Raw genomic sequence first — 59,343 nt, 5'->3', positions numbered from 1 at the left:
ACAATACACGTCCTAGAAGACTAGCCCATGTTTTTCTCATTCATGACAGAGATGTGGTTAGAAAGAATGGAATGGAATGGATAGGATAGGGAAAGGGATAGAGATAGGAGACCTGGATGCAATTAACACACTACTCTGAGCATCTGAGCATAGAGGAGGCCAGGCTGGATGTGGCTTTGGGCAGCTTGGTCTGGTGTTTGGTGACCCTGCACATAGTAGGAGGAATTGAAACTATGTGATGACTGTGGTCCTTTTCAACCCAGGCCATTCTATGATTCTGTAATTCTATGAAATTTATGCAGTGGTACAATTATGTTCTTTCTGAGTCCTCCACTCCTTCACTAGTAACTTCTAACACACTGATGTCTTTTCCCAGCCTTTAAGCACTGAGATGACATATTCAGTAAACTACATCATTCCAAAGTGTTGTCTTAAAGCACTGGTTGGTTCAGAGACTTGCTGCATGATTACTCTTCCCTATGTTCATCACTTTATACTTACTGATTCTGACGTCCTCTGTCCTTTTATTACTCTGTAATTCAGCATTATGATGTCCACCTGTGACTTTGCAATAGTCAGGAATCTTTATTACCCTGGGATTTTCCCTTTTCTCACTGTTACGGTATGTGAAGACTTTGGTGTTGGTTTTCCCACAACACAACCTCCTCTTTTCCCCCAATTTTCTATTACCTTCCTCATCACTTTGCTCGACACTCCCATTTTTTTCCATCATTCTCCAGATTCTCAGTCTCCATTCTCTTTTCCCTCAGTTTCTAATGCATTTTGTTATCCCCTGTAGCCTTCTGATTCAGCAGTGTGCTCATCTCAGCTTTCTTTACTCATTCCCATTAATTTCTGCCCCTAGACTCTCTTAGTGCTAATGTGGTTTGCTTAGTCCTCCTCCTAATCTTGCACAAACTCAATATTCTCAGAATTGGTTGTTCTTTTGATTCATTTGATTCCCCCCTCCCTTCCCTTCCCTTCCCTTCCCTTCCCTTCCCTTCCCTTCCCTTCCCTTCCCTTCCCTTCCCTTCCCTTCCCTTCCCTTCCCTTCCCTTCCCTTCCCTTCCCTTCCCTTCCCTTCCCTTCCCTTCCCTTCCCTTCCCTTCCCTTCCCTTCCCTTCCCTTCCCTTCCCTTCCCTTCCCTTCCCATCTTAGTCTTTCTACATATTTTCCACTGTTTTTGTCTTTCCTCCAGTTCTAACTGCCAAAGTTCTTATCTGAACATATTAGATCCTATTCAGAATATAACCCACCATTTGTTTCCCAGATCCCAAACACACTGGCCTCAACTCTCATTCTTGTATCTCTTCTCTCCTGACATTTTGTGTTGGTTTTACATCTTCCCACCATGGACGCTGTCTTGTCCATGTATGCCTTTTTCTTCCTACATTTCAGAAAGTGAATTTGTGACTTTATATGGGTGAATTTATGACTTTTCTCCATTTTTTTTTTCTTTTTCTGCTTCAAAATGAAGTTTTCACTGAGTAAAGGACATTTCAATGTCAAGCATTTATGCTTGGCAAGAGGTGAGACAATTGCAAGCGGTTTTGGTGGTACCGGCCTAGGGATAATCTAGCTTGTGTTCTCACTCCTAGCAATCATGTGAATGAAAAGACCCAAAATGAGCGTTCAGCAAAAACTGAACACACAAAGGTGTGGCTGTCCTTTGGGTAATGTTTTAACAAAGGTGAAACAGAGCACCAGCGATGACGTGGTTTAGTTTATGGGCAATAAAAAGTCTATAAAACCAATGACATACATAGAAAAAGAGAACTCACATTAAACATTTTGTGTGCCATGAATTGTGAGGGGAAAAAAAATACCACTACAGTCTGGGGTCTAGATAGAAGTAGTCTTAGCCCTTTTCTGTAGCTTATCTAGTTTTTTTTGTTGTGATTTTTATTCATAAGAAATCTGTGAGACACATTCAGCATGCTTGTCTTCTTGCTGGGATATTTTATTTCCAGACACTGGAATCAGATTTGATGATCCAAACAACTTTTTGTTTGTTCATTTGTCTTCTATCTCTATAGAGATATATCCATCTATATTGAGGTATAATTTGATCAGCTCAGCATCTTTTCATCTTTGCTGTTCCTCTGGATGAGGAGATGGACCGATTCCTGGCACTCCTTTTGGCATTCATCTGCTTTAAATAATGTCCAGATTACAGCTTGGTGTCTCTTAGCATGTAGGCACCCATCTTTGACTGTGATTCAATCCCTTTAGCCCAGACAAATGATTTCTGTAGGTGTAATGGATGGATTTCTGTAGTAATGGATGTCCAACCCCAACCCAGGTAATGCATGGGTTGATCTCAAGGTCAGCTCGTTCATACTCCATCTAGACTTATCCACTGACATCTGGGCCAGGCCATTCAAGCAGTTTTCATCCTCTTCCAGTCCATACACCAACAGTTTCTATAGGAAGATCTTCTGGAGAACAGAATACTCCATACTGAAATTCAGGAAGACAATATGTACTGCTTCCTCTTTATCCAAGAAACTGGACTGCTTCATTACAGAAGCTTGTTGAGTTGGTCAAATGACCCTGAGGCTGATCAGTGCTGACTACTCCTTGTACCTGGAAAAGAGACCATGCTTTTTCATTTAGTTCTGAGGGGATTTATGTAGGGAGTGCTTACCTCCCGGGGAAGTTTGGAAGGAGCCAATGGAGTGCTGCAGCCTGACACTTTGGACAACCATGTACATCAATGCTCCCTCTCCCTTAACAAACACAAGTATTCAAGCACATGCCTTCAGATTAAGTAAAACATCCAGCACTGCAGAAGAAGGGAATAAATATCAAGGAAAGAGACTCAGTGGAGCTGGGTAGTTCTAATAAAATACCATCTTCTTGGCCTGCCTTCCTAAAGGCGCATTCTTGCCGTCTCTCATTGTCCATTTATAGATAACCATCAACTTGGGGTCCCATTTGTAATTCCAGAAGAAGCTGACCCAATTGAAGATATAGAGGGATGAAATTTCTGCCCATTTAGGTAGACAAGGAGCTTCGTAGAGGTGACGATGTCAGTGTTAAACAATGACAGCTAATTGATTTCCTCACTCTTTGCACCTGCATGAAATTTGGTATGTGGATCCAAACATGTCCTGTAAATGATTATCTCCAGCAGAATACATGGCTGATAGATTCACTGAGGTAGCTGCACACCTAGTTTTCCTCTGGTTTTAATTAGCCCTCCAGCCCTGAGCAGGGTCCATCCCATGTCTTTTTCTGTTATTTAGTCATGATAGAGCTGGCTTTGCTCAAGAAACAATTTATGTGTTGTCTTGCCTTGTCAAGGATTCAGCTTTGAGTTGTATCCTTCATGGACTTGTCTGTCAATCTGTTTGTAACCACAAAAACTGAGTGAGAATACTGAATGTGACTTTTCCATATAGAGGTTTATAATTATGACCTTGACTTTCAAATAACGTTTTGTTGAAACTCTGTGTCTGTCACACCTTCCAGGCTGCATTCCTTGCTTTTTTCAGGGTCTATGCATATGACAGGATGTTGGCTTTACTTCGTCCAAGAATGCTTATTTGGAAGACTGCAAATGTACCCCCAACTCACTGTAAAGTTGAAATGATTGGCAGACCAACCCAAACTCTGAAGAAAACCATTCATTAATCTTTATCACGCATTTGACTCAACGTGGCAGCATTTTGCAGCAAATATAGGGAAAATGGAACAACAGTGTAAGAAAGTTGGTCTTATAAGAATGCAAGATGAACACTTTATGACTTTAATAGATGAAGCTTCATTGTATGCATCCCGTCCACAACTGGTGACTTGGTAAAGAGGATGAACTAATGACTACTTTCAGAGAGAGAACATAACTAACTGGGTACAACATCCCCTCTGTTATGGGATGCAAAGGAAGAGAATATTGGGATCTTGTTTAACTTACTGAAGGATGTTTGGTGGTTTGGAGAGGAATAAACATGGGAGAATAAAAGATGGATAAAAGGATAAGAGGGGATGATCTTATGTAATCAGCAGCTAAATCAGTTAGGGACCAGAGTGTCATTAAGGAAGCATCTGGCATGCGATATTTGTCAGCACAGGATGTCAGAAGATAGCTGGATTTGAAGAGAAACTGGACAGATTAATGCTTAAACACAGTGAAGCCAGTCTCTGTTTGTTAAGCATTGGCATTCTTGTGATTAAATAAAATCCAAGAGATACAAGCCCTACCTCAAAGAATTTATGGCACAAATAATGTTTTCTCAGTGTAAAGTAGAGGTAATTACAGATCCTGTTTCCTGAGGCTGGCTGATCACTTGAAGTTCAAAGCTGGCAAGCAGCCACAGTGAGCTGCATAGCAGCACATTCTCATTTACTGTGAAGCTTTATGGGGTGATGTGGGCAAAGGCTGCTTGCTGCACCCAGTCAGGCAATATCACGGGATCACAGAATGGTTGGAGTTGGAAGAGACCTTTAAAGGCCATCTAAAGCTTCCTAAAGCTTAAGGAAGGGAATTTTATTGGGAGGTTAAACATCAGCATGGAACCAGATAACCAGACAAATAGATCTATTGGTATAAAATTGGAGATCTCTTTAGAAATGTGCAGTTCTATCACTATATCTTATTACTCGATCTACTGTGTTAGTAATGAAAGGGAAGAAACAGAGAAATGCAAGGGTTTCCAGGATACATGCTGCCTCCAAGAAGGATATGCCCATACGAAACCAGAGTAGTTCACCCAGCTATTGATCTGCATTGATTTGCAGTGAGCAACATATCTACATTTGTCTTCCAAAACAGAAGCAACTCCTTCAGAATCATTCATGACAAGTACATGTCTAACTTACTCTTAAATCCCTACAAGAAAGGGAAGTCCACAGCTTCAGAAAACCCGAAGTTTCATTGTGTCTGCTATTTAATAGCTTTTCTCATTGATTCACCATTAATAGAAATGATGGGTTGATGGCTGGACTAGATGATCTTGGAGATCTTTTCAATCTTAATGATTCCATGAGTCATCGTGGGGATGGTTTTGACCTTCGAGGTCTTTTCCAGCCTTAATGACTCTATGATTCTAGATTCTAAATTCTAGATTCTTACTGTGTCTGCATTTCTCCAAGGACACGTGATTCTTGCTGGAGTCATTCTAGCTGGATCACATCTCACGAATGTAAAGGTTAATCCATATGCTCTGCAGGCCATTATTCTTCATATCCCCAACTGTGACTGCCATTTGTACCATGCAGTGACCTTTTTGACTCATGTCCATCTGGTGTCCCAGTTGAACGTGTTGGCCCTTGCTGTCCATATGCTGTGAACACAAGCAATTAGAGATGATCTGAAGGCTTAAATCCGCAGGTCACAAAATATGATGGGAAGGAGTGTTAAAAGTTATGGAACTGCTAGGCAAGTGCATATGCAGAGCTAAAGAGTGAGAATATCCTTTAGATGGGGCTACTTTTACATTGCTTTTTGTCATTGTTTATTTCAGGAGGGATGAGAAGATGAAGGATAAAGGCTATAATAAGGTCAGCAGTAAACTTAACAGACTTGGATTATTGTATTTTTTTTCCAGACTACCTTTCTCTCATTTAGCCACAAGAGGGAAATCTTATCCTGTCTTTTGTGGGAAATCTGCTCAAAATTCCATGTTAAGGAGACTCTAAGTAGCTGTTTGCTAGAACTAGAGCTGAAGGGGAATCATTCCTCCTTGACTGAAGTTACATCAAAAGACAGAGACTGAAGTTGGAAAGTAAATAAAAGCTGCAAATGTGCTTGTTACACTTCTGCATGCATTAAAATTGTGCCATTAGAACAAGGGCTATCCTGTCTTTAGCAGTGAGCTCGTGTCGGGTCTTATAACCAATAAGGGAGTTTAGGTAATGTAAAAAATATAACAAGAAGAAAATACTTGAGAGAGCTGATGCATGGGAAGGCTGACAGTCACAAGCCTAGAAGTTGGACTGATTTTTCTCCCGAGACCAGATATCTTTGCGTGTAACAGATTAAAACCACTCAGTATTAGCAGTTGCCACTTCTCCATTAATGCAGTAACTCCACAGACACTGATACATGAAATCATAAAACCACAAAATTGTGTAGGCTAAAGAAGACCACAAATAGTCCCTTATCTACTCCAATCTCCTGGCCAAAGCAGATCCAGACATTCTCCAGTTGAGTATTGATTATCTCCAAGAGTGGAAATCCTTTTAGGTGCTTGTTCCAGTATTTGACTATTTTCATGGCAAAAAACATGTTTCTTTAATTGAGCTGAAATTTTGGTCTTCCAGTTTGTGCCTATTGCCTCTTAACCTACTAATGGCTGAGTAGAGTCTGGCTTTGTCTTCTCCTGGTCAGGCCAGTTGGTATTTTCAGATAGCAGTGACAGTCCCCTCTTCCCCAGGCTGAACAAATCCTGATCCCTTAACCTCTCTCCATTGTGCCCCAATTCCCATTGGTCTTGTTAGTCCTCAGCTACACTTGCTCCAGTGTATTAATACCTTCCCTATACTGAGAAGTCTTCAACAGGCCATAATATCCAGGTACCCTTTCACAAGAGTCAAATGGAGAGGACCTTCACCCTCCCAGAAACACCACTGCTCTAACTCCAGTCTATTAACTCTCTCCCTGACCTACAAATTTACTGTGTGTGCATTCTGTCCCACTATCCAGATTATTACAGCAGACATTGTATGGTGTTGCCCTCAGTATTGGACCCAGAGTTGCCGGTGACTGGCCGTCAGTTGGACTTTGTTCCACTTATCTTCTTAATTGGACAGCCAAGTGAATTTTCCACCTTCTTTATAGATCTTCCGTGCAGTCCACATATCCTCTCTTTAGGTCTAAAGACATTAAGGGCCACCATACCAAACACACTGCTAAACTTAAAGTGTGAAATGTACACAGCTCTCCCCTTGTCCATAGAACCAGTCATCGTAGAAGGCAATTGCACTGACCTGCCTTTAATAAATCACTGCTAGTTGTTCCCTTCGTTTCCTCTATGTGGTTAGAAACAGATTCCATGTGGATTTGCTCAATAAACTTTCCAGGGAGTGAGGTAAAGCTGACTGGCTTGTAGCTGTCTGAACTTTGCAAGACTCCAAAGAACATGCCTTGCTACTGCTATTGCATCCCCTTGATAAGAAGTAAAAGGAGGAGGACATCACCACAGTGGGCATAGGGTCAGCCCCTGTTGATGGCAAATGGACAGCCACTGTCCTAAATTTGCTTGATGGATGGTGGAAAAAGGGTAGTTAAAAGAGTGAGGTTCTTAGTGCTTTATGGATGAAGGTCTGATGGGAGAGAGCAAGTCAATGTTTGAGTTAAACAAAGAAGAGTCGTGGTAATGAAGGTGAAGGGGCCATGCCTGGAGATGTCACTCCAGACAAATGAGGCTGCTGGGAATCTATCAAATAATAATAATACAGAGGTGGCTGCAGATAAGAGCTGGGATTCAGCTGTTAGTGCTGGTCACTAAGGATGGTCCTTCTGCCCTCTCCTGGGGGGAAGAGCTGAGCAACAAGGCTGGGAGGTCCAAGCAACCCTGACTGTCCCTATGGGATTCAGCTGTTTTTTCATTGTTTTTACCCTAACGCTAACCATGTTAAGCAATAAAACTCTGTTTGTTGTTCAAAACAATCTCCTTATCTGTGTCCAGGTTAAAGATTTTCCTAGCACATGACAGAATAATGACAGACAACCTCTGAAATGTTATACCATCCAGTTATAAACAACATCAGCACAGTCATGCAAATAAGTTTCCATGACCTTGGTCAAAGCATCCCCTCCAGCCACAGACAGTGCCTGGAGCTTTGAATCTTTTCTTTCTCCTTCTCCCCATACTTAGACTTGATTTTCTGGTTTTCTTCAGTGTAACTACAGCATAAATGGTTTCTTACATACAACCCTACCAGTGTCAGTCCATTCCCTTCCTTCTGCTGTCTCAGATTCAGTCAGGGAGCCTCTGGCATTCAATAGTATTTAGCAATAGAGCTTATAGAAGATGTTTTGTGATTAATGGTATTTGGAGAAGTGTTTTACACCCTGTTTTATACCATCAAAATAAGATTTTCACTGAGATAACGTCACTTATTGAGACCAATGGATGAAGAGAGAAATGAAAAATAAGAGAGTGAGAGAGAAATAATTGGAGTATTCAACATCTTCAAGTCTTAGCCAGAATCTGCACATTTAAGTGCTGGCTGAGAAGAGCTGTGCTAAGTCTCATTTCACTTTTGAAACCTGTTCACAACAGAAAGATGGCTGGTGAAAATGTGAGGTGTGTTGTCTACTGTGGGGTAACAGATACTGCTAGAGCAGAGAACATATAGACATCTATGAATAAAGGCCAAGAACGTTGAAGAGAAGAACGTTGAAGCCAAGAACGTTGCCTGGAGAAGAGAAGGCTCAGGGGAGAACTTAGAGAGACCTTCCAGTATTGAAAGGGCGCCTACAGTTAAGATAGGAAGTCTTATAGAAGTCCAGGTAGATGACAACAGTTGCTCTTCCTTTGTCTACTGATGCTGTCACAAGATGTTTTATTGCACAAAGTCTGAGGATAGACAGAATTAGATAGGAGATACTTTAATGTTCTGTCACCATACATAAATGGGCAGTGGGTTATCTGTTGTATTCCATGAATCTTCAACATTTTTAGTAAGGATTGACTGGAGTGGTTACAAGTAGCTGTGAAAATATATATATATATATATATATATACAAAATGGTTCAAAGTAACCATTAAACTGTCCAGACCCTGCTTGAAAGTTGAATTCACCTGAATTCATCAAGCCTGTGAAATCTAGGGTAATGAACATAGCATGGTAATCGTGCAGATCACTGAAACAAGCTATATGCAATAATAACTCGTGATTGTGCGTGTTGATATCTAGATGACACAAGTCATGCCCGCACAGATCACAGCAATGCCAGACTGGTGCACAAATACATCTGGTTGGTGCATCAACCAATCAAATTAATAAAGCAAATACATTTTACAGCTGTTAATAATTAACAGTGATGTCCTGTGCTTGGGAACAAGCATTTCATTCCTCTCTGTATCGCTGTATCCATACTATCTCAGGAACAGTTGAGCTTCTGTTTGCTCCTGAGTCTGTCTAGGGTTTGTGGATTGGGTGATAGGAGTTTTCTTTGCCATGGTTACTACTGAACTTAGAGACTCACTGCCTGAGATATCTCTGATCATAACTTAAGCAACTTCGGCTTCAATTGGCCTTTACATTTCCTGTGTGCTTTCACTCTTACACCTTTTATTAAGACTTCTATGAGACATACCTGGCCTATACTGGGAAGAGATGTGCTTTGGATACTCTGTGAAACTAACTGAGCCATTAATAGCATGACTTTATTTTGGCCTCGAACCCAAGAACTACTATGGAAACATCATGATTTCAGGTCCTCAAACTCTTTGTATAAAGGCAATCATAGAATCATTAAGATTGGAGAAGATCTCTAAGGTCATCCAACCCAACCCCAACACATCCCACCATGTCCACTGACCACATCCATCAGTGCCACATCTCCATGGTTCTTGAACACCTCCAGGGACTTAAAAGTGACTTTAAAGTGACTTTAAACCTCCCCTGGCACAATCTGAGGCCATTATTTCCTCTCTTCCTATGTAGCAGATTGCTTACTTCTTTGCTGTTGGTTTTGTTGTTGTTTATATGTTTTCTTTACAACAGGGCAGAAATGAACATTCAAATCCCATCTGTAGCTTCTTCATTTAAAACATTCTCCTGGATGCTTTGTGCCTCTTGCCCAGGAGATGGCAGAAGAGCCCTAATGAAAGGAGCAATCCTACTGTCATTTTACTGGGTGTTAAAGCAGAGAGAAAAAATTAAGGATTTGATGATGTATGATACAACCGAGCACTAGTGGCAAGTTTAAAGAAAACATAGAGTTCATAAGGCAACAAAAACCTGCCCTCTAATGACAGCTGAATGGAGGAAGAACAACCGACCACCTGTATGTTTTATAAAAAGAATTAATCAGGAATTATAACAGTAGTTATTCTGTCTTTGTGCAAAACAGTTCAGATTTAACTCGTTTATTTCATCGTGCTGCTTGGTAAGTGCTGTTTGTTTGGCTTTTATCTCTGTGAGGTGTTTGCATGTACTACTGCACACCTTACCATCCCTGTACTCTAAACTTGATCAACTGAAGACTTTTCCAGAACATCAGAGGCAAAAGGCAAGCACAGAATGATGCAAAAAATCTTCTCCTTCCAGGCATAGAAGTTGCTTTCCTTTCATTTTAACAAAGGCCTTCTATCTCCTTTTTCATAGCTAAGCATTACCACTATTACAAATAAAGAGCATCTGTGAAAAAAAAGCCTCACGTGCTGGATGGAGAATCCGAACTATTTCAGTGTTTCCAAAATTGCTGTGAAAGCTGAAATAATACGAGCTGGGGGCATTAATCTGCCTATGACCCTGAATTCCTGGCTGAAGGACTTTTATTGTCACATATGAGTTCTGCCCAGGAATTTCTTAAAGCATTCAGGAATTCACCATTACTTGCCTCTGATCCTGCTTAAGTCATTGACTTGCCTCCCCAACCCCTCCTGTGTTTGATATTATCAAGCTGCAATTTGCATGATTCAGGTACAGCTGAAGTTGGCTTTTGCTTGGGAGTATTTCTGCTGGAAACTGGTGGGAACAAGCGCTGAAATGCATGTAGGTTGCTCTGAAAGTAATGCCTCCTATTTATCATCTCTGTGGTAATGACAACCAGTAGAAAGGGCACAATAACACTATGATTTGGTAAATTCTCAGCTAAAAAATGCTACTTTTCAACACAGGTTCCACCATGAGCTATGAAATGTATCACCCTCCCCTCACTGTGCTCACATCCACTGTTCAGTCCCCATAAATGTTAAACAAGCATCAATGACTGACAGTGGGTGCCATTTTTTCTACATGTTTAACCTTTAATGTCATAGTCCCAGCACCTGCTCCTGACATTGTGGGTCACCGTCATAAAATAGGAGGCATTATTTTCGGAGCAGCCATTAGATTTTCTGATTAGGAAGATGCTTTCTACATTTAATTTGAACTGGAGATTTTTGTCTTCTCTTAAGCTTAAAAACTTTCCCATCTCCTTTCAGAGATAAAAGATGTTCTGAGTATCCACATAATTCATCCTGCAGCAGAGGTCTCCCTTCACGGGGAGATAAAAGTTTGCACGCACATTAGCACTTGGAGGTGTCAGATGATGATGTTATGCAAGGGAAACATGAGAAGAAGGGTCAGAAGGAAAGGTTGAACAGCGTTAAACAATTAGTAGCCTGGAATGGCATTTGCCTTCCCTCTTTCTTCTGCAGAAATTGGTCTCTGCTGGAAATGAGGTTAATGGCCTTCTCCACACAGCAGGGAGCTCAGACACGACCTGCCTTCCCCAAGTTCTGGGATCACAGTAACTGCAATTGTAAACAGTCTTGTTTATCTCACTATATTGGAAGTGGACTTTTACAGCTGTGATACAGAACTCTTCATTATAAAGTCATTAGTTTTTTCAAGGAGCGATGAGTGCACGTGAAATCCTCCCTCAGATATCTGCCCTGCTGCACCTCAGATCATTATTCTGATCCACCAGTCCAACAGTGGGATATCCCCTCTGTGGGATAAAAGCTGTAAGTTATCAAATGCTTGTGAAGGGCACATGGTTCTCCTACTGCCTCCATAACTCTGAGTGTTTCACTGTCCTGTGAGAAGCCAGGAGACGGACTTGATGATCTATGCAGGTCCCTTCCGACTCAAGATATTGTGATTCCATGATCCCATGATTCCATGACTCTGATTCTTTAACTTTATGACTCTTTGATTCTATGGAAGTTGCTTTCAGGATTTTTCTACTTGATTTCCCACTTTGGGACTCAAAATACCTTCAAGATGCACAATGAGACCCATGGAGTGGTTTTGATTATCCACTGGTAATTGACTGCTCATTTATTATTGAAATAATTCATTATTCCCTTAATTTCATTAGACAACCCTCAGCTAAAATAAAGACAAAGTAAAAAGACAACCAATCATGTTTGCACGCAACCTGTAGTCATGTTTGCATGCAAATTGTAGTATGCAAAAGGGAAAATAAGAAACTCATTCACAACTTCCCATCTGTAGACATATACAGCAGTAGACAGCACAAATACAAAACACACCATTTGAGCTACCATGAAGAAAATCATCCCAGCTAAACCCAGAGCGGATCCAATCCTCTTTCCTTCTGTGGTTTTGCACTGTTGATACAGGCTCTCTTTGCTTATGGTATAGTTTTGCATGGGTAGGATACTCATCCATCATGTGAAGCTGTGCAAAAAGTGATTTATTCTGAATTCAATCAACGCTCACTTCTACATATATGTATATGGTGGCAGACCTATTATCTCTTCCAGTCTGTGAAGCTGTTGAAATCATGAAGCCATGAAACCAGCTACAAAGTAGAAAGAGGTGGAAGAATTGTGTGTTTGTTGGGGGGAAGGGATGGCTTGAGGTGGAGATTGGAAAGGAAACCAACATGAAGCCATGCTTCAAGATCACAGTGCATCTTGCAGGGCCTTGAGCCCTTCTGACAGGGGTCTCTCGAGTAGCTGAGATCTGGAATTTGCTCACTCTTCGACTTGTAAAGAACGAGTTCCTTCCTCGTAGGCATTAAGACTGGCTGGCATTTTATTTGTATACCAGAATGCAGTGTTTGTCAGTTGATATTCTGGGTGTAGACTGAATTATCCAGCAAAAGCCTTCATTAAATCCTTATTAAAGCAGAGCTTGGGCTGAAAGAGCAGGGAGCGATTGTGGAGGGTTCAAACCAACCATGAGATGTAGATACATGTGCAAAAAAAAAAAAAAAAAAAAAATATATATATATATATATATAATAAAATTTGAAGTGAATACTATATATCCCAAAAATCCACCCAACACCAGAGAAGAAAAGAGGTTAAAACACTTCAGATTGCCTCAAATTTTGCCAAAAGGGATGGGAAGAATTTTTGCGACTCTATTTCCAACTTAGGCTACCTCTAAAGACAAACTCACATGTTCTGCAGTGTTTTATGCCTGAGAAAATAGTCCAGCTCTGAATACAAACAAGAGACACTTATCTAGATGTTTAGTTTTCAGACTTCCCACTTTGAAGTGGGAAGGCAATTTGAATGTCTATGTCTGTGACTATTCGAATGACAGTGAAGGACATATTTGAATGTCTTTCAAATGTAACCTCAACTGAATGACTTGGTTTTATTGTACTTGTTCTGAGGCAATTATCCCATCATAGAATAATTACAGCATCCTTGTAAGACTGGTTTGAGAACAACACTCAAGGAAGTGTTGTGAATGATTCGCTCTCAAACAAAGGTGTTGTATCAAGTGTGATTTGGAGTCTGTGTGAGCCAAAACTATTGGGTATTTCCATTTAACACCTTGCACTGGAATGATTTTGCTTACATTTGCAGACAAAACAAAATTATGAGCATATTCCCAAGCAATGTTGGGTCTCCATGTCCTCTCCAGAAGTGTAGAGTTACATCCAGGGCTGGGGAGTCCTGCACAAGCAAGATGTGAACCTGTTAGAGCAAGTCTAGAGGAGGCAACTTGTACTGCAATGACAGCAACATTACAAAACCATGACGTATGGACACCAGAGGATGGTGAGATGTACCTTTCCTTGTCATTTCCCACTCTCTATGTTGGCAGTTCTGGACCTTATCTTGACTAACCTCTCCCATGGAGCAAGTAGGTGATGTGTTCTTGCACAGACTCATATGGCAGGATTGCCACCTGTTGTGTGGCTTTGGTCATTTACACTCTACTATAGTTCAAAAATCCCCTCCATCCTTTCTGTAGACAAAACTGGGGCTCCTCCAGGATCTCATAGACAAGGGCTAGTGGAGATGGTTGGGCCCGAGATACAGAGTCTATGAAGAAAAATGAGGTGAGATGGGCTTTGTCAGCCATGCAAAGAGGAGGGTAACAGGGGTCAAATAGTACAGCCTGTAGGCAGTTACATGTGGGAATGGATCTCACTGCTTTTCAGTGGTGCCAGGAGAATTCTTAGAAACTTTCAGGCTTGTTCTAAAGAACAAAGATGGGATGGAATCCTGTGACTGAATTCAAATTTACAGCTGCACAAAAGCAAAACAACTCAGTACACTTTATAGGTCTTACTGCTTGAACATTGGAGAATGAACCCAAGTAATGTAGAGCCTCATTCATGGCAGTGAAAAGCACCTTGGGGACCACTTTTTGACTGCACCCACAGAATAACAGTGATCACACAGTGTATTCCCATCTTTACTTTTGCTGTACACCATGGAATTACTTTAGTGCATTTCACTCCTTGTTGGAGTAGCACAGTGCTTGCTGTGTTACTGAGCCTGTGGAGTGGAATAGCGGTCTCTCAGTAGGCTGGGATTTCACACATTTATTTTATGTGTTACCCAAAAAATGAAGCTGTGAGTCACAGTAGTGATGATTCATTCCATAACCAGGTTTCGTAAAACTCTTTGCTCAGTGGAGGTTTGGCTACAGTTTTAGTTTCATCTTTGTGGGGCTACACAAGGCACACATTCGCACAATGCTGGGACATCCATTTAGGGCTATTAACCTTAATTTGGGGGTTATTAGTAATGTGAGGAACAAGTATCATGCAGGAGCTTGACTGTTCTGTATAAAAGAAGGCCAGAAAAGTTATTTTTCCTTAGGAAAATGCCCATAGAGAAATGGGGAGCTTATCACTTCAAGCATCAGTTTTAGAGTTGAGACAGGGTGGGTCACTGCACGTGTTGAAGAATGCATTAGAATCATAGAATCATTAAGGTAGGAAAAGACCCGAAGGAAAGGGTAGATGTAGCACTTAGGGATGTGGTTTAGTGGTCAATAATGGTGGTATGTGGATAGTTGAACTGGATGACCTTAGAGGTCTTTTCCAACCATATCTCTGTAATCCTTGGGGATACACACCTACACAGCAGAGGAGCCCTTCTTTGTGGCCTATAGCCAAAAGATAGTTGATAATCAAGTACTCTTTTGCGTACTTTTCCTCCTTCACTGACCTTGAGTTTTATGGCTGGAGTTTATGGAGCTGACGCACGCTAATGTTCTGACAAAGATTTCCTAGCATTATCTTTCTCTGTAAGCACATGTCAGATCTCTTTGACAGAGATAAAGTCTTCAGGACGTATATTTACATCTATTTATGTGAATTTCCAGATTTACATCCACATGCAAAGTATTTTCTTACATTATGCTTGCTGCATTATCTCACACTGGAAGAGGAAAATGGACTTCTATGGAAGTTGAGTCTTACCAGACATATAAGCAAAAGAGCCCTCATGATAAAGCCAGATCCTGTGATTTCTTTGGGGTTGCAAGGGGAAAACACATAGATCTTTCTCTCTTCTCCTCCTGTTGTGGTTTAACCCAGCAGGCTGCCAAGTATCACACAGATGTTCCCTCAATCCCCCACAGTGGGACAGGGGAGAGAACTGGGATAAAAAAAGATAAAACTCAGGGGTTTAGACAAAGGTTGTTTAATAGGACAGAAAACAAGGGGAAAATAATTATAATCATGATGATAAAAGAATATACAAAACAAGTGACACACAGTACAATTACATCTATGAGGCTGTTTCAAAAGCGAGTCTCATTGTCGGACTCTATTCCTTCTGGGGTGCCATGTCACCATAAGACTTGCTTGCCAAGGCCCAGGACAGTGCTTTGGGAAGTGCTGTGGGACGTGGGATATGTTTCCAGCAATCCAGTGGTTGCTTCCCCCACTGTAAGCACGTGGAACTTGCCTTGGTGGGTTTGTGGGAGCGTGATATAATCACTCAGAGGCATTTAATGGTAACTGATGTATAAGTTCCAAAGCAAGAGGAACAGTCTCTTTACATCAGGCACGCCAAGACATAGTTTAGGTATCTCTAAAGGAAATACAAAAGCGGTGCATCATGTCTGCATCCTTATCTCTGGGTATGATCTCACATTACTGGCCTACAGCGAGAATTTGCATTGAGTGTATTGTTTCCACAGCCCAGATTAAATCCTTAAATATATATGAGGAAACCTATACAGCAGCAACCATGACTGATTGTAAGGCCAGGTTTATGTTATTCTGTATGTTTGCCAAGGAACTGAGATTGTCTGAAAAAAGGCAAGGAACCATATTTGCCAATTAGGTTTCTAAGCCTTTAGTGATGGTATCTCTACTTGAAATTAGAGCCGAGGAACTACACACAGAATAAAATCAGGGACAGACAACAAGAGAGACCATATGCAGGGAGATTTACTTTCCAGTCCTCTCTAAGAGGCATCCACTTTCAAGACTGTTTGAGCAAACAAACAGGAGGAGGAGTTCACTCTGCAAGAGCACCCAGCCTCAACCCAGTGATGGTATATGGAGGAATACACACTTTGAGAAGTGCTCGCATGGTGTCCGACTCCATCGCCGTCACAGTGATATGATATCAGCTACCATTGATAACTGGCTATTAATATACACCATCTATCCTGATTGCCTTGACATGGAGTGGTCAGAAAAAGGGAGAAGAGAATGAATTTGTTGCTTTGCAGACTTCTTAGAGGTGCATCTATCCTAAATGGGCGCTTATCCTATTCCCCAGGGGAATGCATTTTCAGTTCCCATCCTCACTCAGGTCCGCAAACACAACAGGTATTTATCTACACAGATACTGTGCCCCAGATACTCAAATACATTTCCACATGTTCCTGAACTTAAATACCACACTCACACACTTAAATATCGCACTCAAATATCACGCTCACACTCTGTACTGAGACACACTGTGTACTGAGATAGTAACAAACTTGATTCCACCTGGAATGTTCAAGTATGTGTTTGTATGACCCTGCTCACAGAAAAACCATATTGCTTCTGGCTCTCCACAATTTACTTGATGTGAACTTGGAAAGAAATGGAATCCCACTTCCCAGGTATGACAAGCAGAGCCTGGTATCATGTTGGCGCCATTTTTTGAGCAAACCCAGTAAAAAAATCTTGGTTGTGGGAGGTGGGCTCATCAACAGCCTTGAAAGAGACACAGGAATTTCCCACCCTTTGATGGTACCAGTCAGTCATCACAAGGGTCATGATACAGGCATTTTAATTGTGAAGACATAAAACCTGCTTGTTTGTTTGTTTGCTTTTATGGCATCCAATCACCATTCATCTACCTCATTTCTACCTGTTTTTTCTGTAGGCATCCTCATTGCTAGCCAATCTGCCATGCAGTGACAGGGACAGCAAACCACTGCAGTCATTTCAGAAGTGAGACACGATGTATTTGTTGGAAATAATAGTCATTTGCTATATTTCCCATTTAAATGGTGTCCAAAAAGCCACATAGAAGGAGAGTCTGGAATGATGCAAATTTGGAGCCACCTCCCAGGAATAGTCAGAAAAGGAGAGGGGACATTTAGCTATAGAATACAGGTTTACGAAGTACACGCACTACATTGTACGTGTTCAACCCCGGTGCATCAAAGCCAGGAGACAAACCCTTGCGATCAAATGGATAAAAATTAAAGAGCTGCCCATTCTGGGTCTCCAGTGAGATGGAGGCAGAGCCCAGATGTAGAACACATGGGAACTCCTTGTCAAAAACAACTTGGAAGACGCGATCTTCCAGATGGTGGAGCTTGATTGTCCGGTATTTCTCAGGGATCAGCTCTTCAGCATGAGGCCCAAACTGCTGCATGACCAGCACCCCACCACGTCCAACTTTGATCTCATAGAAAGTCAGGTTGGAATAGGTATAATAGCCAACAAAAGGGACTGGATTTGGGGGAGGAGTCAGTGTTTTCTCTGCTTCTCTGAATGCAGTCTCCATGGCGGTGATGAGATACCCATATGTCTGGGTCACAAGATCTCCACCCTGAGGCCTGGGCCCGGCCATCAGTACAATGAAGCTCAGGCGGAGCTTGGGGATCAGTGAGAAAGTAGCTGAATAGCCATCAAGGTCTCCATCCTTCCTAATGACGTCATATCCCAATTGCTCATTTATCTCCCAGGGCGTGCCGGTCTTGTTGGCAAAGTATTCAGTGGAGCACTTAAACAGAGGTGTCAGCATTGTCTTCACTGTGTCAGGCTCTAAGAGACGACGGTGATAGGTGCCTAAAAAGACCATTGCCAGCTTGGCAAGGTCAGCAGCTGTAGAGTACATCTGTCCAGATGGCCTGTACCAACCGAGGTCATAGAGAGGGGCTGGCTGCTGGCTGCTATAGAAACCCACCGCCATCTGGGAGCGGATAGGTGGTGTGATGTCAAAGCCAGTGTCCTCCATGCCCAAGCGGTCTAGGATGTTCTCTGAGATCCATCGCTGGTATTGTCCATCAGCTGCATGGTCAGCTAGCACGTGTGCCATCAGTGAGAAGGCCAAATTGCTGTAGTGGCATCTGGAAAGAAAGAAATACAGAATCATAGAATCATTTGAATTGGAAGGGACCCTAGAAGGTCATGTAGGCCTGCATCAGCCTTATTTTAGTGATGCAGCATGGATATGATTTTGCAAGAAACAACGGCTAGGTGTCTCTCCTCTGGGGAAAGATGCTAACTTTATCAGATCACATGCGAAAGAGAGAGTAGTGATGAGGCTGTGATAAAGTGTTCATGCCTTGATTTCTTCTTCATTCAAGAGACAGACATTTCTTTTGTGCACATGAGCTGAGCTGTTTAACTGCTATGTATATAGAGAAAGAAGGCCAAAGACAGAAAACTTTCGGTGAAAACTTATATTTGCATATTCTGACTTATTGTTCATCATTTCTCACCAAAAGAATGCGTTCATTCTTTTCAAGAGCAGAGTCAAGAGGTACAGGTGCTTACTTTAAAGGTCTCAAAATCCCAGATGAGTCTCTGGAGATTTAACGTGGTGCAGTAACTTCAGGACCTAAGCTATCTTAAGATGGTAAAAGCACTTAAAAAGCACTCAGAAGTCTCAAAAGCAGAATCCAGTAATGCTGAGTGATTAAAGACATCAAAGTGTAAGCCTTTAATATCCATAAAGGGCACTGAGTCTTTGCACTTGAATTAAGTTTAATGACATAAAGACATGAACGGGTAATTTTCTTTCAAACGCTTTTTCAAAAATCATGTTTTTAACATATTTGATATTTCTTAAACTGTGTGAAAGCACACATCTTACCAAGGCCTACTGAGGTCATAAATTTGGTACCATTTTAACCAATTCCAGCAAATTTCTCATGACCTATAATTTGCCTCGGGAATAAATCCACATTGGACTAGAAATTTATGTCTGAAATTGACTGAAGTTCACCTTTCCAAGAAAAATATATTATAGTAAAATCACAGAAAATGCTGAAATTAAAGGGACCCACAAGAATCACTGACTCCAACTGCTGGCTCCACACAGGGCCACCCAAAACCCAAACTCTATGTCTGATAGTGATGTCCAAGCCCTCTCATTTGACAAGATCCCTCTTCCCTTGAAGCAGTGAGCAGTTCCTCCTAATTTAGAATCATCCACAAACTTCTGTAGTCTGCATTTGAGTTTTGCATCCAGATAATTTATAAAGGCATTAAAGAGAACTGGCTCCAAAATGGAGCCCAAGGGAAATCCCCTGTAGTGACTGACCACCAGCCTGATGTAACCTCATTTACTATAACCCTTTGAACCTGACCCGTAAGCCAATGTTCTAAGATTACATACTTTGTGTCATCATGAGTCCTCAGGAGCTCCAAGCAAATTATTTAAGAATATAATTTTAAAAAATCTGAAACTTTTTGAAGATTTTTTCCCAGTTAGTCTGGATGTTTTCCCTCACTCACTGTCCAGTGGATCTTGTTGGAGCTTTATGATCCTTGAAGTCCATTCCAACCCAGGCCATTCCATGACTCTATGATTGATGATTGTTCATCTTTTTTAGTGTTTGATTGCAGTTCAAGTAACTGACTTAACACTACACAAATTGCAGCAAGTAACTGATTTAGGGGCATGCAGACTTCTACAGACATAGAGTAAATTTCAGTAGAGCTTTTTGACAGGACAAGGGGAATGAATTTAAACAAAGAGAGATTAGATATCAGGGGGAAGCATGGTGAGGAGTTGGCATAGGCTGTCCAGATTAGATGCCCCATCCCTGGAGGTGTTCAAGGCCAGGCTGAATGCCCTGGGCAGACTGATATGGTGTCTGATGTAGTGGGTGGCTGGCAACCCTGCCCATGGCAGGAGGCTGGAACTAGATGGTCTTTGAAGTCCCTTCCAATCCATGACATTCTATGATTCTATGAAAATAAATGATGGTTAAAATTGACCAGGTTAATGTGCTCGATCTCTGTTGTAAATCATCAGCTTTGACAGTTGAAGGTTCATTGGACCTAAGTACAACAATTTATTTGCCACATCTAGGCTTCTCACTCAAGCTCTGAAGTCCGCCAAAAATAAATAAGTAAATAAAATAAAATAAATCCAAAAATGACTCTTTCCAACCTAAGAGATATATTTAGAAGCATAGACTCATAGACTGGTTTGAGCTGGAAGGGACCCTTCAAAGCCATCTGTTCCAACTCCCTGCAATGAACAGGGACAACCACAGCTCCATCAGTGCTCAGAACCCCGTCAGCCTGACCTTGAATGTCTCAGGGATGGGGCACTCAGCATCTCTCTTTGCAAACTGTGCCAGTGCCTCGCCGCCCTATTTGTAGATGGATGATCTGAAGCTCCCTCTAGGAATAGCAATCTTTTTTCCGTTGGTCATGGACTCAACCCAAAAGCTCTTAAATTAAAATATCTGACCTGGTTCCAGGATCAGCCACCAAGACATCATCCTTCAGGAGAGCCAGAGCTTCTTGTGTGCTGCCCTTCCACAGCAGGCTGGTAGAGCGCAGCCTTCTGGGGAGACCTGTACATGGAAAGACCACTAAGATCATCCAGTCCACCCATCACCACCATGCCCACTAAACCACATCCCTCAGTGTCACGTGGTGGCTTTCATATTGCAGAACCTCCTCCTTCTTGTTTTATTTTAACGGCCAGGGAATATAACAGGTGACCTCAACATTCATTTGATTCTTAGTTGAGCTTTTGAAATTGGGGTTCTGCAGCATTAGATTGTCAGTGTCCAAGTTGGTTGGTGTGCCCTGGTATGCTTTCTATAAGTATTTTTAGGACATATCCTACTATGGGTTGGCTTCAGGTGATGCCCAGCTCTATATTATTGCAATTTGCCTGCAAGTTACTTTAATCAAAGATTCTAATTTGGGTTATTTTATTCTCAACTGGAATAATGCAAAGCATAATGGGAGTGCTGCAGGAAAATCTCAGTACGATCTTTTTGGCAGTAAATTCTGGAATCCCCACGTTGAGTATTAACAGCTCTATTTCAAAGAGGTTAAAGATCTCCTGAGTCCTGTGAGCTCCTTCTACCACAACAGAAGAGTTACACAAGTATGAAAGTAGCAGTAGATTAATAGTCTTCTGCCAGCAAGTACAAAGCTATTAATAGCTCAGGAATCCCAGATCAGGAAGCACACTGACAGCTATATTTAGGTCCACAATCAAGGTCTATCTATTCAAAGCAAAGAGGTTTGGTGCCACTTTGACCCTCACCTCTACTTCTCAGAAAAACGAGAGCACTCCGGGCTGGAGTACAAAAACAGTTATGCAATTTGAAAGTGGTTTCAGGTCAAGCTACTGTGTTGAAAGACATATATTCACTTTGCATAGGAAAAACAATTACCCAACCCACAGTGCTGCTTGGCTCCTTTCCGAGCCTGGAGAAGACTTTCCATTTATCACTGGGAAGTGCAGAGGTGCAGAACCCATGCTGGTAAATGGCTTCAAGAAGAGACTTTCTTATTCCTGGCATCTGATCTGTTCTCTCAATGGCCTCTTTCAGATGGTAGGCAGAGAGTGAGCAGTGTTGTCTCACCTGAGAGCTGGCTGGCCATTCTGCGTAAGGTAACAGGTGATGGCTTAAGTGGTATCGAACCTTTTTCCACAAATATCAGCCCATCTGCTGTATATCTCTGTTCTGATTCCTTGAACCTTCCCAAAGGGTTTTTAATTGCAAAGTTCTGGGCGTAACGTTCCAAAGGGTCATCCAGAGATGTGACTTTCCCTTCCTCCCACATCTTGTACAGCATAAGGGTGGGGAAGATCTTGGAGACGCTGGCGATTCTGTGTAGGAATAAATGTATATAAAAAGTATTAAGGAATTCATGAATCAAAAAGTTAGATGCTCAGTACATGAGAGCACAAAACTGACCTGCTACCTGCAGCTTTGCATACAATACCTCTGGTTAACTCAGGACAGAATGGCTGACACGAAGGAAAGTAGCTTGGGTTAATATCTGTAACTCTGGCCTTTATGGATGCTACACAGTGTTCAGTATCCAGCACTGAGTAATGAGCCTTTCAAATGTGTTTTGGCAAAACAAAAATGTATCTTAAATGATGTCCAAATGATTAAAAGCAACTAGTGCAGCTGACTACAGAACTTTGTTCACTTAGTATTTATGACATCTTTTCTTAATCATTCCTTACTGGACATCACAATAAATTGCAAGTCATTTAATGGTATTTTAAGACTCAAACACCACAAAGATCTGCATTTCATATTCAGATTTGGTATTTAGGTGGCTTCCAAACAGTTAAATTTGGAGAGAGTCCTCTATGCAGGTGTGGTATGGCAATAGGGGCAGGGGGTGGTAAGTTAGTCACAGCTGCTGAAACTTTTCAGGACTGTTTACTCTAAGGATAACATTTGATAGCATGCAGACCACGTGTTTCATGTACAGCACAGTTATTAATCACTGAAAATAGGTCTTTAAGAAAGCAAATACTTCTTGTTTTCTTTTTGTTACGGCTTTTACCACACACTAAGAGCTTTATTCTGCCTTCATCTAAAACACAATAGCCCGTATGGCCTTGGCTTTGTAAGTACTCAGGCCTACTTTATACATTCAGAATACAGTCTTCCAAAACCCTATTGCTTTTTTTATATATATACATATATATGTATCACAGTGTGTCCATACTGTTCACAAAATAAGTGCTAGCTCTCAGTGTTTAGATTTATGCCCCAGACCTCCTCAAAGAACAGGGACTTTCCTATGTGAGGAGCAGAAGCTTTTGTAGGTCTTCAGGATGTTCATAGTAACTCCACTTAAAGTCAGATCAAACTAAAACCTCACCTGTAAATAGTGTACTCATTGGGCACCACTGAGAAGGGATCTGAAGCATTCTTCTTTCCGAAGTTGCCTGTCCAGAGCACAGTGTCATTGTAGATAACGATAGCAGACATGGCGGGGAGGCCAGAGCTATGAATCTTTTGGCGCAGCATCAAGTCTACCTGGAGATTGATAGGAAATGGTGAATTACCAAATCAGGAGCCTTGTAATACATATAACATGCAAAAGGAAGTACTAGATGCAGTCCTGTTTAAAATGTACTCATAGAAACAGTACTGAATACATTGAGGGCTGTGATTTCTCTTCCCTTCCTGTTCTTCTAGGTTTGTATAGACCCAATTAGCCGGTGTGGTCCCCCCACATGCAGAATGTATTGCTTTTTTTTGACTTTTTCAAAGCCATACTTATGTTGGATATAAGGAAAAAGTTATTCTTAGAAAGAGTGGTAAGGCATTGGAAGGGGCTGCCCAGAGAAGTGGTGGAATCCCCATCCCTGGAGGTGCTGATGAAACATGGAGATGCAGCACTGAGGGATGTGGTTAGTGGGCATGGTGAGGGTGGGTTGAGGTTGGATTTGGTGATCTTAGTGGCCTTTTCCAACCTTAATGATTCCATGACTTCAGCATTACACAAGTTATCTTTTGCATAATTAAGACTAAAGAAATGGCCTTCCAACATTAGTGTTTGAGACAAGAATGGCTGAGCCAAGTAATGTCCTCAGAATCTCATCTCTGGATGAGTGGGTAAGGTGGCCAGATAGCCAGCAATGGAAATAACCACCTTGCCCCAAGGCCTCATATACCATTGTGGATATGGTAGCCAAGTAAAGTATCACACCCACTCGAGCTGCAGATGTAGGTAGAAAAGCCAGAATATCTCAGGGAAGGTTTGGAGCTCAGACAGGCTTCAGTGCTGAGATCAGTTCCAAACACTACTCTGGGCTTACCCTCCAACATGACACTGAACATCAGCACTGAGAATGGGGCTTGTTGCCCTTCCTTCCTTGGTTTTCAAAGCAGTGTTTGCACTAATCAGTGTACAGCCCTAGTTCCAGTGGCAGTGCTGGGCATTTCCCATATACCGTCTATCAGGAGGTGGATGCTGAGAGACAGAACCAAGGATCTCATGTTCCATTAAGAAAAGATCTCAGCTGAGATCTTTAATGTGAGTTCAAGTCTCCACAGACCTAGGCAGAACCTGAGAGCATCTGAAGATACAGTCTTTAGGTGATGGTGCCTAAGACCCCTTCCAATACCTGTGCCTTTCTATGTGTTCAGGTTCTCTGTGCTTTATATCATTTTTGAAGCAGGGATAGTTTTCACCACTTGCATCCAGAATACCATTTAGAGTTCTGATTATCTGCATCTCCACAAGTAAGCTACAATAGCTAATACTCAAATAAAAGCAAAAAATTGTGATCACAGCTGTGAGACTGCTTCTGTATAATGATTTCTTGAGCAAGGACTCTGCAGCCTGGAAAAAGAGACAAAGGGAAGCGTGTATTATATGATTGAGGTGCATAAAATCCAGTGTGTCTGGTCAGAGTGTGGCTCAACTGTACATTCAGATGATCTCCACCTCTTCTGTCCCCTATGTTCTTGCTCTAAAATGCTTAGGGTCAAAATGCATATTGGCCCCTTCAGAACAGCAGTCATGAACTACATCTCCCCAGTTCCCCTCTCACAGACCTTCTCCAATGCATCCTTCAAAATGGGGATTGGGTGGTCCAGTGGTACTGGTTCAGGGTAGCGTGGGCACATCTGCACAGATTCTGATCTTACTTCCATCACAGATGGGTCTAGAAAACATTTCAAAGACAATATATGTGATACGTGACTTGAAAAGATATACTGACAAACTTTAACCTCATTGAGCAGTCAGCACTAGCTTTATTTATTGTATCATCCAAAGCTGAAGGACACTTCAGCATAGACACAGGGAGAGAATCTTGAATTGTTTCTGTCTCACATTATATAGGACTTTCAGGGAGCACTGTGCTCTGCTATTGCTCATTCCAATGTGATACAGCAGATGGGACAAACAGAAGCTGCAACAGAATCATAAATTAATTAAGTTTGGAAAAGACCTCTAAGATCATCCAGTTCAACTGTCCTCCAATCACCAGTACTGTCCACCAATAGGCTCCAACTGCCTCTGCAAGCTGGAATAGGAGACTAAGAGGCTGGGACTACAGAAGACTATGGAGTGTGCTTGTCATGGATGTAGACCTGATGGAAGTTCACTGCCAATGTACAGGGGAAGACCTGTGTTTGGTTTCAAGAGCAAAGCTGTCCCATGGATATTGTGACTGCCACTAGAAATCTAACACTGTTAAATGGTTGACACAATACATACATTGCTGTCATGGTTTTATGACTGTTGTAAACCACTGACAATTGCACAAACAAGTTTATCAGCTGTCCTCTGAACTGGCAATATCCTGCATATTCCAGAGATATGTCTTAAATTTGGAGGGCAAGTGAAGATTCAGTGTGAAATGGTGACCCTTCTACTTGGAGCCAATGCTTTCCCAATTGATCCCAAGGTGCTGAGAAACACAGCTCCTTTGCTCTGTAAGCTCTTCATGCTTCTCTGAGCATGAAGCATTAGAAATACAGATGAGAAGATGAATAGCAATACAGAAGCTTCGAGCTGAGTGGGAATGGATGTACAAGAGCCTACAGGCAGCCTCCGATATCCTGCAAAAATAAGTATGTCTGAAATCATTCTAGACATTATTGGTCTATGAAGTACATCTGTCACCCTTATTGTGGATTTCATGCCACCTTTGGGCTACTTAAAACTCTGATCCAGCTACACTGTGTATATTACACCTTTGCACATACAGTGTCTTGAGTCTGTCGCGTTTACAATAATTCAATGAAAGAGAATTCCAGTGTGAACTGGGAACTCATGCCAGTTCAAAGATCTAAGATTACAGGAATTGGAAAGGAAGCAAACCCATAGAGAATGTGAAATAAAATGTCTTTTCCCTTGATATACCAAATAATCTATGTTAAAGATGGGCCAGAATGAGGACCTGGAGAACTACATGCCTGTCAGTTTGACTTTGGTGCTGGGGAATGTTATGGAACAGATCATCTTGAGTGCCATCATGCAGCACATACAGGACAAACAGGTAATCAGGACATTAGACATGGGTTTATGAAAGGTTTGTCCCACTTGACCAACTTGATCTCCTTCTATGAGAAAGTGACCTGCTGAATGGATGAGTGAAAGGCTATGGATGTTCTCTGCCAAGATTTTAAGTAAATCTTTTGCCAGTTTCTCATAGCTTTCTATTGGAGAAACTGGCTGTTTGTGGCTTGGATGGGTAAACACCTCACTGGGTGAAGAACTGGCTGGGTGGCTGGACCCTAAGAGTTGATGTGAATAAAGCTATCCCAGATAAAAGATGGCTCACGGGAGACATTATTGCTCTTTATAACTACTTCAAAGAATGTTGTAGTGAGGTGGGGGTGGTCACTCTCTCCTCCCAAACAACAAGGGACAGAACATAAGGAAACAGACATAAGTTGTGCTGGGTAGGTTTATACTGAATATCAGGAAAAAACTCTTCGCTGAAAGGGTTGTGAAGCATTGGAACATGTTGCCCAGTGAAGTAGTTGAGTCACCATTCCCAGGGGCATTTAAGAGATGTGTTGCTAAGGGGCTTGGTTTAGTGGTGGACATGGCAGTGCTGGGTTTGCAGTTGGACTTGATGATCTTTGAGGATTTTTCCAACATAAATGATTCTGAGATTCTATGAAAGCCAGAAGTATCAGCAAATCCATCAGGAAATGAAGATGTTCCTCCCCACCTCAATTTTCTTTTGTGTATGAGCACCTCTGGACACTGGAAGAATTAAACAGTATCTCCTCAACCCAATTTTCTGTGTTCTTGTACCAGCTAATGTGGTAAAATTGAGTGCAGTCTTCTCAATGGAGTAAGATGTTCACAAGGGAAGAAAGACATTTATTGATCAGCCTTAAGGCTGTCTACTCACTGGGCTCCACCCTGGGGAGGCTGTATTGCCACAGGAAGCAGCCTGTCATAGCAACAGATAGCAGGAAGAAGAAGATGACCAACACATGAATCCACTTCACTTCCATAACAGAGAGCTTGAGGAGGCCTCGACTGCTGGATGCTTGCTGAAAGCACAGAATATATGATCTCAGAGGGGTAAAAGAGAGGGGAAAACAGTCTTGCATAGATTGGATAGGTGAAAAAGGCACATGCAGACAATACAGCTGCTGGAGGGCCATGGACTAAATCCAGTACTCTTATGACCCAGCTAGCCATAGGCACTGCAATAATCAGAACCATTGATGGTTTCTTGACTTTCACTGCAAGACATACTCTCCTCACCTTGTAGGTCCTATTGGTTCTCATGGAAATGTATCACTCACACACTGAGAGCTTGCCTTTTGCCCTTCCTGGAGATGAATCTCACTATGCAAGCTGAAAGGATTCTTTTATAGCTCTCATTTCATCCCTTCTCAACCACCACAACTTATTCCTGGATATATTTTCCAACCCCAGAGTCCAGCATCTGTTCATGGCAGCCACCAGTCTGAGCAGATCCAGCTTTTCTAAATGAAAGATGGAACTTTGCACCATGTAATGCCCTTCTGCTTTGCACCTGCAAGTCTCATTATATCATATACCATCTGCAAGCCTGACATTTACAGAGGCCATGCTTCAGAAAACCAGCTAATGTTTTGGGTTGATGCAGATCTCTCAACACTGGAGGCCATCCAGGTTGGTAATACAACTATACAAATGTTATACAGAAATAAGGAACAGATGACAAATGATTAGGTCCATAAGCATGAGCTCTGCTCTTGCACTGACTATAAGAAGTAAACAGAGTGCTTCAGAAAGTTTGGCAATTAATGTTCTATAACATACAGCCTGCAGTTTGCATCCAGTATGGTCTACACCACAAAGCTGTTTCAGGTTGTCTGGACACAGCTGTAGTATAGATGGACTAAAATAATCCCTACAGATTTCCACATGGCCTTTTTCCTTTCTTCCCCCCCGCCCTCCCCCCCTCTTTTGGGGTTAAAGGATAGTATAGAAGATTTGGGGCATCTCATCCCTGCTGAAACTCTGGGCTGCAATTCTGAGTTGCAAATCTGATGCCCTTTAGTCACATAGATTTCTGAAGCTGAAACATGCTCCAGATTGTTCCATAACATCATTAAGACTTCAACGATGGCTTCAGATACAGTTCCCTACAGACCCATTCTCAGGCCCAAACCTAGCACAGGAAACATGCAACCCATATTCTGTCTATTAGACTAAATCCCATGTTCCTAGAGATGGGAATACCTCTGGGGCACCTTTTAGTTATATACAAACAATCTCTTATAGTGCCTTATTAGGCACCGAGGAAAAACCCATATACTGAATTCTCTTTAATCATCCCCACAATGGCAGGCTTCAGTTTATATTGACAGACATTTCCTAGAGCTATAATGAGATTATCGAATCATAGAATAGGTTGGAGGGGGCCTTACACCCTATCCAGTTCTAACCCCCTGTTATGGGCTGGTTGCCCCCTGCCCCAATTAGGCTGCCCAGGGCCCCATTCAACCTGGCCTTGCAGTAAGGAGTGGTACGAGGCCCTCTTTGCCTTCTTGAATTAATTTCCATCATAATAAGCTGACAACCATCAAGCCACAGTTTCTCTGACCACTTTCCTTGTTTCACTGAGAAGCTGATTCCTGCACCTCTAAGAGCTCAGTGAAAGAACAAGATTTTCTGATATACACATTGGACACATCTCACAAACCCCAAACTCCCCAGACCACTGAGGGCTGTTTTTGCATCTCACATTACTGAATAACCCACATTGCTAGTAGCACAGACAAAGCAAGGCAGGGTAAGGGGGGCTACCAAGCACTTAGGCACATAGGAATGAATACAAACACACATGGGGAACAAGCGCACACAGCTTCTGCATACTACATCTTCTCACTGAGCTCATGATGGAGGGGAAGGAGTGGGAGTTTCACATACACATTTAGGTACACCATTCTGACCTCTCCCCGTACTCATCCAATCCCAGCACATACCATCACCAGAAGCTGTCTCAGTCCCAGAGGACATTGTCAGGCATCTCAGTGTGTGCGTGCCATAACAAATCCAGGCTGTCTGACCTCAGCCCCAGTAAGGGTGGAGCACAGTTCTTAGCCATGCTCCTAAATGTAGCTGCTTGTCACAGGAAGGCGCTTCTCAGTTACTCCAGCTGAATGGTCTTTCGTCCTTAATAGTTCTGCTCCAAGTTTCCCTGTCCATTTTACCCATGCAGGCCCTCCAGAAAGTGCTGCTGATCTCCCCTGGGCAAGGAGATTAAGTGACAGGGACAGAATGGATTTTTCTCTCAGGAAAGTGCCTGAGAGACTGAATGTTAATTCTCCCTAATGCTTCTCTGCCACGTGTGTGAATCACAGCTGAAAGCATGAGGGCTTCACGAACTATTTATAGCAGCTTCATCTCCTTCTGACATCTGAACAGGAGGCGATTAACTCATGAGATGGGCAGCCCCTGTGTGCCTCCAGCCAGCCATCCTCGGGCAGGTTTGGGAGGGGGTGGTGAGGGCTGTTTGAACGAAGGGGAGGTGGGGAAGCTTAAAGCATGCTCTGTGCTTAATCCTGTGCAGACAGCCTTCTGGAGTTCCCCTGCGCTGATAGCCAAGAGTCATTCCCAGCTAACAGGATCGCTATATATGGATGTGGCTGGTGTTTTCCTCCCTGGTAGCTGCTGGAGGATGTGAAGGAAAGGGGGAGATTTTGATTTGAATGGAACAAAGCCTTACCCGCAGCTGTAACCCCTCCATGGCTGCTGAGAATTCTCTTCTCATCCCTTGTGCTGTCTGTCTCCATAAACAAAAAGCTCACAAAACCCTCTGATAAAGGAAAAAAATAATTAAACAAAATTACACTAGTGCAGGAGATTAATACATACACACACACAGATATATATATATACACAAAAGAGTAGGAACCAGGAGGGAAGTCAAGACAGAGACCAGTCTTCTGCTAACACAGAGTAACAAAGCTCAGACCAGCAGAGCAGCAGGGATGGACTGGTTATGTATAGGGAAAGAAACCAATGTCCCAATGTCTAGCCCACAGTAATGCCTTTCCTCCTTCTCGTTCCCATTCCCAGGACCATGTATTCAAAGCAAGAGCTGGACTCAAACTCTGGGACTTGTCAGTGCCCACAAGCACCCTCATCCCACCTCCTGAATGCAAGGAATTCATAGAATCACAGAATCATTAAGGTTGAAAAAGATCACTAAGATCAACTTGAGCCTCCCCTGGCACAACTTGAGGCCATCACCTCTCAACCTGTATCTGTTACCTGGGAGAAGCAGCCAACCCTCACTTCACCACAACCTCATTTCAGGAACTGTAGAGCGCAATGAGGTCTCCACTGAGCATTCTGCAAGGGGAGCTCTGCAACTTTCAGGACTGACCCATTCCATCATGCCTGCTCAATAGGGTCCTCACAGTGATCTACATTCTCAGCCTTGCTCTGTCTATGTATCCAGTCCATAAAGACTTGAAGCCCCTTATTAGTCTTGGGAATCAGACACAACCAAGAAGAGCTATCACAGACATTTAGAAGAGCTGAAATACTTGCATGGGAGGAAAACTCCCTTTTGCATTCCTAACCATCTACAGCAAAAACAAACCCATAGTGAGAGCTCTTACCAGCCTTGCTGCTGCCTTCCAGGTTCCAGTGCTGATGAATTTGGGACTGTTCTGGAATTGCAGATGTTAAGAACATCTGAAGCACTAATCCCAACAATCAGCCTCTCTGAGCACAGATTATTTATTGGCCGTGCTTCACCCCTCCTCAAGCAATGTAGCATCTGTCCAGAGCTGCAGCCAAAAGGGAGTATTATTGGTGATTTCGGGGCTCACACAGCAAAGCAGAGTGCAAAACTGTGCTGAACAGGTGAGATGGAGGGGTGCAGAGAAGTAGTTACACTCTGTAAGCAATGCACTGCCATTATCATGTAAAAGTGCATTATACGTACACTGCACGTAACTGACAGCCCACAGAAGATTCTATCTTTCAGAATACCTGTTAAGACAAAGTGATGTGGCCCCAGGCCTTGAAGGTCAGCGCGTAAATAGCTTTGACCTGGAAGCACCCAGGAGAGCTGTTAGATCTTAGGGAATGTTTTATATCAAACTGCCGTCCAAAGGCTTTTTAGGCCTCTCCAGCTCCTGAACTGCAATACAGATCTATGCAAAGAATCTGCATGGTCATTAGTGCAGATTTTCTTGTTGGGGTACTAAGTTGTCTTTGTAAGGATTTATGAGTGCATGCAGTAGTTCTGAGGAGATAGAGTGTTCCAGAATAGCTAAGTTACGGCATGTAGGATAGGGAGTTAGTGGGCGGGGGGATTAGGTAGGTGTGTATATGGGTCCTCTCGTGTGCATCGCGTTTTGGGTAGTGGATGTACACGTCTGCATGGGAATTAGGATGGTATATAAGGAGTGTGACGCAGAGATGTCATGGCATCCATGAATATGTCACTCTCACCCGGATGGTCGAGGTCTCAGGATAAGTTGGGTTAACTGGTGGTTATGTCAATTTCCTAAAGGACTGCTCAGCTTGGACCCTCCGCTGTCCTGGGAGGAAGCTGCAGGCACCGTCAGGACCTGCAGGCCACCACAGTAGAGCTGCAGGCTGCCATGGGGCCTTCCCTTCACCTCTTTTGCTCCTTTTGGAGCATATTCACCTCTTTTGCTCCTTTTTGCTCATCCTTTTGCGCTGTATTCGAGCAGGCAGGGCTGGATTCAGGCAGGCCCTGAGCCAGCCCTGTCAGCTCGGCCTGCATCTCCACACCGGGGCCTAGCATTGGGATGGGCCGGAGGGAGAGCTCTGTGCGGCCTATGCCAGGCAGCATACACACACAGAGCCTGGAAGCACCCAGGAGAGCTGTTAGATCTTAGGGAATGATTTATATAAAACTGCAGTCCAAACGCTTTGTAGGCCTCTCCAGCTCCTGAGCTGCAATACAGATCTATGCAAAGGATCTGCATGGTCAGCACCATGATAAAGCACATCCCCATAGATACTTCCCACCCGCAGTATCAGGCTGGACACTCATACATTTCCTTCTTCTGGAATCTCAATCTTCTCCTTTTCAAGTTTCTCATCCTCATTTAGCTCCCTAAATGTGGGGAATGTGATGTACCATGTTCCAATGGGAATATGCAGAAAGCTTTGCTTGTGAGGGGCTACAAAGGTGGTTCCTGTAGTCCACAGGGCTTGCTCTGTGCTGGTTCCATAATGGACAGCCCAAGCCAACAGTAGAACCAGTCTGTGAAGCTGGTAATACCTCTGTGAAAACTTGTTTGGGCAAAAATGCCACAGGGAGAGAGGACACAGGAATCATACTAGAAGGAAATGATGTGTGGCAGTGCAGATATCCTCAAGAGCACATGGAGGATCTTTGCCGGACAGATGGATATTCTTGAAGGAAGTATAACAAATGAAATACCTACATGGATTTACCTAAGGGACTGCTCAGCTTTGCCCCTCCACTGTCCTGGGAGGAGCTGCAGGCCATGACGATGGAGCTGCAGGCCACCACGATGGAGCTGCAGGCTGCCATGGGCCTTCCCTCCACCTCCTGTGCTCTGGGCTCTACAACCCAAGTAAATGTGGTCAGCCAGAGCCCACACATCCCTTCCTAGGGTGCCTCTTGTCCCCTAGTCTGTACACAGAGCCAGGGCTAGACCATCCTAGGGGAAGAACTCAGCACTTGCACTTGTTAAAGTTGATGTGGTTGGAGACTGCCAGACTCTCTGATTTGTAAAGCCTTCAGCCGAAGGCCTTGCTTCCCTCAAGGGACTCCATAGTTCCTCGATTCATACTGTCCTTGCAGGACCTAGCAGACTGCCCTTCCCAAAGACCTGCAGGTGAACATGGCACAAGACAAGCGATGACAAACCCCCAACTTATAAGGTGTTCCAATGATCTTTATTTGGCTCTGCTTTGCTGTTACAGCAGAGGCAATGATGGTAATAAGGGAGTTATCTACAGTATCAATATGGCTCCTCTCAGCCCCGGTACTGCCAATCTTGGGGCTTCAATTTCATGGCCATGGTGTGAGTGGGCACAGTATGAGCTGGTTGCACTGCGCCCGCCTGATGGTCTCTCAATTGCCCTTGTGTTTTTCATTGGCTTCATGGAGCTCCATCTTCTTCACAAAGCTGTAAGGGGAGAAGCAAAGATGTGCACTTGGAATCACAAAGAAGAAGGCAGAGATATCCTGCTCACCCTTAGCAGAGTATGAGGGACCAGCTGCATTGCTGTGACACACGTGAAGCTCATCAACCCAGGGCTGGGATGTAGGACCAGGTAGGGACGGGTCCTCCAGGCAAGATGCCTCGGTGTCCTTACCATCCCAGGGGTGGGATGGTCTCCATGGAGTGGAAAGGCAGAGCCAAATCCCAGCAGCACCCACCCACCCTCTGACCCCAAGTCCTGCCTTCTCGCATCTCCTGAACTGGAAGGCAGCTCTGGCTCAAGGGCACAGCCTCAGGAGCATGCTGCTTTCTATGGCACCAGGCTCTAAGGGTAAGGCAGTCCCTCCCAGCTCTGCTGGCAGGGCGAGGGAGGCACTGGCCACTGCAGGAAAATCCTGTTGCTGCTGCAGATATTTACCTGATGTACTCCTTTGGTCGGCCAGCATGGAGCCAGTTTTGCTCCACCTTCTTCCTCCATCCTTCCCGGTTCACCTTGTATGACTCCAAGGTGGACAGGACATGTCTCGCCCACAGTGACTGGTGACTGCAACAGCAGAGAGAAACTCCTGTTCACACCATGTTTGAGATGCAGCCTTCCCCAGTACCTGCCCACTGCCACCTCTGCACCCCATGCTGCCTTGGAGCCCCAGCACCCGTCATGGTGGGATGAGCTTCATGCTCCCCTGACCCCACACTTGGTCATTCTCAGCCCGTGGCTTCTGCCAAGCCTTGCTGGGAGCTGCTGCACACTTACTTGGGCGCTGCCATGTGTGCTGGAGGGGCCACTGTCCTCTTCTCTGCTTGAGGAAGCTGGCACGTAATCTCCTCACTAGATTTCTTGCTGGAGATTTTTACTGGTCGCGGTTTCTCCCTCTCCTGTGTGGTGCTCTTAGGAGAGGTGAACCGCTGCTGGACTTGGGGTGTTGTGAAGTGCGTCCTTGCCTGTGTGAGAAGTAGAGGCAGATGGGAGCCCACATCACCATAAGGAAACCAAGTGCCACAATAACAGAGGGGATGAACTGGTCAGGAGGGCTCTCCTGGGATTCCCTCTCCATAGAGCTGTGTTTCTTGACCCATCACCCCAGTGCAAGTACCTGTGATGTTCCCAGCTGTCCAAGCAAAGGAGGAAGCTTGACTTCTTCCTTCCTCTCCTTCATCTCCGGGCGTCTCTCTGCCCGTCTCATTCCAATAGGCGGCAGCACACTGCAAGCAACACAGGGAGTTTGTTGGAGAGCAGCAGGAGCCTGGAGGGAGCTCAACGTGCCCAAGGGCCGAGGCAGGGGCTCCTCGCAGACAAGTGGTAGCTCAGGGGGTCACGCTATCAGTTCCCAAAGCTCTTACCATACAGGCTCCTTATAGGTCCCATCTTCTGCCAGCAGGTCACGTATCCAGATGGGTGGAATGTGGCCAGTGAGGAACTGGCGTTCTCGATACTCTGGAAGCACAAAGCAAAGAAGCTGATCACAGCTGCATCTCAGACACTGACCACAGCACAGCCATGCCAGATGCACGTGCATCTGCTGCTGCTCTCTGGCCTGGCCCCTTATCTCTTAAGGCTGGGCATCCTAGGGGGGACACCGTGCTCTCCAACTACCACTCGTTCCCAGCTCTCCATTTCCAAAGGCCCTGCTGATCCCCTCAGCAGTTCCTGAACCCATTGCTTCCATGGGTCCCCTTTGGGAAAGGAGGTGATCTGCGACATACTGCCATGTTGGAGAATCACTGGCATGAGCAGCGTGGAGTCAGAGGCACGGTAACACAATCTTGCTTTTCTATGTTACATCAACATGGTAGCACGGTACCTTTTTGCTCTGCGACATCTTCCTTTACAAATTTTGGCACCTCAACCTTGGGACAAAAGCTGCAAATAAAGGAGAGGCAGCGGTTACACGAAGGGACAAGTGTAGTCCTCTGCAGCCTCTGGGACGAAGCTGCTCACAGAGCTGCTCCAGACTGGGACTGCTGACTCTTGTCTTCAGTTTTGTGAAGCAGAATATACAACCAGGTAGTATTGGAAACAAAGCTCAGATGGAAAATGTCAGCATCTTGGCTTTGGTTTGTTGCTTGTTTGTGCTTTTCTGCCTCGCCCAATTGGAAAGGGAGGGAGCAGAAGCAGCTTTATGGAAAATGGACCTTCCTCAGAGTCGCTCTCACAGAGGGAGGAATGGAAGGAGGAAGAAGAGCCCCCATCCCAGAGAAGCTGCAGTGGCCAGGGGCTGCAAGGAGAATCACTACTTTGACTCTGTGCGTGCACACCAACTCATGAGACTGGGCCTGGCAACAAGAGCTTGGACACCTCTGGGCACTCTGGGCTACAGAAGCAAAGATCATTACCTTGGAGGTACATAGACCTTCCTCTGATTCATTTTAGTTGAGTTTTAGTTTAGATTCAGTTCAGTTGGCCCTTTGCAGGCTTAGATCAAGAGTGTCAGGCTTGTGATCTGCAAGAAGGACACAGAAGTGAGAGGGGATCTCCAGCAAGAAAGCCATCGCTGCTCACAAGGGCGGCCGGCCTTCCCATCACCCACAGCCCAGGCTCCCTCCCCACAGCCTTCAGTGCCTCCATGTCCTGCCCTGAGGCGCTGCCCAGAGCTGGTCTGCAACCAAGGGAAGAGTCCAAATCTTCTTACCAACCACCGAGATCCTGCACTCGTCCTCTGCACGTCTCCAAACACACCCAGCACTATCGCACTGCTTGCCTTTGCCTTCACCTCCTCGCTGCAGAGCAGCTGCTGAGAGAAGAGCGCTGGCGAGAGCAGCAACTCGCGTCTGGGTTCACCTCCACCTCTCAGGGAAGTGTGAGGTGGGAGCTGTGGGGCAGGGCAGGGATCAGGGTGAGCTGTGCTGCCCCATTGTGAATCCAGCCCATGTCACAAAGGGGCTGCAGGGCCCCACGCTGCCCACGTCACCATCCTGCCAGGCTTCTTGCTACCTGGGTAGGGGGCTGTGCTGGGCATGGTGGGGTCTTCCCCCACCCTGCCACTGTCTGCTGTGCAAGGAAAGCCAAAGCATCGTGCAGATCTACTATGGGTCCTCACGTCAGCCATGTACGCACAGGAAATGTGCTTGCCAGACTTGTAGGGTAAATTAGCAGCAGTTGAAATTATTCCTGGGGCCCCATGTACAGTTCTACATCCTGCCTTGGGTGAAGCACTGGAGGGATGTGGGGCTGGGCTGGAGAACCTTCGCAACAGAGAAAGGCTGAGCGAGCTCTGGGCTTGTCCAGAGTGGGGAAGGCCGCAGGCAGACCTTGTGGCAAGCTTTCTGTCTATAAAAGGAGCTAAAAAGAAGAACAAGAGTGACTTTTTGCATGCTAACGGTGATAAGACAATGGGGAATGGGTTTAAACTAAAAGAGGGGAAATTTAGGCTAGATGTTGTAGGAAATTCTTTACTCAGGGCAGCGAGGCCCTGGCAGTGCTGCCCATTGCCAAGAATGGGGCCTTGGCAAGAATGAGCTGGTGATGGGCGGCCAGCCCATGGCAGGGGGGTTGGAAATGGAAGATCTCTCAGATCCCCTCGAACCAAATGATATAAAGATTCACTGGCTTGTAGGGAAGGCTGCAATCAGCTTCTCATTCCTGCTTCCCAACCTGATGTGGAAGGGGAAGGGGCGGCTGAATTTGGGTTGTCTGGGCTGGATTTGGGCAGGCCCTGCGTCAGCCCTGTCGGCTTGGCCTGCATCTCTACACCGGGGCCTAGCATTGGGATGGGCCGGAGGGAGAGCTCTGTGCGGCCTGTGCCAGGCAGCACACACACACAGAGCCTGGAAGCACCCAGGAGAGCATTTAGATCTTAGGGAATGACTTATATCAAACTGTCCACCAAAGGCTTTGTAGGCCTCTCCAGCTCCTGAGCTGCAGTACAGATCTATGCAAAGAATCTGCATGGTCAGTACCTGATAAAACACATCCCATAGATAATTCCCACCCGCAGCATCATGCTGGACCCTCCTGCATGTCCTTCTTCCAGAATCTCAGTCTTCTCCTTTTTGAGTTCCTCCCTCATCCTCATTTCCCTTCCTAAATGTGGGGAATGTGATGTGCCATGTTCTAATGTGAATATGCAGGAAATTTTGGTTTTGAGGGGCTACAAATGTGGTTCCTGTAGTCCACAGGGCCTGCTGTTTGCTGGTTCCACAATGGACAGCCCAAGTCAACAGTGGAACCAGTCTGTGAAGCTCTGTGAAAAATTGTTAGGGCAAAAATGCCACAGGGAGCGAGGACAGAAGTCGTAGTAAAAGGAAGTTATGTATGTCAGTGCAGATATCCTCGTCCTTGGAGGTGTTCAAGACCAGGTTGGACGGGGCCTTGGACAACCTGATCTAGTAAATGTGTATGTTTGGTGGCCCTGCTAGGCAGGGGGGTTGGAACTACATGATCCTTGAGGTCCCTTCCAACCCGGGTAATTCTGTGATTCTGTGATTCTCTGACAGCCCATGGAGGATCTTTGCCAGACAGATGGATATTCTTGAAGAAAGTACAATACATCAAATACCCCATTAGTGCAGATTTTCTTAAGGGACTGCCCAGCTTTGCCCCTCCGCTGTCCTGGGAGGCAGCTGCAGGCCCTGTGAGGAGCTGCTGGCCACCACAATGGAGCTGCAGGCCAATACAATGGAGCTGCAAGCTGCCATGGGGCCTTCCCTCCACCTCCTTTTCTCTGGGCTCTACAAACCCAACATCCCTTCCTAGAGTGCCTCTCGTCCCCCAGTCTGTACACAGAGCCAGGGTTGCAACATACTAGGAGAAGAACTCAGCACTTGCACTTGTTAAAGTTGATGTGGTTGGAGATTGACAGGCTCTCCGATCTGTAAAGCTTTCTCCCCAGGGCCCGGCTCCCCTCAAAGGACTCAGTAGTTCCTCCTCATTGCATACGGTCCTTGCAGGACCTAGCAGGCTGCCCTTCCCAAAGACCTGCAGGTGAACATGGCGCAAGACAAGCGATGACAAACCCCCAACTTATAAGGTGTTCCAATGATCTTTATTTGGCTCTGCTTTGCTGTTACAGCAGAGGCAATGATGGTAATAAGGGAGTTATCTACAGTATCAATATGGCTCCTCTCAGCCCCGGTACTGCCAATCTTGGGGCTTCAATTTCATGGCCATGGTGTGAGTGGGCACAGTATGAGCTGGTTGCACTGCGCCCGCCTGATGGTCTCTCATTTGCCCTTGTGTTTTTCATTGGCTTCATGCAGCTCCATCTTCTTCACAAAGCTGTAAGGGGAGAAGCAAAGATGCGCACTTGGAATCACAAAGAAGATGGCAGAGATATCCTGCTCACTTTCAGCAGAGTATGAGGGACCAGCTGCATTCGTGTGACACACGTGAAGCTCATCATCCCAGCGCTGGGATGTGGGACCAGGTAGGGATGGGTCCTCCAGGCAAGATGCCTGGGCGTCCTTACCAACCCAGTGGTGGGATGGTCTCCATGGAGTGGAAAGGCAGAGCCAACTCCCAGCAGCACCCACCCACCCTCTGACCCCAGTTCTGCCTTCTCACATCTCCTGGGCTGGAAGGCAGCTCTGGCTCTAGGGCACAGCCTCAGGAGCATGCTGCTTTCTATGGCACCAGGCTCTAAGGGTAAGGCAGTCCCTCCCAGCTCTGCTGGCAGGGCGAGGGAGGCACTGGCCACTGCCGGAAAATCCTGTTGCTGCTGCAGATATTTACCTGATGTACTCCTTGGGACGGCCAGCATGGAGCCAGTTTTGCTCCACCTTCTTCCTCCATCCTTCCCGGTTCACCTTGTATGACTCCAAGGTGGACAGGACATGTCTCGCCCACAGTGACTGGTGACTGCAACAGCAGAGAGAAACTCCTGTTCACACCCTGTTTGAGATGCAGCCTTCCCCAGTACCTGCCCACTGCCACCTCTGCACCCCATGCTGCCTTGGAGCCCCAGCACCCGTCATGGTGGGATGAGCTTCATGCTCCCCTGACCCCACACTTGGTCATTCACTGCCCGTGGCTTCTGCCAAGCCTTGCTGGGAGCTGCTGCACACTTACTTGGGCGCTGCCATGTGTGCTGGAGGGGCCACTGTCCTCTTCTCTGCTCGAGGAAGCTGGCACGTAATCTCCTCGCTAGATTTCTTGCTGGAGATTTTTACTGGTCGTGGCTTCTCCCTCTCCTGTGTGGTGCTCTTCAGAGAGGTGAACCGCTGCTGGACTTGGGGTGTTGTGAAGTGTGTCCTTGCCTGTGTGAGAAGTAGAGGCAGATGGGAGCCCACATCACCATAAGGAAACCAAGTGCCACAATAACAGAGGGGATGAACTGGTCAGGAGGGCTCTTCCCGGGATTCCCTCTCCATAGAGCTGTGTTTCTTGACCCATCACCCCAGTGCAAGTACCTGTGATGTTCCCCGCTGGCCAGGCAGAGGAGGAAGCTTGACTTCTTCCTTCCTCTCCTTCATCTCCGGGCGTCTCTCTGCCCGTTTCTTTGCAATAGGCGGCAGCACACTGCAAGCAACACGGGGAGCATGTTGGAGAACAGCAGGAGCCTGGAGGGAGCTCAACGTGCCCAAGGGCCGAGGAAGGGGCTCCTCGCAGACAAATGGGAGCTCAGGGGGTCACACTATCAGTTCCCAAAGCTCTTACCATACAGGCTCCTTATAGGTCCCATCTTCTGCCAGCAGGTCACGTATCCAGATGGGTGGAATGTGGCCAGTGAGGAACTGGCGTTCTCGATACTCTGGAAGCACAAAGCAAAGAAGCTGATCACAGCTGCATCTGAGACACTGACCACAGCACAGCCATGCCAGATGCACGTGCATCTGCTGCTGCTTTCTGGCCTGGCCCCTTATCCTTTGGGGCTGGGCATCCTAGGGGGGACACCGTGCTCTCCAACTACCACTCTTTCCCAGCTCTCCATTTCCAAAGGCCCTGATGATCCCTCAGCAGTTCCTGAACCCATTGCTTCCATGGGTCCCCTTTGGGAAAGGAGGTGACCTGCTACATACTGCCATGTTGGAGAATCACTGGCATGAGCAGCGTGGAGTCAGAGGCACGGTAACACAATCTTCCTTTTCTATGTTACATCTACATGGTAGCACGGTACCTTTTTGCTCTGCGACATCTTCCTTTACAAATTTTGGCACCTCAACCTTGGGACAAAAGCTGCAAATAAAGGAGAGGCAGCGGTTACACGAAGGGACAAGTGTAGTCCGCTGCAGCCTCTGGAACGAAGCTGCTCACAGAGCTGCTCCAGACTGGGACTGCTGACTCTTGTCTTCAGTTTTGTGAAGCAGAATATACAACCAGGTAGTATTTGGAAACAAAGCTCAGATGGAAAATGTCAGCATCTTGGCTTTGGTCTGTTGCTTGTTTGTGCTTTTCTGCTTCGCCCAATTGGAAAGGGAGGGAGCAGAAGCAGCTTTATGGAAAATGGACCTTCCTCAGAGTCGCTCCCACAGAGGGAGGAATGGAAGGAGGAAGAAGAGCCCCCATCCCAGAGAAGCTGCAGTGGCCAGGGGCTGCAAGGAGACTCACTACTTTGACTCTGTGCGTGCACACCAACTCATGAGACTGGGCCTGGCAACAAGAGCTTGGACACCTCTGGGCACTCTGGGCTACAGAAGCAAAGATCATTACCTTGGAGGTACATAGACCTTCCTCTGATTCATTTTAGTTGAGTTTTAGTTTAGATTCAGTTCAGTTGGCCCTTTGCAGGCTTAGATCAAGAGTGTCAGGCTTGTGATCTGCAAGAAGGACACAGAAGTGAGAGGGGATCTCCAGCAAGAAAGCCATCGCTGCTCACAAGGGCGGCCGGCCTCCCCATCACCCACAGCCCAGGCTCCCTCCCCACAGCCTTCAGTGCCTCCATGTCCTGCCCTGAGGCGCTGCCCAGAGCTGGTCTGCAACCAAGGGAAGAGTCCAAATTTTCTTACCAACCACAGAGATCCTGCACTCGTCCTCTGCACGTCTCCAAACACACCCAGCACTATCGCACTGCTTGCCTTTGCCTTCACCTCCTCGCTGCAGAGCAGCTGCTGAGAGAAGAGCGCTGGCGAGAGCAGCAACTCGCGTCTGGGTTCACCTCCACCTCTCAGGGAAGTGTGAGGTGGGAGCTGTGGGCAGGGCAGGGATAAGGGTGAGCTGTGCTGCCCCATTGTGAATTCAGCCCATGTCACAAAGGGGCTGCAGGGCCCCACCCTGCCCACGTCACCACCCTGCCAGGCTTCTTGCTACCCGGGTAGGGGGCTGTGCTGGGCATGGTGGGGTCTTCCCCCACCCTGCTACTGCCTGCTGTGCAAGGAAAGACAAAGCATCGTGCAGATCTACTATGGGTCCTCACGTCAGCCATGTACGCACAGGAAATGTGCTTGCCAGACTTGTAGGGTAAATTAACAGCAGTTGAAATTATTCCTGGGGCCCCATGTACAGTTCTACATCCTGCCTTGGGTGAAGCACTGGAGGGATGTGGGGCTGGGCTGGAGAACCTTCGCAACAGAGAAAGGCTGAGCGAGCTCTGGGCTTGTCCAGAGTGGGGAAGGCCGCAGGCAGACCTTGTGGCAAGCTTTCTGTCTATAAAAGGAGCTAAAAAGAAGAACAAGAGTGACTTTATGCATGCTAACGGTGATAAGACAATGGGGAATGGGTTTAAACTAAAAGAGGGGAAATTTAGGCTAGATGTTGTAGGAAATTCTTTACTCAGGGCAGCGAGGCCCTGGCAATGCTGCCCATTGCCAAGAATGGGGCCTTGGCAAGAATGAGCTGGTGATGGGCGGCCAGCCCATGGCAGGGGGGTTGGAAATGGAAGATATCTCAGATCCCCTCGAACCAAATGATATAAAGATTCACTGGCTTGTAGGGAAGGGTGCAATCAGCTTCTCATTGCTGCTTCCCAACCTGATGTGGAAGGGGAAGGGGAGGCTATATTTGGGTTGTCTGGGCTGGATTTGGGCAGGCCCTGCGTCAGCCCTGTCGGCTTGGCCTGCATCTCTACACCGGGGCCTAGCATTGGAATGGGCCGGAGGGAGAGCTCTGTGCGGCCTGTGCCAGGCAGCACACACACACAGAGCCTGGAAGCACCCAGGAGAGCTGTTAGATCTTAGGGAATGACTTATATCAAACTGCCCACCAAAGGCTTTGTAGGCCTCTCCAGCTCCTGAGCTGCAATACAGATCTATGCAAAGAATCTGCATGGTCAGCACCATGATAAAGCAAATCCCACATAGATATTTTCTATGCACAGCTTCATGCTGGACCCTCATACATTTCCTTCTTCCAGAATCTCAGTCTTCCAGTTCCTCTCTCATCCTCATTTCCCTCCCTAAATCTGGAGAATGTGATGCGCCATGTTTCAGTGGGAATATGGAGAAAGTTTTGGTTGTGAGGGGCTACAAAGGTGGTTCCTGAAGTCCACAGGGCCTGCTGTTTGCTGGTTCCACAATGGACAGCCCAAGCCAACAGTGGAACCAGTTTCTATGCACACGCTGCAATTTTCTATGCACACGCTGCGATGTGTGCTGAAGGGGCCACTGTCCTCCTTTTTTCTGCTCGAGGAAGCTGGCACGTAATCTCCTCGCTAGATTTCTTGCTGGAGATTTTTACTGGTCGTGGCTTCTCCCTCTCCTGTGTGGTGCTCTTAGGAGAGGTGAACCGCTGCTGGACTTGGGGTGTTCTGAAGAGTATCCTTGCCTGTGTGAGAAGTAGAGGCAGATGGGAGCCCACATCGCCATAAGGAAACGAAGTGCCACAATAACAGAGGGGATGAACTGGTCTGGAGGGCTCTTCCTGGGATTCCCTCTCCATAGAGCTGTGTTTCTTGACCCATCACCCCAGTGCAAGTACCTGTGATGTTCCCAGCTGTCCAAGCAAAGGAGGAAGCTTGACTTCTTCCTTCCTCTCCTTCATCTCCGGGCGTCTCTCTGCCCGTCTCATTCCAATAGGCGGCAGAACACTGCAAGCAACAAGGGGAGCTTGTTGGAGAGCAGCAGGAGCCTGGAGGGAGCTCAGCGTGCCCAAGGGCCGAGGAAGGGGCTCCTCGCAGACAAATGGGAGCTCAGGGGGTCACGCTATCAGTTCCCAAAGCTCTTACCATACAGGCTCCTTATATGTCCCATCTTCTGCCAGCAGGTCACGTATCCAGATGGGTGGAATGTGGCCAGTGAGGAACTGGCGTTCTCGATACTCTGGAAGCACAAAGCAAAGAAGCTGATCACAGCTGCATCTGAGACACTGACCACAGCACAGCCATGCCAGATGCACGTGCATCTGCTGCTGCTCTCTGGCCTGGCCCCTTATCCTTTGGGGCTGGGCATCCAAGGGGGGACACCATGCTCTCCAACTACCACTCGTTCCCAGCTCTCCATTTCCAAAGGCCCTGATGATCCCTCAGCAGTTCCTGAACCCATTGCTTCCATGGGTCCCCTTTGGGAAAGGAGGTGACCTGCTACATACTGCCATGTTGGAGGATCTCTGGCATGAGCAGCATGGAGTCAGAGGCACGGTAACACGATCTTGCTTTTCTATGTTACATTATGGGTCTACCCCCACCCTGCCACTGCATGCTGTGCAAGGAAAGCCAAAGCATCGTGCAGATCTACCATGAGACCTCATGTCAGCCATGTAGGCACAGGAAAGGGCTTGACAGACTTGTAGGGTAAATTAGCAGCAGTTGAAATTATTCCTGGGGCCCCATCTACAATTCTTCATCCTGCATTGGGTGAAGCACTGGAGGGATGTAAGGCTGGGCTGGAGAACCTTCGCAACAGAGAAAGGCTGAGCAAGCTCTGGGCTTGTCTAGAGTGGGGAAGGCAGACCTTGTTACAATTTTTCTGTCTATAAAAGGAGCTAAAAACAAGAACAAGAGTGACTTATTGCATGCTAACGGTGATAGGACAATGGGGAATGGCTTTAAACTAAAAGAGGGGAAATTTAGGCTAGATGTTGTAGGAAATTCTTTACTCAGGGCAGCGAGGCCCTGGCAGTGCTGCCCATTGCCAAGAATGGGGCCCTGGGCAGGACTGAATTGGTGAGTTGTGGCCAGCACATGGCAGGGGGGTTGGAAATGGAAGATCTCTCAGATCCCCTCGAACCAAATGATATAAAGATTCACTGGCTTGTAGGGAAGGCTGCAATCAGCTTCTTGCTGCTTCCCAACCTGATGTGGAAGGGGAAGGGGCGGCTGTATTCGGGTTGGCTGGGATGGATTTGGGCAGGCCCTGCGTCAGCCCTGTCGGCTCGGCCTGCATCTCCACACCGGGGCCTAGCATTGGGATGGGCCAGAGGGAGAGCTCTGTGCGGCCTGTGTCAGGCAGCACACACACACAGAGCCTGGAAGCACCCAGGAGAGCAGTTAGATCTTAGGGAATGACTTATATCAAACTGCCGACCAAAGGCTTTTTAGGCCTCTCCAGCTCCTTAACTGCAAACAGATCTATGCAAAGAATCTGCATGGTCAGCACCATGATAAAACACATCCCATAGATAATTCCCACCTGCAGCATCATGCTGGACCCTCATTCATTTCCTTCTTCCAGAATCTCAATCTTCTCCTTTTTGAGTTCCTCCCTCATCCTCATTTCCCTTCCTAAATGTGGGGAATGTGATGTGCCATGTTCTAATGTGAATATGCAGGAAATTTTGGTTTTGAGGGGCTATGAAGGTGGTTCCTGTAGTCCACAGGGCTTGCTCTGTGTTGGTTCCACAATGGACAGCCCAAGTCAACAGTGGAACCAGTCTGTGAAGCTGGTAATACCTCTGTGAAAACTTGTTAGGGCAAAAATGCCACAGGGAGCGAGGACAGAAATCGTAGTAAAAGGAAGTGATGTATGGCAGTGCAGATATCCTCGACAGCCCATGGAGGATCTTTGCCGGACAGATGGATATTCTTGAAGAAAGTACAATACATCAAATACCCCATTAGTGCAGATTTTCCTAAGGGACTGCTCAGCTTTGCCCCTCCGCTGTCCTGGGAGGCAGCTGCAGGCCCTGTGAGGAGCTGCAGGCCACCACAATGGAGCTGCAGGCCAATACAATGGAGCTGCAGGCTGCCATGGGGCCTTCCCTCCACCTCCTTTTCTCTGGGCTCTACAAACCCAACATCCCTTCCTAGAGTGCCTCTCGTCCCCCAGTCTGTACACAGAGCCAGGGTTGCACCATCCTAGGAGAAGAACTCAGCACTTGCACTTGTTAAAGTTGATGTGGTTGGAGATTGACAGGCTCTCTGATCTGTAAAGCTTTCTCCCCAGGGCCCGGCTCCCCTCAAAGGACTCAGTAGTTCCTCCTCATTGCATACGGTCCTTGCAGGACCTAGCAGACTGCCCTTCCCAAAGACCTGCAGGTGAACATGGCGCAAGACAAGCGATGACAAACCCCCAACTTATAAGGTGTTCCAATGATCTTTATTTGGCTCTGCTTTGCTGTTACAGCAGAGGCAATGATGGTAATAAGGGAGTTATCTACAGTATCAATATGGCTCCTCTCAGCCCCGGTACTGCCAATCTTGGGGCTTCAATTTCATGGCCATGGTGTGAGTGGGCACAGTATGAGCTGGTTGCACTGGGCCCGCCTGATGGTCTCTCATTTGCCCTTGTGTTTTTCATTGGCTTCATGGAGCTCCATCTTCTTCACAAAGCTGTAAGGGGAGAAGCAAAGATGTGCACATGGAATCACAAAGAAGAAGGCAGAGATATCCTGCTCACCCTCAGCAGAGTATGAGGGACCAGCTGCATTCGTGTGACACACGTGAAGCTCATCATCCCAGCGCTGGGATGTGGGACCAGGTAGGGACGGGTCCTCCAGGCAAGATGCCTCGGTGTCCTTACCATCCCAGGGGTGGGATGGTCTCCATGGAGTGGAAAGGCAGAGCCAACTCCCAGCAGCACCCACCCACCCTCTGCCCCCAGTTCTGCCTTCTCGCATCTCCTGGGCTGGAAGGCAGCTCTGGTTCTAGGGTACAGCCTCAGGAGCATGCTGCTTTCTATGGCACCAGGCTCTAAGGGTAAGGCAGTCCCTCCCAGCTCTGCTGGCAGGGCGAGGGAGGCACTGGCCACTGCAGGAAAATCCTGTTGCTGCTGCAGATATTTACCTGATGTACTCCTTGGGTCGGCCAGCATGGAGCCAGTTTTGCTCCACCTTCTTCCTCCATCCTTCCCGGTTCACCTTGTATGACTCCAAGGTGGACAGGACATGTCTCGCCCACAGTGACTGGTGACTGCAACAGCAGAGAGAAACTCCTGTTCACACCCTGCTTGAGATGCAGCCTTCCCCAGTACCTGCCCACTGCCACCTCGGCACCCCATGCTGCCTTGGAGCCCCAGCACCCGTCATGGTGGGATGAGCTTCAGGCTCCCCTGACCCCACATTTGGTCATTCACAGCCCGTGGCTTCTGCCAAGCCTTGCTGGGAGCTGCTGCACACTTACTTTGGCGCTGCCATGTGTGCTGGAGGGGCCACTGTCCTCTTCTCTGCTCGAGGAAGCTGGCACGTAATCTCCTCGCTAGATTTCTTGCTGGAGATTTTTACTGGTCGAGGTTTCTCCCTCTCCTGTGTGGTGCTCTTAGGAGAGGTGAACCGCTGCTGGACTTGGGGTGTTGTGAAGTGTGTCCTTGCCTGTGTGAGAAGTAGAGACAGATGGGAGCCCACATCGCCATAAGGAAACGAAGTGCCACAATAACAGAGGGGATGAACTTGGTCAGGAGGGCTCTCCTGGGATTCCCTCTCCATAGAGCTGTGTTTCTTGACCCATCACCCCAGTGCAAGTACCTGTGATGTTCCCAGCTGTCCAAGCAAAGGAGGAAGCTTGACTTCTTCCTTCCTCTCCTTCGTCTCCGGGCGTCTCTCTGCCCGTCTCATTCCAATAGGTGGCAGAACACTGCAAGCAACACGGGGAGCTTGTTGGAGAGCAGCAGGAGCCTGGAGGGAGCTCAATGTGCCCGAGGGCCGAGGAAGGGGCTCCTCGCAGACAAATGGGAGCTCAGGGGGTCACGCTGTCAGTTCCCAAAGCTCTTACCATACAGGCTCCTTATAGGTCCCATCTTCTGCCAGCAGGTCACGTATCCAGATGGGTGGAATGTGGCCAGTGAGGAACTGGCGTTCTCGATACTCTGGAAGCACAAACAAAGCTAATCACAGCTGCATCTGAGACACTGACCACAGCACAGCCATGCCAGATGCACGTGCATCTGCTGCTGCTCTCTGGCCTGGCCCCTTATCCCTTAAGGCTGGGCATCCAAGGGGGGACACCGTGCTCTCCAACTACCACTCTTTCCCAGCTCTCCATTTCCAAAGGCCCTGCTGATCCCTCAGCAGTTCCTGAACCCATTGCTTCCATGGGTCCCCTTTGGGAAAGGAGGTGATCTGCGACATACTGCCATGTTGGAGAATCTCTGGCATGAGCAGCGTGGAGTCAGAGGCACGGTAACACAATCTTGCTTTTCTACGTTACATCTACATGGTAGCACGGTACCTTTTTGCTCTGCGACATCTGCCTTTACAAATTTTGGCACCTCAACCTTGGGACAAAAGCTGCAAATAAAGGAGAGGCAGCGGTTACACGAAGGGACAAGTGTAGTCCGCTGCAGCCTCTGGGACAGAGCTGCTCACAGAGCTGCTCCAGACTGGGACAGCTGACTCTTGTCTTCAGTTTTGTGAAGCAGAATATACAACCAGGTAGTATTTGGAAACAAAGCTCAGATGGAAAATGTCAGCATCTTGGCTTTGGTTTGTTGCTTGTTTGTGCTTTTCTGCCTCGCCCAATTGGAAAGGGAGGGAGCAGAAGCAGCTTTATGGAAAATGGACCTTCCTCAGAGTCGCTCCCACAGAGGGAGGAATGGAAGGAGGAAGAAGAGCCCCCATCCCAGAGAAGCTGCAGTAGCCAGGGGCTGCAAGGAGAATCACTACTTGGACTCTGTGCGTGCACACCAACTCATGAGACTGGGCCTGGCAACAAGAGCTTGGACACCTCTGGGCACTCTGGGCTACAGAAGCAAAGATCATTACCTTGGGGGTACATAGACCTTCCTCTGATTCATTTTAGTTGAGTTTTAGTTTAGATTCAGTTCAGTTGGCCCTTTGCAGGCTTAGATCAAGAGTGTCAGGCCTGTGATCTGCAAGAAGGACACAGAAGTGAGAGGGGATCCCCAGCAAGAAAGCCATCGCTGCTCACAAGGGCGGCCGGCATCCCCATCACCCACAGCCCAGGCTCCCTCCCCACAGCCTTCGGTGCCTCCATGTCCTGCCCAGAGGCGCTGCCCAGAGCTGTTCTGCAACCAAGGGAAGAGTCCAAATCTTCTTACCAACCACTGAGATCCTGCACTCGTCCTCTGCAAGTCTCCAAACACACCCAGCACTATCGCACTGCTTGCCTTTGCCTTCACCTCCTCGCTGCAGAGCAGCTACTGAGAGAAGAGCGCTGGCGAGAGCAGCAACTCGCGTCTGGGTTCACCTCCACCTCTCAGGGAAGTGTGAGGTGGGAGCTGTGGGGCAGGGCAGGGATCAGGGTGAGCTGTGCTGCCCCATTGTGAATTCAGCCCATGTCACAAAGGGGCTGCAGGGCCCCACCCTGCCCACGTCACCATCCTGCCCACGTCACCACCCTGCCAGGCTTCTTGCTACCAAGGTAGGGGGCTGTGCTTGGCAGGGTGGGGTCTTCCCCCACCCTGCCACTGCCTGCTGTGCAAGGAAAGCCAAAGCATCGTGCAGATCTACTATGGGTCCTCACGTCAGCCATGCAGGCAGGGGAAATGTGCTTGCCAGACTTGTAGGGTAAATTAACAGCAGTTGAAAATATTCCTGGGGCCCCATGTACAGTTCTTCATTCTGCCTTGGGTGAAGCACTGTAGGGATGTGGGGCTGGGCTGGAGAACCTTCGCAACAGAGAAAGGCTGAGCGAGCTCTGGGCTTGTCCAGAGTGGGGAAGGCTGCAGGCAGTCCTTGTGGCAACCTTTCTGTCTATAAAAGGAGCTAAAAAGAAGAACAAGAGTGACTTTTTGCATGCTAACGGTGATAAGACAATGGGGAATGGGTTTAAACTAAAAGAGGGGAAATTTAGGCTAGATGTTGTAGGAAATTCTTTACTCAGGGCAGCTAGGCCCTGGCAGTGCTGCCCATTGCCAAGAATGGGGCCTTGGCAAGAATGAGCTGGTGATGGGCGGCCAGCCCATGGCAGGGGGGTTGGAAATGGAAGATCTCTCAGATCCCCTCGAACCAAATGATATAAAGATTCACTGGCTTGTAGGGAAGGCTGCAATCAGCTTCTCATTGCTGCTTCCCAACCTGATGTGGAAGGGGAAGGGGGGGCTGTATTCGGGTTGGCTGGGCTGGAATTTGGCAGGCCCTGCACCAGCCCTGTTGGCTCGGCCTGCATCTCCACACTGGGGCCTAGCATTGGGATGGGCCAGAGGGAGAGCTCTGTGCGGCCTGTGCCAGGCAGCACACACACACAGAGCCTGGAAGAACCCAGGAGAGCAGTTAGATCTTAGGGAATGACTTATATCAAACTGCTGACCAAAGGCTTTATAGGCCTCTCCAGCTCCTGAGCTACAATACAGATCTATGCAAAGAATCTGCATGGTCAGCACCATGATAAAGCAAATCCCACATAGATATTTTCTATGCACACCTTCATGCTGGACCCTCATGCATTTCCTTCTTCCAGAATCTCAATCTTCCAGTTCCTCTCTCATCCTCATTTCCCTCCCTAAATGTGGGGAATGTGATGCGCCATGTTTCAGTGGGAATATGGAGAATGTTTTGGTTGTGAGGGGTTACAAAGGTGGTTCCTGAAGTCCACAGGGCCTGCTGTTTGCTGGTTCCACAATGGACATCCCAAGCCAACAGTGGAACCAGTTTCTATGCACACGTGCAATTTTCTGTGCACACGCTGCGATGTGTGCTGAAGGGGCCACTGTCCTCCTTTTTTCTGCTTGAGGAAGCTGGCACGTAATCTCCTCACTAGATTTCTTGCTGGAGATTTTTACTGGTCGTGGCTTCTCCCTCTCCTGTGTGGTGCTCCTCAGAGAGGTGAACCGCTGCTGGACTTGGGGTGTTGTGAAGTGCGTCCTTGCCTGTGTGAGAAGTAGAGGCAGATGGGAGCCCACATCACCATAAGGAAACAAAGTGCCACAATAACAGAGGGGATGAACTGGTCTGGAGGGCTCTTCCTGGGATTCCCTCTCCATATAGCTGTGTTTCTTGACCCATCACCCCAGTGCAAGTACCTGTGATGTTCCCAGCTGTCCAAGCAAAGGAGGAAGCTTGACTTCTTCCTTCCTCTCCTTCATCTCCGGGCATCTCTCTGCCCGTTTCTTTGCAATAGGCGGCAGCACACTGAAAGCAACACGGGGAGCTTGTTGGAGAGCATCAGGAGCCTGGAGGGAGCTCAACGTGCCCAAGGGCCGAGGAAGGGGCTCCTCGCAGACAAATGGGAGCTCAGGGGGTCACACTATCAGTTCCCAAAGCTCTTACCATACAGGCTCCTTATAGGTCCCATCTTCTGCCAGCAGGTCACGTATCCAGATGGGTGGAATGTGGCCAGTGAGGAACTGGCGTTCTCGATACTCTGGAAGCACAAACAAAGCTAATCACAGCTGCATCTGAGACACTGACCACAGCACAGCCATGCCAGATGCACGTGCATCTGCTGCTGCTCTCTGGCCTGGCCCCTTATCCCTTAAGGCTGGGCATCCAAGGGGGGACACCATGCTCTCCAACTACCACTCGTTCCCAGCTCTCCATTTCCAAAGGCCCTGCTGATCCCTCAGCAGTTCCTGAACGCATTGCTTCCATGGGTCCCCTTTGGGAAAGGAGGTGATCTGCGACATACTGCCATGTTGGAGAATCTCTGGCATGAGCAGCGTGGAGTCAGAGGCACGGTAACACAATCTTGCTTTTCTATGTTACATTATGGGTCTACCCCCACCCTGCCACTGCCTGCTATGCAAGGAAAGCCAAAGCATTGTGCAGATCTACCATGAGACCTCACGTCAGCCATGTAGGCACAGGAACATGCTTGACAGACTTGTAGGGAAAATTAACAGCAGTTGAAATTATTCCTGGGGCCCCATGTACAGTTCTTCATCCTGCCTTGGGTGAAGCACTGGAGGGATGTGGGGCTGGGCTGGGAACCTTCGCAACAGAGAAAGGCTGAGCAAGCTCTGGGCTTGTCTAGAGTGGGGAAGGCAGTCCTTGTGGCAACCTTTCTGTCTATAAAAGGAGCTAAAAAGAAGAACAAGAGTGACTTTTTGCATGCTAATGGTGATAAGACAATGGGGAATGGCTTTAAACTAAAAGAGGGGAAATTTAGGCTAGATGTTGTAGGAAATTCTTTACTCAGGCCAGCGAGGCCCTGGCAGTGCTGCCCATTGCCAAGAATGGGGCCTTGGCAAGAATGAGCTGGTGTTGGCCGTCAGCCCATGGCAGGGGGGTTGGAAATGGAAGATCTCTCAGATCCCCTTGAACCAAATGATATAAAGATTCACTGGCTTGTAGGGAAGGCTGCAATCAGCTTCTCATTGCTGCTTCCCAACCTGATGTGGAAGGGGAAGGGGGGGCTGTATTCGAGCAGTCCGGGCTGGAATTTGGCAGGCCCTGCACCAGCCCTGTTGGCTCGGCCTGCATCTCCACACCGGGGCCTAGCATTGGGATGGGCCGGAGGGAGAGCTCTGTGCGGCCTGTGCCAGGCAGCACACACACACAGAGCCTGGAAGCACCCAGGAGAGCTGTTAGATCTTAGGGAATGACTTATATCAAACTGCCCACCAAAGGCTTTTTAGGCCTCTCCAGCTCCTGAGCTGCAATACAGATCTATGCAAAGAATCTGCATGGTCAGCACCATGATAAAGCAAATCCCACATAGATATTTTCTATGCACAGTGCTGCCCATTGCCAGGTATGGGGCTCTGGGCAGGCCTGAGCTTGTGAGGGGCGGCCAGCCCACGGCAGAGGGGCTGGAAATGGATGATCTCTGAGATCCCCTCCAACCAAACGATATTAAGATTTTCTGGCATGTAGGGAAGGCTGTAATCAGCTTCTCCCTGCCGCTTCTAACCCGTGGTGGAAGGGGAGGGGGCTGGATTCGGGTAGGCCGGGCTGGATTGGGGCAGGCTCTGCGCAGCGCCGTGCCCTCATGCAGGGCCGTGCTGCCACCTGTCGGCTCGGCCTGCATCTCCACACCGCGGCCTAGGATTGGGATGGGCCTTAGGGAGAGCTCTGTGCGGCCTCTGCCAGGCAGCACACACACGCAAAGCCTTTTCTTCTCTTTGACAAGGCAGTGTGGGCACTCTGGGTGCTGCCTTGAAAAGGTGGCTCTTCTTGGTGGGCTCCCTTCCCAGGCAGCTGGGTCTGAGGCAGCAGAGGCCTCCCTGCCCTCCCTCAGGGTTCTTTAAATAGGTCAGCAGCAGGTGACAGGATGAAATTGCCCTTCATTTTATTGTAAGGCAGCTGCAGACGATGTCCTTCCCTGTGGCTAACAGCGGGGTTTTCAGTGGCAGTGTAATGATTTTAATCCAGCAGTTTTTATTAACTCTGGTGTTGCCGTGTGCTTGTTCAGCCTCACCCTAGAGTGCTGTAGCAGTGTCAAGAGGATTGTGAGCTGCTCATATACTCCAATATCTCAGAGACCAGAATATGGAACACCTCCCTCTGAGGACAGACTGAGAACTTGGGCTGTTCAGACTGGAGAGGAGAAGGCTCTGGGGAAACCTGAGAATGGCATATCAGTATCTAAATAGTCCATAGGAAAGAATCATTAAGTTTGGAAAGACCACTGAGATCATCTGGTACAACTGTTAAGTCATTACTTTCAGAGTGGCCTGCAGCCCAAGGCAATTCCTCTTCACTCAACTGGATACCTGTGTTCAATGTGGATTTGTTTCTGCATTCCCTAGTTACCCAAAGCTCCTTTAGCAGCCAGCGAAGATCAAATAAGCAAATACCAGAATGATTAGGGCACTGTTCCCATATCTTAAGGTAGACATTCAAAGCAGCCACTTGTATTGTACCCCTGGGCTGGCTGTGCTATCTAATGAGATGGTCTCAATCCTTAAAAGTTTGTCTTGGCAGCTGGCCCTGAGATGAAATGGAAGTGGAATCTGTTGGTTTGCATGTCTCACAGTGTCCACCAGTAAAATTGGCAGGTACATCCAATGGTAACGCTGGTAGTGCTTTGAACTGTAAGTTCCAGCTTTTGCTTTTGGATTTACCAGTGAAGAGCAGCAGAAGTGACATTTCCAGGTAGGGATTCCAGCCCCTCATATTGCCCACAGAGACTAGAATTCATGCAACATTCACATATTTCTCCATTTTAGTAGTGACACAGTCTGTAATAGTCAGTCACTGAACATTTGGTCTCAGCAACTGCAGTCAATAAATGATGAAGAGGCAGGTGATAGCCCCTGAGACAGGGAAAGGAGAGTTATGCAAAAAAAATTGAGCTCACCATGTCAGAAGCTGCCTCAAATGAGGTACTTGCCAATTCAATGTAGCTGTCTTTGGATACCTCACAGGAGGCTGAGCTGACTGAAAGGTGATCAAAAGTCTGTTGTTGGTGAGGATAAAGCCAAACTAGTTTTCATGACAAAATTACTCTATGGGAGGAGTGCTCTGTCCTGATCGGGTCTGTGTCAGCTGTTTTGGCCTGAAGACACAGGGTATTATCTAGGGAACACAAGTGGAAATGAAAAGAGTTTGCTGAGAATACAGTGCTCAATTAGTCCCCTCTCATTGGGATGATGACCCCTTTTACTTTCCAGAGAAGTATGGGAGCACCATCAGCTGTGTTTGTTTGAGACTCCAGTTGGTCTTTATCTTACCTCCCCTATTCTTGGCAGCAGTTCATATCCCTTCCCTTACAGTAGCTCAGATGCTTGTCAGCCCTTCCACAAGTTGTTTCAACTCGCATTCTCTAGGAGAGCCCAGAACCACAAAGGTGTCTGCTTAGCATCTGTGGAAGAATGGAAGGTAAAGTAATACCTCCTGCTGCCACTGAGCTGCCACATCACTGTGCCTTTTAAAACTGCAGCCTTGGATAAGTGCCTCAGATGTGAAATTATTAAAGAGGTAGTCTTGCAGAATCCAGAGAAGTAAAATGGTTTGGCTTCAACAGGTGGGATAAACTTACCTAGATCGTGTAACAGCATAGGGGAAACTGTGCTACTGGCTTCCTCTTCTCCAGAGCTGTGGTTAGCTTTTCCTTGCTTGTCACAGACTGATAGGATCACAGAATCACTGAGGTTGGAAGGAACCTCTGAAAATCTAGTCCAACCCCTTTGCTAAAGCAGGTTCCCATAGAGTACATGAAACTGTCCAGCTGGGTGCAGTTTGCATGTTTACCTGAAGTTGCTATTGTGGAAATTTTGCCTTACACCAGAATTTCATGCAGCTCTGATATATGCCCCTGACAGCACATGACAAAAATATTAATCACCTAGTAAACTCAGTAAAGAAGAAATAGGAGCCCAGCCATGGACTTGATGTGTATTGCAAAATCACTTTAGTTCTTTTTCAGCCACTGTGGTCAGCTCTTTGCAGACTTTCTGGCAGCTCTGAACAAATCTTATAGCTAGGACTTAGTACAAGGTCTGGTCTGAGATCATATGTCACTTCAGAACCCTGGATTTATTCTCTTGGCAGGGTCAGAAAAGTTAACTGAGATGTTTATTTCAGATCAGAGAGATACTCGGTGGTTATAAAATGAAAGAAACAGAGAATGAACATATAATAGTTGGATTCTGTTGTGAAAGGAAAAGAAAAAGGAAAGAAAACAGGAGAGGAGAGGAGAGGAGAGGAGAGGAGAGGAGAGGAGAGGAGAGGAGAGGAGAGGAGAGGAGAGGAGAGGAGAGGAGAGGAGAGGAGAGGAGAGGAGAGGAGAGGAGAGGAGAAGAGAGGAGAGGGAAAGGGAAAGGGAAAGGGAAAAGGTAATGTCCAATAATCTACCATAGGAAAGAAATTAACAAAGGGATTAAACGAAAGTTATTCAATTTTGAACAAAGCCAAAAATAAGTGTGAAAATAAATGATATTCTAGGAATTCTCACTCTTGAAATGGGTTTATTTGGATTGTATCTACAGTGTTTCTGGCTCTGGTCTCCAATTCTATTTCCTGACTTCCATTCACATGTAGGACTGATGTAGACTCAGGATAAGAACATCAATACTTGTAGTTCTTGATTTGGACGCTAAGAAGGGGCAGATGTAAAAATACTTTTTCCAAGCCATGAGTGCATGGGCCACAAGGAGAAGCTGGTTTGCACCTTCACATTCTTGCCTACATTTGCAGCTGATCAGCATTGTGTGTTTAGTTATAAGACTGTGTCTCATCTATGTGCTACCCAAGACAGATGTGCATGCAAGTACCAGTTGAAGGGCAGTATGTCTGCAGAACTAGGGGTGTTATAATTCACTGACCTCATCCTGCTGAGGTTTGGGGGTTTGTGACAAAGGAATACTAGAGTGCTAAAGCTTTGAGGCTTTGGGAGATGTATCTTCAAAACAGACACTGGCAGATGCTGGTAGCACATTTTACCAATTGAAATATTCCAATTCACCAATTCATAAGTTAAGTTGGGTTGGAATAAACCTCGGCAGAGTTCTGCTCCAACCTATTGCTCCAACAAGTGTCAGATGGGGCTTTTCAGGCCTTTTTTCTTATCATGTCTAGAAAACCTACGAGGACAAAGACTGCACAACCTCTCTGGACATCTTTCAACAACTGATTGCTTGCATGAAATGGATGTGCATCATCCTTATCTGTGGAGCTTTTAAATGTATGCCAATCTATGTAACAGAAAATGAGCCAAGGAATTTACTTACTGTTTTATAAATGACAGTAAATTATAGTTTCATCTTTGAGTGGGTCTGGAGAAACCAAAATATGGAACATTTCTGTTCACATAGGGCAAAATTATTAGGAGAAGGAGGAGCTGTAATGATCAGTATAAGAATTAGTCTCCCCAACCCTAACCCTAACCCTAACCCTAACCCTAACCCTAACCCTAACCCTAACCCTAACCCTAACCCTAACCCTAACCCTAACCCTAACCCTGTTTTGTTCCATGCTGTCAATAGACAAAGTGAGGCGATGCTTTTTGTTTTGGAGTGAGAAAAGAGGAGTAGAAATATAGAGACAACGTCTTTGGTATAAATTTCGTCTGTCAGTACTGTCTGACACTTGACCTACTATCCACGGGAGCTCAACTCCTGCCTCAGAGCCGTGGATCCTTGCTGTAATGTACTGTAACATTTACATCATGACTATCTTTAAATCCACTGCTTAGTAATATACGGTCACTGAGGCACAGAGAGGCGCTGGGTAACTTGCCAAGAGATTGATGGAATGTACTAATATTGAATTTGCATACATAGCCTCTCAGTTTGCATTCCTTCCCTGTGATGTCTTACAAGAGCAAGTAAAATATGGCTTAGTCAAAATGAGTAAGGTTTTTAATGTTTCTTACAATGCATTATACTCATTTTTAAGCTACTAGTAGATTTCTTTCTTCCCTAGTACATGCTTCTTTCCATCCTTAGCCAACATTGATCTATTCCTGTTGTATGTATATAATCAGAACTGATTCTGTCACTTGTTCAGGAAGCATGTAGTATCCCAAACTGTGGCATTGACTATCCAATTTAAAACCACTGATTGTTCTGACTGGCTTTAATACACTGCTTCCTTTTTCATCCCTTTCCTACGCAAACTGATTTCAGGCACTTTCTTAAATCTCTTTGGTGAAAAAAATATATATATATCATATAAGCAGAATTTCACACCTATGTATATTGATGGAAATTATTCTAATAGTCATTTATTGTACTGTTAAGGGAATCGTGTGCAAGATCAGAGACAGGGAATGTCAGTTTTACATGGAGTGGTGTGGGACTTCACAGTCCTGAAGACCTTCATCTGGGATCTCTGATATCTTACTCTCTACTAGACCTTGTTTATTTTTCATTTCTTATTGGAGGGAGAGGGTGTGAGGAATGGACCTACTTAACCAAAGTACCCAAAATCTGCCAACATAACCACTGGCTAGATAGATACGGGAACTCTTCCCTGCTGGTCAAAGTCTTAGTGTTGCCCAGTTTGTGGTTTCACCTATTTGCCATCAGAGTGCACTGTTGACTCATGTTCAATATGTCATCTGCCACCTCCTGGGCCTTATCAGCAGGGCTAACTAATTGCTTCCCAGCCCATACTGATGTCCAGGGTTATCTTGTCCCAAGTACAGAATTGATCCTCCTATTGTAAAACTTCATGAGGTTGATTCTGGCCCAGGCCTGAAGTTTCTTGTGCCTTTGGACTGAAGCTCTGCTATTGATGTGCTGGCTATTTCCTTGTATTTAGTGTTGTCTACAAATTTGGTAACAGCACATCCTAGTCATTGTCCAGAAAGCATATAAAAGATACTGAACTATATGAGACCAGTGCTTGGCCCGTAATTTTGTTGATTATTACTCAGTCAGTAAGATGTCAGCCCACTAATCATTGCTTTTTGAGGTGTTGGTCCATTACTACAGCCTTTAACAGAACATTTATTTCATTGTACTAAGTACATGGAACCCAAGCTTCTGTTCTACCATCTTCATGGTACTTCCAGTGCCTTCCATCCCATTCCCACTGCTTAACCACTTCAGCTACCTCCTTAGAAGTAGAACCAGTCATTAAGGTTGGAAAAGACCTCTAATATCATTTAGTTCAACCATCAACTCATCACCACCACGCCCAATAAACCATGTCCCTATTTGTGCATAAACTCACTATTAACCACAAAACGCAAATCTACCCAAGCACCCAAATCATAGAATCCAACTCTTAAAAGAAACCTAAAGATTATTCTAAGCTTGGCATTTAATTAGATGCCAACAGAAAGAGTGGTGCCCAAACACAGTTCTTCCTTCTGATGAAGGGGACTTTGCACAGAGTGGTCTGCAAAGGCTGTCATTTGGGAAACTCAGACTGCAGCAGAAGTCAAGGTGTTCCATTGCATTAGAGCAAGGATGAACTGGGGAGACTCTGAAAGATGTGGAGTTGGAAGATCTCTTTAACCACTTGCTATGGAAGGGAGTGAACAAGTACATTTTTGAACAGGATAAGATCCAAGCAAGGGGAACAGGAAACTTTTGCTGACATTAGTAGCTTAGCATATGTTACAGCCAGGGTATGATGTTCAGGAAGGCATAACACCAGCCACCTGTGTAATGGGGAGATATCGTTGTCCTTAATTAAACCAACTAAGCAGCTAAAGAAGAGCAGAGAAATTTCTAAGAACAGATAAATATAGCTGTACTTGAGCTATGCAAGCTTAAGCTTAAAACAGTATTTAACAGATGCTGAGAATTACTTTCTCAACCCAGATACCCATTAATTATCTGGGTGTTCAGCTAACTGCTTTTAAAACTCTAAGAAGGCGAACTATAAATGTGATCTCTAAGGAAAAAACATTATTTATAGCCACACTCACCACACAAAATCTCTTCTTCCTCCTGTTTGAAATCAGGCATTTTTCTTTGTTTAATTTATTGCTTTTCACCTGTTTTCACTGGCAGTGTTATTCCAGCTATTAGCAAGCTGCTGTCTTCCCTCCTAGTGTCTTCCCTGCTTCTCAGGGCAGTGTATGAAGAAGGGTTAAACAAGCCTGCATGTGTGCACAGACTCAACTCTCATTACTGGTTATGGCACATAAGACATAGAACTCAGCATGTCCTCTTTAAGAGAAAATTGTGTTCCTCTGTCTGCTTTGACTGTGTCAGCAAACCAGTTGTGAAGGATGCAATTTACTTAGTCTTTCAAAAGCCTTTGTCAAAGTTCTTCACTACCATCACTGAGAACTGAAATCATCTCATGAAACTTGGTCATGAAACAGGATCTAGCACTAGACAATAGTAAAACATAATAGTGTGGCTTTGCACAAAGTCCATGGTTCAGATGGCTGTTCAGCAGAAGACCCAGTAGATCTT

At 46.2% G+C, this 59,343-nt stretch overlaps 3 protein-coding genes across 5 annotated transcripts; all 3 read right to left on the bottom strand.

Moving 5' to 3' along the window:
• Positions 1 to 15,520: 15,520 nt before the first annotated feature.
• On the bottom strand, positions 15,521 to 30,980 carry LACTBL1 (lactamase beta like 1). 2 transcript variants are annotated; one of them, XM_085509724.1, is made up of 8 exons: positions 30,892 to 30,980; positions 29,991 to 30,080; positions 27,174 to 27,318; positions 24,856 to 24,965; positions 23,171 to 23,328; positions 21,907 to 22,154; positions 20,772 to 20,877; positions 15,521 to 18,411 (listed from the first exon to the last, which is right to left on the bottom strand). In XM_085509724.1, exons 2-8 carry the CDS (start codon positions 30,033 to 30,035, stop codon positions 17,433 to 17,435), a joined length of 1,791 nt encoding a protein of 596 aa, XP_085365850.1. In that variant the 5' UTR covers positions 30,036 to 30,080; positions 30,892 to 30,980; the 3' UTR covers positions 15,521 to 17,432. The 2 variants fall into 2 exon arrangements, with proteins under 2 accessions (XP_085365850.1, XP_015738321.2); XM_015882835.3 differs by lacking the exons at positions 29,991 to 30,080; positions 30,892 to 30,980 and adding an exon at positions 29,248 to 29,616.
• A 2,181-nt stretch (positions 30,981 to 33,161) lies between these two features.
• LOC107323298 (uncharacterized) lies at positions 33,162 to 36,342 on the bottom strand. 2 transcript variants are annotated; one of them, XM_015882219.3, is made up of 8 exons: positions 36,078 to 36,342; positions 35,782 to 35,888; positions 35,250 to 35,308; positions 34,789 to 34,882; positions 34,542 to 34,650; positions 34,202 to 34,389; positions 33,866 to 33,991; positions 33,162 to 33,411 (listed from the first exon to the last, which is right to left on the bottom strand). In XM_015882219.3, the coding sequence occupies exons 2-8, from the start codon at positions 35,811 to 35,813 to the stop codon at positions 33,357 to 33,359; spliced, it is 663 nt and encodes a 220-aa protein (XP_015737705.2). In that variant the 5' UTR covers positions 35,814 to 35,888; positions 36,078 to 36,342; the 3' UTR covers positions 33,162 to 33,356. The 2 variants fall into 2 exon arrangements, with proteins under 2 accessions (XP_015737705.2, XP_085365849.1); XM_085509723.1 differs by lacking the exon at positions 36,078 to 36,342 and having other exon boundaries at positions 33,184 to 33,411; positions 35,782 to 35,896.
• A 2,069-nt stretch (positions 36,343 to 38,411) lies between these two features.
• Positions 38,412 to 41,139, bottom strand: LOC107323251 (uncharacterized). Its single transcript, XM_085509722.1, has 7 exons — positions 41,033 to 41,139; positions 40,500 to 40,558; positions 40,040 to 40,133; positions 39,793 to 39,901; positions 39,452 to 39,639; positions 39,116 to 39,241; positions 38,412 to 38,662 (listed from the first exon to the last, which is right to left on the bottom strand). Exons 1-7 carry the CDS (start codon positions 41,062 to 41,064, stop codon positions 38,608 to 38,610), a joined length of 663 nt encoding a protein of 220 aa, XP_085365848.1. The 5' UTR covers positions 41,065 to 41,139; the 3' UTR covers positions 38,412 to 38,607.
• Between the last annotated feature and the right edge of the window lie 18,204 nt (positions 41,140 to 59,343).

The sequence above is a fragment of the Coturnix japonica genome, chromosome 9, assembly GCF_054131305.1.
Source record: "Coturnix japonica strain WE chromosome 9, WE-NBRP24, whole genome shotgun sequence".
Classification (NCBI taxonomy): domain Eukaryota; kingdom Metazoa; phylum Chordata; class Aves; order Galliformes; family Phasianidae; genus Coturnix; species Coturnix japonica.
This window is presented reverse-complemented; position numbering and strand designations above follow the sequence as displayed.

Excerpts from the sequence above, each read along its gene's own strand:
- LOC107323298 (XM_015882219.3), bottom strand. The coding sequence starts at position 35,813 with ATGAATCAGAGGAAGGTCTATGTACCTCCAAG. Across the intron at positions 34,651-34,788 it reads ACCTATAAGGAGCCTGTATG|TGTGCTGCCGCCTATTGGAA; the intron begins GTAAGAGCTTTG and ends TGTTGCTTGCAG. Across the intron at positions 34,390-34,541 it reads GACAGCTGGGAACATCACAG|GCAAGGACGCACTTCACAAC; the intron begins GTACTTGCACTG and ends CTTCTCACACAG.
- LOC107323251 (XM_085509722.1), bottom strand. The coding sequence starts at position 41,064 with ATGAATCAGAGGAAGGTCTATGTACCTCCAAG. Across the intron at positions 39,902-40,039 it reads ACCTATAAGGAGCCTGTATG|TGTGCTGCCGCCTATTGCAA; the intron begins GTAAGAGCTTTG and ends TGTTGCTTGCAG. Across the intron at positions 39,242-39,451 it reads GCACACATGGCAGCGCCCAA|TCACCAGTCACTGTGGGCGA; the intron begins GTAAGTGTGCAG and ends CTGCTGTTGCAG.
- LACTBL1 (XM_085509724.1), bottom strand. The coding sequence starts at position 30,035 with ATGAGAAGAGAATTCTCAGCAGCCATGGAGGGGTTACAGCTGCGG. Across the intron at positions 24,966-27,173 it reads CCTCCCCAGGGTGGAGCCCA|ACCCATCTGTGATGGAAGTA; the intron begins GTGAGTAGACAG and ends AATGTTTTCTAG. Across the intron at positions 18,412-20,771 it reads GTGGCTGATCCTGGAACCAG|ATGCCACTACAGCAATTTGG; the intron begins GTCAGATATTTT and ends CTTTCTTTCCAG.